Genomic DNA, 72089 nt, shown 5'->3' on the forward strand with positions numbered 1-72089 from the left:
AGACGCAGGTTCAGTCTCTGGGTTGGGAAGATCCCCTGGAGGAGGAAATGGCAACCCACTCCAGTATTCATGCTGGAAAATTCCATGGACAGAGGAGCCTGGTGGGCTACAGTGCATGGGCCGCAAAGCATCTGACGTGATTGAGCAACTGAGCACATGCATATACACAGATACATGTATATGCATATATATACACACGAACATATACACACATGTACATGTACATCCATTGTATCACTTTGTTGTACATCTGAAACTGATACAACATTGTAAATCAACTATAATCCAATATAAGGTAAAAATTAAAAGATAAAACAAAAATGCCAGTTGTAAGTCTTTATGAAGTAGTTTTCCAGATCAATAAGAGTAAGGAAAGACACATTAGTTTTAAAAAATTGAAAATTTCTATAAGCCTGTGTACCCTCACATGCGATGGTGTGGTCAGTCACCCAAAGCCAGACATTCTGGAATGTGAAGTCAAGTGGGCCTTAGAAAGCACCACTGTTAATAAAGCTAGTGGGTGTGATGGAATTCCAGTAAAGCTATTCAAATCTCTAGAGGATGATGCTAACAAGATGTTGCATTTAATATGCCAGCAAATATGGAAGACTTAGCAGTGGCCACAGGACTAGAAAAGGGCAATCCTCATTCTACTTCCCAAGAAAGGTAGTACTAACCACTAGACAGTCGCACTCATCTCCCATGCTAGTAAAGTCATGCTTAAATGTTGCATGCTAGGCTTCAGCATTATGCGAGCCAAGAACTTCCAGATGTTCAAGCTGGGTTAAGGCAGAGGAACCAGCGCTCAAATATTGCCAAAATTCGCTGGATCATGAAGAAAGCAAGGGAATTCCAGAGAAACATCTACCTCTGTTTCATTGACTACGCTAAAGCCTTTGACTGTGTGGATCATAACAAACTGTAGAAAGCTCTAAAGAGATGGGAATACCAGACCATCTTACCTGTCTTCTGAGAAACTTGTATGCAGGTCAAGAAGCAAGAGTTATAACCCTGTATGGAATGACTGATTGGACTCAAGATTGAGAAAGGAGTACAACAGGGCTGTCTGGGGTCACCCTGTTTGTTTAAGCTGTATACTGAGCACATCATGAGAAATGCCGGGCTGGATGAGTTACAAACCAGAATCAAGATGGTTGGGAGAAACATCAACAACCTCACATATGCTGATGATATCACTCTAGTGGCAGAAAGTGAAGAGGAACTAAAGAGCCTCTTGATGAGGGTGAAGGAGGAGCGTGAAAGAGCTGGCTTAAAACTAAATGTATTATAAAAACTAAGTTCATGGTATCTGGTCTCATTACTTCATGGCAAATAGAAGGGGAAAACATGGAAGTAGTGACAGATTTCTTTTTCTTGGGATCTAAAATCACTGCAGATAAAATCAGGAGACGATTGCTTCTTGGCAGTAAAGCTATGACAAATCTAGACAGTGTGTTGAAAAGCAAAGACACACAGCAAGATCCTCTATGACCCACCTCCCAGAATATTGGAAATAAAAGCAAAACTAAACAAATGGGACCTAATGAAACTTAAAAGTTTTGCACTACAAAGGAAACTATAAGTAAGGTGAAAAGACAGCCCTCAGATTGGGAGAAAATAATAGCAAATGAAGAAACAGACAAAGGATTAATCTCAAAAATATACAAGCAACTCCTGCAGCTCAATTCCAGAAAAATAAATGACACAATCAAAAAATGGGCCAAAGAACTAAACAGACATTTCTCCAAAGAAGACATACAGATGGCTAACAAACACATGAAAAGATGCTCAACATCACTCATTATCAGAGAAATGCAAATCAAAACCACAATGAGGTACCATTACACGCCAGTCAGGATGGCTGCTATCCAAAAGTCTACAAGAAATAAATGCTGGAGAGGGTGTGAAGAAAAGGGAACCTTCTTACACTGTTGGTGGGAATGCAAACTAGTACAGCCGCTATGGAAAACAGTGTGGAGATTTCTTAAAAAACTGGAAATAGAACTGCCATATGGCCCAGCAATCCCACTTCTGGGCATACACACTGAGGAAACCAGATCTGAAAGAGACACGTGCACCCCAATGTTCATCGCAGCACTGTTTATAATAGCCAGGACATGGAAGCAACCTAGATGCCCATCAGCAGATGAATGGGTAAGGAAGCTGTGGTACATATACACCATGGAATATTACTCAGCCATTAAAAAGAATTCATTTGAATCAGTTCTAATGAGATGGATGAAACTGGAGCCCATTATACAGAGTGAAGTAAGCCAGAAAGATAAAGACCAATACAGTATACTAATGCATATATATGGAATTTAAAAAGATGGTAATGATAACCCTATATGCAAAAAGAAAAAGAGACACAGATGTACAGAACAGACTTTTTTTTTTTTTTTTTTTTTTTTTTTTGTTTTTTTTTTGGAACTCTGTCTGGAGAAGTGGAGGGTGGGATGTTAAAGAAAGCATGTATTTATCTATGGTAAACAGATACTTCCGCCAGCCCGTGGGGATTGCAGTGGGAAGACAAGTGCTCGGGCCTGGTGCACTGGGAAGACCCAGAGGAATCGGGTGGAGAGGGAGGTGGGAGGGGGGATCGGGATGGGGAATACGTGTAACTCTATGGCTGATTCATATCAATGTATGACAAAACCCACTGAAATATTGTGAAGTAATTAGCCTCCAACTAATAAAAAAAATAAATAGAAGAAAAAAAAAAAGAAGTGAAAGTATAACTAAAACAAAAAAAAAAGAAAAGCAAAGACATTACTCTTCTGACAAAAGTCCATATAGTCAAGGCTATTGTCTTCCCAGTGGTCACGTGCAGTTGTGAGAGTTGGACCATAAGGAAGACAGAGTGCCAAAGAATAGATGCCTTTGAACTGTGGTGAGAAGAAGACTCCTGAAAGTCCCTTGGACAGAAAGGAGATCAAGCCAGTCAATCTTAAGGGAAATCAAGCCTGAATATTCATTGGAAGGGACTGATGCTGAAGCTGAAGCTCTAGTATTTTGGTCATCTGAGGCAAACAGCCGAATCAATGGAAAAGTCCCTGATGCTGGGAAAGATTGAAGGCAGAAGGAGAGGAAGGCATCAGAGGATGAGATGGCTGGGTGGCATCACCAATGCAATGGACACAAACTTGGGCAAACTTTGGGAGATGGTGAGGGACAGGGAGGCCTGGCATGATGCAGTCCATGGGGTCGCAAAGAGTCTGGGTGACTTTACAGCAACAAAAACATACTCTCAAATGAAGTGCTAGATGAGGTGTGTTCCATGAATAAGATTTTCTTTTACTTTTACAGAAGTAATATGATACCCATGCTGTATACTACAGAGACCTGCAGCAGGACAGAGGTGGTAATCTGCAAAGTGGTGGTTTAGTTGCTAAGTTGTGTCCAACTCTTGCAACCTCGTGGACTTTAGCCTGCCAGGCTCCTCTGTCCTTAGGATTCCCAGGCAAAAATACTGGAGTGGATTGCCGTTTCCTTCTCCAGGGGATCTTCCTGATCCAGGGATTGAACCCAAGTCTCCTGCATGGCAGGCAGATTCTCTAATGCTGAGCCACGAGGGAAGCCCAATCTGCAATAGATTTTCATATTTTATAATTAAACATATAAATAATCATGTTAAATTTATTGAAGGCTAAAAGTAGCTTTTATTGGTCATTTAGTAACTTTACCTACTGCTAAATAAGGTCAATTTTCATTCCAATCCCAAAGAAAGGCAATGCCAAAGAGTGTTCAAACCACAACACAATTGAACTCATCTCACATGCTAGCAAAGTAATGCTCAAAATTCTCCAAGCCAGGTTTCAATAGTACATGAACAGTGAACTTCCAGATGTTCAAGCTGGATTTAGAAAAGGCAGAGGAACCAGAGATCAAATTGCCAACATCAGTTGGATCATCGAAAAAGCAAGAGTGTTCCAGAAAAAATATCTACCTCTGCTTTACTGATTACACCAAAGCCTTTGACTGTAGGAATCACAGCAAACTGTGGAAAATTCTTCAGGAGATGGGAATGCCAGACCACCTGATCTGCCTCCTGAGAAATCTGTACATAGGTCAAGAAGCAGCAGTTAGAACTGGACATGGAAAAACAAACTGGTTTCAAATTGGGAAAGGAGTACATCAAGGCTGTATATTGTCACCCTGTTTTTTAACTTATATGCAGAGTACATCATGCAAAATGCCGGGCAGGATGAAGCAAAAGCTGGAATCACGATCACTGGGAGAAATGTCAATAACCTCAGTTATGCAGATGACACCACCCTTATGGCAGAAAGCAAAGAAGAACTAAAGAGCCTCTTGATGAAAGTGAAAGAGGAGAGTGAAAAATCGGCTTAAAGCTCAACATTCAGAAAACTAAGATTGTGGCATCTGGTCCCATCACTTCATGGCAAATAAATAGGGAAACAGTGGAAACAGTGACAGACTTTACTCTGGGGGGCTCCAAAATCACTGCAGTTGGTGACTGCAGTCATGAATTTAAAAGACTCTTGCTCCTTGTAAGAAAAGCTATGACCAACCTAGACAGCATATTAAAAAGCAGAGACATCACATTGCCAACAAAGGTCCGTCTAGTCATAGCTATGGTTTTTCCTGTAGTCATGTATGGATGTGAGAGTTGGACTATAAAGAAAGCTGAGTGCTGAAGAATTGATGCTTTTGAACTGTGGTATTGGAGAAGACTCTTGAGAGTCCCCTTGGACTTCAAGGAGATCCAACCAGTCCATCTAAAGGAAATCAGTCCTGAATTTCATTGGAAGGACTGTGCTGAAGCTGAAACTCCAATACATTGGCCACCTGATGCGAAGAACTGACTCATTTGAAAAGACCCTGATGCTGGGAAAGATTGGGGGCAGGAGGAGAAGGGGACGACAGAGGATGAGATGGTTGGATGGCATCACCAACTCAATGGACATGAGTTTGAGTAAACTCCAGGAGTTGGTGATGGACAGGAAGGCCTGGCATGCTGCAGTCCACAGGGTCACAAAGAGTCGGACGTGACTGAGTGACTGAACTGAACTCTTTGTGACCCCATGGACTGCAGCACACCAATCCCTGGAGAAGGAAATGGCAACCCGCTCCAGTATTTTTGCCTGGAAAATACCTTGGACAGAGGAGCCTGGGGGGCTATAGGCCATGGGCTCTCAAAAGAGTTGCACACAATTTAGCAACTAAGCAACAACAGCAAATGCGTTACATATTCATAATCTTCTAGAAAGAAAATTTTTAACTACCAGCACTAACATGTGAGGTTAACAAGGTACTAAGTTTCAAGATAGATTATACAAAGTTCAACTGTATTTCTATATACTGGCAACTAACAATTGACACTGACATTTTTAAAAAAGCATTATCATTTTTAAAAGTATTTTAAAATATTTATGGAAAAGTGCCAGATACTTTCTAGTGCAAAAAGTTCATTAGCAAATAAACAAACCTCTTTGACACTTTTGGATTCTGAAATTTCTTTTATAAAAAAAAGTTTTTCTCTGAAATTTATCTTATAAATATATCCAACACCTTTGTTTAATGAGTTTTATTGGATCAAATGAAATGGCATAGCCTCAAGCCTTAGAAGGGGCTTCTGTTGTGGTTCAGTGATAAAGAATCTGCTTGCAATGCAGGAGACGTGGGTTCCATCCCTGGGCTGGGAAGATCGCCTGGAGAAGGGAATGGCAGCCCACTCCAGTATTCTTGCCTGGAGAATCCCATGGACAGAGTAGCCGGGTGGGCTACAGTCCGTGGGGTCACAACAGAGACTGACACGACTAAGCAACTAAACAACAACAAAAAGCCTTAGAACATCAGTCACATAGAGAAACTGCTGAAGAATTGAAAAGCGAAGGGATTTGTCTCCAGAGCAGTAAAGACATAACGACTTACTTTTATTCCTTTTATTGGTTTTGATATCATTGTATGGCCATGGGCTACAAGGGATGTGCATAAATTGAAGGTATCAATAATATTAAGCATGACCTTTTAATAAACTGATCTATTTGTCTGTTTTAATTTCTTCACTGTTAAAATGTGGCCAAAGATACCCTAATTATCATATGAAAGTTGTATTTCATCAGCAAGCATGTTTGAGGTACTCAAAACATTGCCTGACTTCAGGCATTCGATAAATATCCTTATTATACTACCAAAGAAAGAAAATACCTGGCACTGTTTAGAAATACAATATTCTCAGTTGTTGAGTTAATAAATCTATGAGCCAATCCTTTTTTAATCTGAGACAAACTAGATTTCTTGACCAGAAAAAGGTTTCCTCAAGATTTTCAACATATTATTGCCTAGAACATTGGTTGTAATGTATTTTAAATGCATGTGAACTACTGATCAACTGACCCAATGAACTTTCAGACACCTATCTTGAGACTTAAAAGACGAAGTCACGCTAAGGCCATGGGTGCTTACAGGGCTGAGAAGGCATTCAAGGGTGAGTAAAGACAAAACAAGGACAAACTTCCACCTCACTTTTTTTTCTTAGGTTGGTCCTAACATAGAAGGCAGGTGTCTGAAAAATGGTGCGGAAAGGAGTAAGAGGAAGACTTGTGTGAGATTTATGGGATTCCTTTCTGTCAGGAGGATTGTTGAAGGGATAGTCATAGTAGCTCTCAGAAGCGGGATTTCTTGAGTCTTGCTGTAATTAATACCTCATTTCCTTCTCTAAGGTGGATTCTGTTTTAGTGAATAATTATTTATTATTCAGTTTCATCCACACCTGCGCTGATGGATCAGACCAGTCATTATAATTATTCCTCAGGGTTGCAGATATATAGGGCAATGAATGGACTGAAAATATTTTTGGACTTCAGTTTGTAGAACTGCAAGCTCAAGAATGCACGGAAAGCAAGGAAAATACACACTGAATATTGAACACTCTGGAAACTCGGCAGTGAGTATGATCGCTCTGTTTTAATATTTGCCTATATTGCTGCCTGTATTGTAGTCTGACTTTCAGCATTTAATAGCAATCTAATTTCTTTACTGCAATGTAGTCAGTCACAATTTTACATCCTTCTCCAAAAGGAAGAGTAACCATGTATTCATTTTTTCCTTCAAATTTTCACGCTATATTCTGCTCTATTGTACTTTAGAAGTTAGTTTTTACATTTACTTTTATACAGAGTTAGAAATGTTTCCATGACCACATGATATAAAATAAATTCATTTAACTTTTAGTACTCACCACTATGGTGAGACATGATTCAGAGAGGAATTTGCTTGAGCAAATTGATAAAATTCATAAAGCTCCAAAGACATCTTGGGTTTAGTTTGAAGTTACATTTTTACAACTTCATACTTAGATTCTAGATATAACTTCTAAACCTGTCAGAATTCACATTTCTAAATATACTAGAAATCCAGATACTAATCCCGGATATCCTCTTTAGGTGAAAGAAATCCTGAGAAAAATCTCTACTTTGTATGAAAATATGACCTTTCTGTCTATTTTTAAGGGCTTTATACCAAGAATCCAGTCTTCACTGCATAGTTTAAAGTGGTCTTTTAGAGAGTAGAACAAAGGATATAGCTGTTAAGTCACTGAGTCGTGTTCAGCTCATTGCAACCCCATGGACTGTAGACCCCAAGGCTCCTCTGGGTGCCATTTCCTTCTCCAGGGGATCTTCCCTACCCAGGGATCGAACCCACATCTCCTCATTGGCAGGCAGGTTCTTACCACTGAGCCACAAGGGAAGCCCAGAGCCAAGGATAGAACTGTGCTAAAAATTGAAATGATAAGTTAAAGTTCACACCTGAAAAATACAGGCAATATTTTGTCTTTACAGTTTGGAGCTGTGGCAATCGGCCTGAATTTACTCACCTATAAATTAAGCCTAAGAAGATCAAGTCCTGTTGGTTACTTGAATAAGAATCCCACAGAGGATTCTTGGTTTACTGAAAGAAAAGGAATTTGTCCTTTGAGTCATCACACAAAGGACCATCCTGAGGCTATTCTCTTTGTCATTTGTCTCTGAGTTTGACACTCTATAATTGGATCTTCAGAATGCTGGAATAGTCAGGTGGGAAAAAAATCCCTTTAGCCAAGTATTCATCTTGATAGTTTCTCTAAAAAATAGCAAACTTGAAGATGTTTACAAATATTATTTCAAGCATATTTTTCAGCATATGTCTGGCTAGCTGAAAATGTTTCAATTACCATAGATATTTAAGGCATAGTAATAAAAATATTTTCTCTTAAGATCAAATTAAATAATAGAATTAAAAAATGAAACTCATAAAGAAAATAAATTTTGGTATATTGTTTTTCTGTTGGGAGATATGAGAAATTAATCCTTATAAAGTGAGGGGAAAAGCTTAGAGAACTTTCCTTGGTAATTGTTAATGTACTTCAGTTGCCTATGGTCATTCTTAGCTAAAGCTGACTCTCTAATTAAACGTTATTCACAGCTCTTCAATGATTCCTATTTTCTAGAAAGACTTCACTTGTCAGAGCAACCATGACACAGCAAAAATTGTTACTGGGGCTGTAATATTACCCAGAAGCTGAGCCTAGATCACAGGTTCTCCACAATTTTGGTAATGTGCCACCCATCATTTTCCTTCTTTGAAAGGTTTGAGATTCTATCCATGCCAGAAAATTCTGGAAAAGTGGCCTGGTGAGTGAGTCTTATTTTGTTTACAAAGCACATGAAAATATCCAAGTCCTTCAAAATATCCAAGTTTACCAGCCACAGGCAAACTGGGTAATAACTAAAGTGATGGAAATCATCAGGTAGGAAAATAAGCTGGGTGGTTATTAAAGATAAATCCAACTTGACTCAGATTTACCTAGTGAATAACACAGACTTTGATTAATCCTATGCAATAAAACTAGAGCTGTTTCCTTTACCCCTTTGATATAACCCTTATAGAAAAATCAAACTTAGCGAAGTCTTTACTGACAAGAGAATTCCATCTTATCTATATTTAATAGCGATCATTTATTTTTAGTATTGTTGATAATAGTTCCCAGTGGAGCAATGACTTTATACAATGCTAGTTTGACAATTTTATGCAACTCTTTGGTTGATGGGTTAGCAATTTTTAGAGCTATTTTGTAATGGGTTATCAACACGATAAGAGATGACTAGCAGTTGCAGCATTAGAAATAAAAGCACCAATACCATACTAAGGATAATGATAGCTAATACTTACTGAAAGCATACTCTATGTCAGACATCACTCTAACCCTTTTCATAAATCATTAAGTGAAGTGAAAGTCGCTCAGTCATGTCCAACTGTTTGTGACCCTATGGACTGTAGCCTGCCAGGCTCCTCTGTCCATGGGATTTCCCAGGCAAGAACACTGGAGTGGGTTACTGTGCCCTTCTCCAGGGGATCTTGCTGACCCAGGGATTGAACCCAGGTCTCCTGCATGGCAGGCAGATTTTTTACCGTCTGAGCCTCTAATCATTAACCCTCAGAGCAAATCTACAAGTGTGAGGAATCCTAGTAGCCTCCTTTTTAGCAAGAAATGGCAGAGATGTCCTTGACTCACAACTAGAAAATCAGTATTATTTTCCTATGAGATGGAGACCCTCAGACAATCCTATGTCATTTTTGAGATGTAATAAAACTTTTTGCCCAGATCCATATTTTTCTGAACTTCCTCCTCTCCCATTTTCATTTCTTCTTATTCTTTCTCCTCTTTTTTAACACAACTCTTCCTCCCAATCTTTCCCACTGAACTCACCCATTTTCAATTTTTATCACCCCCCTTTCTCAAATATATTTAGCAATTACTGTATTTGTTTAATTATACACAAATGTTTTCCTCCCTGTTATATTAGCATGCAAACTCCCTGTGAGTAGAGACTTTTGTTGTTGTTGAGAACTATTTTTATACTGCTCTATGCTGAAGAGGGGGCTTCCCTGGTGGCTCAGCTGGTAAAGAATTCGCCTGCAATGCAGGAGACCCTGGTTTGATTCCTGGGTCAGGAAGATCCGCTGGAGAAGGGACAGGCTACCCACTCCAGTATTCCTGGGCTTCCCTGGTGGCTCAGCTGGTAAAGAATCTGCCTGCAGTGTGGGAGACCTGGGTTCGATTCCTGGGTTGGGAAGATCCCCTGGAGAAGGGAAAGGCTACCCACTCCAGTGTTCTGGCCTGGAGAATTCCATGGACTGTATAGTCCATGGTGTTGCAAAGAGTTGGACATGACTGAGTGACTTTCACTTTCACTTTCATGCTGAAGAGGAACCCAAAAACAAGTCACAAACTGGACAAAAGATTTACCTTCTGTGTCCTTGTCTTGGGCTTGCAAGTTCCACTACATAGAGCATGATGTGGATTATGCAAAGGAATCTATGTGTGAGAATTTTTCATTGGTATAGTGTAGTGTAGTATACACTTTATTAACATATTACTGTAGTTCAATATAATAATATGCCGTATGTAATGTAGTAGAGTAGAAATTACGCTAGCTCTAACACTGGAAAGTCTGAGCATCAATGCTCATTATTGGGTCATCATGGGATAATAATGGTACTACTACTTCCAATGTCCACTCTTTTTGCTTCAGTATTCTCATTTCCAAAATAACCTGAACAGGTTGTATCTGATAAGCTGGAAGAACTTTTTCAGCTCTAACATTCTATTCCTCATATGCATACATGCTCCCTTAAATATGCTCCACCTACAACATCTTGCAACATTAAGGTATTTAATAAATTAATATGTTTGTAATGTAACAGAGAAGATGGATTATATACATTCCCGATCTGAAATTCTGGATAACTTATAAAAATTGTTTAAAAGTTAACATACACTAATCTGTGTAGATTTTTTTTTTTTTGTCCTCAGAGGATAAGAAAATATTTACTTCTTTTTAAAGTCTTGGGTTATCCCTTTAAATAATAACAGCAACAGCCTTGTTTATTTTTGACTGAAGAGTTTAATTTTAGAAATTTAGCACCATGCTTTCTGTTCACTTAACACTTCATCTCTATAGTCAGCCACGTGTTCAAATAACCAAGAGGCTCACAGCGCCACATACTGGCATGAACAATCAAGTGATGTCCCTTCCATCTTAACCAGGGTGAGTGTGAACCCAGGAGTCCCTGCAGAGTCAGGAATGCCACGCACAGGTAATGTTAAGGGGAGCACCTTTTATCCAGGTTGGAACGTGCTCTCTGTGGAGATGTATTTGGTCTATTCTTTCCCAGGACATGTATTTAATCCTTTAATTCACCTACGTTCACTTTGAGCATTTGCTGTGTTCTCAGTATAAGTCACCACGAGGCAATCCGCAAGAAGAAGAGCAGTTGATAGTCTCTGTTTTCATAGAGCTAACGTTCTTTGAACGTTGGGGATTCAAATATTCTCAGATAATGTATGAAAATAGAAGGAATAATTACAAAGTACAAACACGTTTGGGGAGGGAGAATGGAGCAAATGCGTCAGCAACGGGGAGATGAATTCACTAATGAGGCTCTGATGAGAGATTGCGTCATGTGCGAAACTTCGAGAATCGTACTCTACTGTGATCATCTTCTTTTCCTATACTGTTCCAGCCTCTGAACCTGTATGTGGCACTGTCCATAGCTCTCTTGGTTCTGACCTCTAGTGCACATAACCTTGACATGGGATCCTGGCTCTATTTTCCAGATCTTCTCTGCTAGCTTTGGAGACTAGATTAATCCTTCCTTGGTTCTTGATCTTGGCTATTAGCTGACTTAACTTTATCTCAGGGCTGTATCCCTATATCTTCAGCTCCAGTTTAGAAACTTGGCATTGACTATAAATTACTTATACTGCTTGGCAGTTTGGCTGGGTTACCCTGACTCTGGAATGCCCGTCCTCCATTGTGAAGTCTTGCTGTGGAGGTTCAGTAGAAAAAGTATGAACTTTGTTACTCGATGAAAAAATATAAACTGTTGATACTGTTGCTAGGTCAGTGTGAAATAATAAGTGAGTTAAATGAGTGGAGATAGAAAATGTTTCTACTTGTTTCAGAGGCAAAAAGCAGAATTGAAAGAGGCCTTAGAAAACATCGAATCTGGTAGTTCTTAAACCTCGCTGTGTATTAAAAACACCCAATTAAAGAACTACTGATGGCTGAGCCCCGCCCTAGAACAGTTAAGTTGGAAACTGTAGTGGTGGGATACATGTAACAATATTTCTTAAAAACTTCAGGTGAATCTAATGTGCAGCTAATGATGCGGATGTGGTATCTAGTTCCATTCCATCATTTAACAATTAGGGGAAACGTGACCAAGGAAATTTAAAAGATTTTCCAGAACCCATATTGCTTTTGTCAGAAGTGATTGAAATAGGAGAAGTGTCCTGTTGTCTGACTATTGGCACTTTATTTCATTAAGCTGCTTTTTTATAAATTTTTCTTAAGGCAGTATTATAGTACCTTCAGTCTTGGTGAAGAAGATGACACTTTCTCTAGGACTAACTTGGTCTTAGTGGCCCTCACTTGCCTGGCCTGAGGGACCCCTGTCCTCATTTTGCCCTATTGCCTTGCAGCTGTCACCATTTGCACAAAACCCTGACCTTTCGACAAATATCACAGTCTGTATTTTGTGACATTTAAGACCTGCTCTAGTCTGCCTGGAAGGCATGAGTGGTGTAGTTGTATTCCATTCTGTGAGGGTCATGCTCTCATCCAAATGATAATGAGATAATTAATCATATCAAACAATTGAAAATTTATGTAGGTTTCACAGTGCCAGGAAATTTGCAGACCTTGTTTTATTTTGCACTGTCATCATTGGAAAGTTTCCGAGAGTTCTTTCATTGTGCACTTTCAGATATTTTAAGCCTGGGAAGGACATAATGAACTCAGCTAGATTCTCTGTGCCTATAGTCATCTTGGGTCTCAGGAAGCTACTTACAGGCTGGATGATAGGTAACTAAAAGGCTTATTATTAGGAGCGGTTCATCACTTGGTGATCAGTAAAACTTAAAGATTTAGGAATACTCTAAGAACAGTTTGGAAAACCTTTACAGTGTATCATTCCCCTCCTGGTAACACAATCACTGTCCGATACTCAGGTATTGGGGTAAAACCAGATGCCTGAGAAGACCTTGCTCTGTTGAAGGTAAAGCATGCAGCCTTCTGCATGGTGAGTGAAGTTTGGGAAAGGCATTCCCAAATAGCAGGACCGTTTGTGCCAAAGTCCTACCTTAGAAGTGAGTATGGTACATTAAAGAAGCTGAGTGGAGGACAGTGTGGCTCGGGGCTACTGTACTAGTCAAGAGAAAAAGGAAACTTGGACTAAAGTGGTATCAACAGAGATAAAGGCAGTAATATTGGGACATGTTTAGCAGATAAAGTTAAAAGGGCTTGGTAATGGATTGGGAGATTTCAAGGATAATCCCTTTGCTCCACTTTATGAAAGTGAATCGAATGGATGGTGGTGCCATTTAATGACATCTGAGAGTTGGCCAGGTTTCCCTAGCAAGATAATAACCTAAGATTTGGACTCAGTGTGATACCTTTGAGCCTTCTGAAATATGCTATTGTGTAAGCATTGAAAGGATAGAGGGGAAAGCTGTATTGAAGATAAACTTGAGAGTCATTTGGATACAGATAGAAATTAAAATCATAGGGGGGAGAAAGAATAGAGTGGTTACATTGGCCCACTGCCTATTTTTGTGAATAAAGCTTTATTGGAACACAGCCATGCTCATTTGTTTACTGTCTATTGCTGCTTAAACTATAATGGCAGATTGGTAGAGTTATAACAAAAACTGTATGGCTCACAAAGCTGAAAATGTTTACTATTTGGTCCTTCACAGAAAAAGCTCACTACCCTAAGACTTAGTGTGAAAAAAATACAAGGGTCTAAGAATGACAGGGCTTCCCAGGTAGCGCTAGTGGTAAAGAACTTGCCAGCCAATGCAGGAGACATAAGAGATGCGGATTCGACCCCTGGGCTAGGAAGATCCCTTGGAGGTAGGACGTGGCAACTCACTCCAGTATTCGTGCCTGGAGAATCCCATGGACAGAGGAGCCTGGCAGGCTACAGTCTGTAGGGCTGCAAAGAATCAGACACAACTGAAGCAACTTAGCATGCATATAAGAATGTCAACAATAAAGATTGAAAGTGGATCAGAACTTTCAAAAGAAACTGAGACGATCCCCAGAGGTTAGGAGAAAACCAGTGAGAATGGAAATAATCATTCAAGAAAGAAGAGGAGTGATCTTCATTGGCAAATGCTATTGAGGGCTTAAAGATGAGGGCTAAAGTTCATCAGTTAGATTTTGGTGAATGCGTGCTATTGGTGACTCTGTTAAGAGGTGTTTCAGAGGCCTGGCAGAAGCAGAAGCTAAACTGGATTGGGCTGAAGAGTGTGCAGATAGAGACACTGCATTTAGACCACTCGAGAAATTTTGTTCTCCAAAGAGAGAGGAAGAGAAATAGCTAGGAGGGTATTTTAATTTACTTATTTATGGCTGCGCTGAATCTTCACTGCTGCACAGGCTTTTTCTCTACTTGCGGTGTGCGGGCTTCTCTTTGCAGTGGCTTCTCTGGTTGCAGAGCACATGGCCTCGGGCACGCAGGCTTCAGTACTTGTGGCGCGTGAGCTCAGTAGTTGTGGCTCCCGAGCTCTAGAGCACAGGCTCAATAATTGTGGTGCACCGGCTTAGATGCTCCTCGGCAGGTGGGATTTCCCCAGATCAGGGATCAAACCTGAGCCTCCCGCGTTGGCGGTGAATTCTTTACCACTGAGCCCCCAGGGAAGCCACTAGATGGGTATTTGAAACCAAGGAGATTTTCTTGTTTAAGATGAGAGGAGAGATTTCAGTGTGTTTAAATGGTAAAAGGAGGCAGTCATTTAAGGGAAAAATGGTGAGTATTCAGTCCTGGAGGAAGGATAAAACAAAAAAGTTGCTGAGGAAGGCAGAGGGGATGGGATCCAAAAGCAGATTGGTAGGTCAGCTTCAGGCAGAAGGAGGGATAGCATCTTTTGTATGAATCAGGAAAAGAAGAGAATGGATTGATGGGTTTGGTACCTAGTGGGGATTTGAGAGTTTCCATTGGATGATTTCAAGTTTCCCAATGAAGTGGAAAGGAAGTGAAGTCAATTGATAGGAATGAGGAGGGACAATTTGTGTGTGAGGGTTGGTGGGTGGAGGTTTCAGGTTTCAAGACAGGGAAGAAGCTGAAGGAATTATTTTCAAAGGAGAGCAGATCTTAATCAGAGTTATAATAGGATGGTAGAGCAGTACAGAAAATCCATCTGAGAATGATGACCACACATTTCTGTTAATTCTGATGTGCTCAAGGATGTGACTTTGCCCAGCCATGTGACCGTTCAAGGGAAGGTCGGGTGTAAGCAGTCACTTGTTTGCCAACTAGGAAAACCGACCAGAGGGAAGTGCAAGAGGCTTTAGGGAGCTGGCATCTGTGCTGAAAAATGGGCCTGGGAACAAAAGGTGGATGAGGAAAGATCTGAGTGAAGCCAGGGCTGCTGGGCTGGACAGTCTAATAAAACTAAAGAAACGCTGTTACAGCAATAATTGAACAAGCTGGAAGGAGAGAACCTGATGGTTAGAGCACAGGTTTCCTGAAGAAGTGATTTTGGAAACGGTGCAGGTTGGGGTAATGACAATATTCAGGGGTGTAGTGGGTATAAGGAGGAGAACCTACCATTCAAGTATTGTTCTGCTCATGTGAAAAGACAGAAGACCTCATACTTAGCATTAGAACATAGGATAAAAGAAGACGTGATATTAACAGATTGTGATTGCTTATAATATTACAGAAAGCATGCAATTACTTCCATCTGAATAAAAATGTGGACTTTAAGTCTAAAATGCTTCAGAGACGTATAGGGATTCAATAGTGTTAATACATTGGGTTATAGATAACACAAAAGAGATGATAAATGACAAGCGTTTTTGTTTTCACTACTAATATTTTTTATTCACACTCTTCTTAGGTGAAAGAAAATTGCTGCCTTAAGCTGACTCTGTGGAACATCTTTCTGGTTTGTTTCTTAGCCTGTCTGATAACCACAACAATTGGAGTGCTCATAATAACCCTGGTGAATAATAACAATTATCAACATTATTGTTATTCATTGTTAATTATGAGTGTTAATTATTAAAATGATAATTATAATTTTCTAATATTATTAATTATCATAACAACTCTTCTATTGGTATCCAGCTACCCACAGGACACCCGACACATGCACCCCCCTGTACTACTGGGCAGTCTACAGTGAACACCACTTCAACGGAACCGGAAACCACCACTTCACCGGAACCTACAACCTCCAGTACTTGGCAGCTTACAGTGAACACCAGTTCAACGGAACCGGAAACCACCACTTCACCGGAACCTACACCCTCCACTACTTGGCAGCCTACAGTGAGCACCACTTCAACGGAACCGGGAACCAGCACTTCACCAGAACCTACAACCTCCACTACTTGGCAGTCTACAGTGAGCACCACTTCAACGGAACCGGGAAGTAGCACTTCACCCGAACCTACACCCTCCACTACTTGGCAGCCTACAGTGAGCACCACTTCAACGGAACCGGGAACCAGCACTTCACCCGAACCTACACCCTCCACTACTTGGCAGCCTACAGTGAGCACCACTTCAACGGAACCGGGAACCAGCACTTCACCCGAACCTACACCCTCCACTACTTGGCAGTCTACAGTGAGCACCACTTCAACGGAACCGGGAAGCAGCACTTCACCCGAACCTACAACCTCCAGTACTTGGCAGTCTACAGTGAGCACCAGTTCAACGGAACCGGGAAGCAGCACTTCACCCGAACCTACAACCTCCACTACTTGGCAGTCTACAGTGAGCACCACTTCAACGGAACCGGGAACCAGCACTTCACCCGAACCTACAACCTTCCTACAGTGAGCACCACTTCAACGGAACCGGGAACCAGCACTTCACCCGAACCTACAACCTCCAGTACTTGGCAGTCTACAGTGAGCACCAGTTCAACGGAACCGGAAACCACCACTTCACCGGAACCTACAACCTCCACTACTTGGCAGCCTACAGTGAACACCAGTTCAACGGAACCGGAAACCACCACTTCACCGGAACCTACAACCTCCAGTACTTGGCAGCCTACACTGAACACCAGTTCAACGGAACCGGGAACCAGCACTTCACCCGAACCTACAACCTCCACTACTTGGCAGTCTACAGTGAGCACCAGTTCAACGGAACCGGAAACCACCACTTCACCCGAACCTACAACCTCCAGTACTTGGCAGTCTACAGTGAGCACCAGTTCAACGGAACCAGAAACCACCACTTCACCCGAACCTACAACCTCCAGTACTTGGCAGTCTACAGTGAGCACCAGTTCAACGGAACCGGAAACCACCACTTAACCCGAACCTACAACCTCCACCACTTCAAATGAACTTACAACCACAGCAGCTACCACCACAAATTCAAGTGAAATCCCGGCTTCCGACTCTACAGCAGGACAATAAAATCACCACTTCCTCCACCGGTGACCATTACCACTTCCACTTAAGCCACAACTACTGTAGCTCCCACTTAACTTACAAAACCAGTGGTCCGTCACTCTACTTCAGCCACATGTAATTTACACCTGTTCATCCGAACCTGCAACTGCAGAGCCACCATTATCACTTTAATCTAGTGGAACTACCACCAGTCATCAGAATGTTCTATGGCAAGTTATTCCACTACAAATTCGTTATTTCCACCACAAATTAACCTACAACCATCTCCCCTCACTGGCTCTTTCCTCAAACTGTAGCTCCCTCTTCAAGAGCTGACTCTGTGTCTACTACCATTGCTACATTATACCTATAGCAGCTACCATGATGCCAACTGAAGAAGAGAAATTTAGACAGTGAATAAGGGAAAAATTGCCTTCATTTTCACCACACCAACAGTTAGGACTTCCAAAACTATTAAAACTATTTTTCTTTTAAGAGCTGTACACCAGAAACTAGCACATTGTAAACCAATGTTAATAAAAAAATTTTAAAGAGAACTGAACACTTAGGCTAAGAACCTTCTCTTTTTTCTATATTTCAAAATAATATAATTTCATATGGAAAGTAACCCAATTTGTTCATTTAGAATGTCTTTAAGACATTTTCTATAAAAGATTGTAGTAAAATAGGCCATTTAGTTTTTAATATGTGTTGGTTTCAGTTCAGAACATTGCATTCTTCTGTACACAAATGACAGACATATCACATTTTATAAGGGGGAGATTTTTAAAAATTTTAGAATTTATAATAATTGTTTCCTTTATAGTGAATTTTATTGTGTTTCATCAGTTTCCCTTTTGAGTTTAATTACATTTTAAGCAACCATATTCTATTCACTTTAATACTACCAAAAGTTAATTTGAATCTCTATTTTAAAATTAAATTGTTACTTTTCTATAATCTTGTAAATAAATTAATTAAAGACTTAAGACTCTACTATGTGCTTAAGGACAGAAATTACAGAAGAAAATAACAATGTAGATTAAGTAGTAAATTCATTAATTTAAATTTTTACTTTGAATAATAATTCTAGCAGATTTAAATTACAATTGATGATATTCCAGACTTACTAAATCAAGACCTTTAGATTGGAACTAGTAATCCATAGTTTTAAAAACTTTATAGATGTCCAGACAAGTTTGAGAATCAGTGGTTCAAAAGTCTTAGTCTAAGAATGGCATTAAAACAACTCAAATTCTAATTAAAAATATTAAAAATCAGAATCATGTACTAGGCATGCAAAAAATAGAATTACCCTGGTGGCTCAAGACTCCACCTGGTAAAGAATCCTCCTGCAAAGCTGGAGACCTGGGTTCAATCCCTGGGTTGGGAAGATCCCCTGGAGGAGGGACCGTCTATGCACTCCAGTATTCCGGCCTGGAGAATCCCATGGACTGTGTGGGGTCACCAAGTGTCATACATGACTGAGCAACTTGTGCTTTCACTTCACAGATCTAGCTATGTACAAAAAACTTATATATATATGATCAGGAGAGGAATGTTTCATTTGCCAAATAGTGAGAAAGTATTTCCAAACAAAACTTACAAATTAAATCTCCTGAGAAATTTTAAATTGTTTAAAATCTCATACTTGGACCTCAGTGGACACTCACTATTAATTTTTACTAGCTGAGTTATTTTAATTGTATGTGTTCAGAAGTGCTCACATTTTAGTAAATACATTAATTTAGATTTCTAATAATGCATATGGGCCTTCCCTTCCCCTTGTTGTTTTGATTAGGAATATTTTATGAGATATTTAAAACATCACTGGTTAGACCATTCAATTCCTGATTTGGAGTTACCACTTTCTAATTATTTTACAGTTTTACTAGTCATCAGGATGATAAATAATCTGAAGTTTATCTATAATTGTAGATAAACACATGTATAGCTCATTTTATAAGGAATAATAGGAGTTCTTTAGCATGTAGCATAATTGGTCCTTAAGAAATACGCATTAAGTGAATAAGAAAATCCTAGCTAACTTGTACTACTTAAGATCCATGAGGATAGGCCTTCTGTATTACTTTTTGTTGCACCCATTGGCACATAGTAGATTCCGATAAGTATTTATTTCAAATTTCAAATATTTATATTTGACAGATAATTTCGAAAGTATAATTCTGCAAGACTATACTATTTAGCTCTTAAATAGCCCAGTTTTATTTAGATTGAATCATTTCAATTCGTCTAGCCTTTTTTTTAACCAGACTTGTTTCCCACCTTTTAATAATGTATTTCATTTTCTGAACAGTTGCCATTTCCATAAATTTGGAGTCACAAGGTCCTACAGTAGCTAGTGAAGGCTTCAGGGCACTGTGGATCATTAGAAGCGCCGTGGTGGGATGTGCGAGTGGGGAAGAACAGCAGTAACTATGAATAAACTATATACCAGGCAGGTTAAAAGGGGTTTTCATATATTTGGCTCATATTTATGTTTCCTACCATATTATTTTTCCATATGGTTAGTTTGTGATCCACTGTATACTCTAGCACTTCCCCCATTCCAAAAAAAAAATCCACAACTGAAGAAATTTCTCTTTATTCTTCTCAGCATTTGCATATTTAAATGAATATTATTTGGGAGTTTTATCTCTGTTTTACCTATTTGAAAGTGACCATCTTGGTGTGTCATTTTGTTATTCCTACAGCCATCTGAAGGGAAGGGTACAGTGGGGTGTATAGAACAGGGTACTCTTGTCTTATGCAAACATAAGGAACATCACTTTTATTTTATCATTGTTATATTTTATTGCTTTATTTTTATTTATTTATTATTTACAAGCCACAGGATCATTTAAAAGTTTTTTTATCACATTTGCAAGCCTTTCTGCAAGTAAATAAACAGTGTAGGTCAAATGATGGAACAACAAAATATTCAATTCCCAAGCTGTGACACAATGCTTTATTTGGGAAGAATGAGACATAATCTCAGGTGTAATTTGGGGAGGGTATAAAACGTGCTGATTCTACATGAACTGCCCACATAATACACATTCTTCCTGTGACCTAAAGGACCAAATCTGGGGCTTCTACCAACATGTCAAATGAACTGCAAATGAGTAACAGTTCATAGCTATCTTGTCTCTAAGGTCTGTGCCCTTCACCACAGCTGGGCTCTGTGCTAGAGATGAGGAAGATACAGACACTCATCTCAGGGGGCTTACACTCCAGTAGAGAACCTGACACACAGGTATAACATAATAATTACTGCATCACTGAGCCTGCTTATAAGCTGAACTCTCCCAAACCTACTTCCTAATGACTGGGTTTGGAGTCAAAGTTTCCCTGGTTTACATTTTTACCCCTTTTCAGGTACTGATTCTATCATTCATTCATGTCATAATTTATTCATGTGACGAATATTTATTCAGTACTTACTACAAGTCAGGTTCTGAGAATATAGCAGTAAATAGGAAAAACAAGGTTACAGGTCCCAGAGTTTATGTTATAATAGGAGGAATGGGTGATACATGTGGAAATGCATAAATAAAATAATTTCCAAGAGCAACAAGTGTCAGAGGGCGGTTGAAAATGGCAAGTGATGGAAGTGAAGGTGGGGATCGACTTTTCTCAACCTCAACACTGCTGACGTTTGGAGTCACACCATTCCTGCTTTGTGCATTTGCAGCATGTTTAGAAGCACTTTTGCCCTCTTCTCACTAGACAGATGCCATTAGCAACGACCCCTGATATGACCATTAATGTCTGAAAGTGTTATTCGCTCAGTTGTGTCTGACTCTTTGCGACCCCGTGGACTGAGCCCACCAGGCTCCTCTGTCCATGGAATTCTCCAGGGAAGAACACTGGAGGGGTTGCCTCCCTTCTCCAGGGGATCTTCCTGACCCAGGGAAAAAACCCAGGTCTCCTGCACTGCAGGCAGAAGATTCTTTACCATCTAAGCCATCAGAGAAGCCAGAGAAGCCAAGATATTACCAAATATGGCCTGTGGGGAGGAGGCCAAAGAATTCACAGTTTAAGATGGCATAGTTTTGGAGATGGCATTTGAGCAAGAGCTCCCAATAGTTCAACAAAGGTCCTACTCTGGGCCCCGAATCATCTTTGCTGTGTCCCTGAGAGGAATATGGTGGCCCTCTGTTGAGTATGGGTTTCTACTGGGGTCTGTTGGTTCCCAGCATCAGAGTCCTCATCATGCAGAAGTGTAAGGAGGCACGTTTGCTTACCAAAATGCTGGAGCCTCCTCACCAGGTTCCCCACTGCAGGCTTAGTTATAGGCTCAATTCTGATTTTCCATTCTCACATCCTGTTTTTCCCACCATCCTCTTAGTGGGCTGGGAACCAGCGCTGGTTTTGTTTCCATCAGCATGATTTGCTTTCATCTCTAGTGATGGGAGGCTCATCCATGAAGCTAAGTCTCCTTGGCGATGGCCCAGGGTTTCTTGATCACGCAGAGCCCGCCATTGCTGCAGAACTTGCCAGGAGGTAGACTGTTTCTGCCTACGGTCCTGGTCACTCCCCCTGGACACCTGCTGGGAGGCGCCGCTCTGCTGGTCTGGCAGCTCTGGGACTCATCATCTGCCTCAGTCCTGCCCAGAGATGCCAGCGGCTGTTTGGGGATGGAGCCTTCCCCCCTCCCAGGGAGAGCTGACGCTGTACCCTCATTCACAACATTCAGTAGTTCCTTCCCTAGAAGGCGGGTCTTCTTCCTGGCCTGAGCTCCCTTCTGGAATGTTCTTCTGCCACTCATTACCTATAGAAACTGCACGCACCTTTCTTGTTTCTTATATGTCTCATTTCCTTGTCACTTATATCCAGATCTTCGCATATGCTATTTTGATTTTGACACTTTATAGTATATTTTCATAGCAGTTGAAAATAGAAGTTGGAAACTTTTTGTGTGTGTGAGTCACAGATAATATCTAGAATGATTCTGGCTACCTGCCAGACAGCACTTCTGAATACAACTACTCTAAGACAGATAAAGTCTTGTTTCCCAGAGAAGTGGAACATAGCCTTCTCTCTCTCTCTCTTTCAACATAGCTTTCTAATATAAAGAACTGGCCAAATCTTCTCTACTTGCCTTCTTTTCAAGGCTAAGGCCTAGTGGACTCTGATCTTTCTTTTTAATTCAGTTCTCCTGGTTGCTGCTGTATCTCTTTTTTCATCAGCTGTCTTGGCATGGTTTTCTGGTTTTCTCCTTTGGGTGTGTTTCTGGCAACGGTCTTTGATTTCCTTGAAGTATCCCCTCATTTACTTCCTCTTTAGATTTGGAATGACTTCTACCCCACTTATTCTTGACCCGCAAGTCAGTCTCTTTCCTTTTTACTGATTTAAGATGACCTCTCACCTGTGTGATTGAGAAGTAGGGTTCCATCAGAACTGGATAATCTAGTTGTGGTTTTGTTGTGCCCAGGGGAGGAGTGGTGTCTTTCTACTCTGCCTCTTGGCCGCCAAGTCCAGAACTTGACCACCTAGGATTCTGGTTTGACCAGCACATCTGTCCCTCTCCAGGGTAAAAGGTGGGGTGCTTGCAGTGAAGCTAAAAATGTTATTCACGTACGACTGTCAGCGCTTGAGTCACAGCGGCTGCGGCTGTATCACACAAAAGGGCGCCCCGCACCCACTGTGAGCTTTTCTCTCGAAGTGAACATCAAAGGCCTGCTTCCAGGCAGTGAATGTTTTAAGTGAAGCTAAGACGAGTCCCTGCCTGGGCCATTGCCGATGCTGGGTGAAATTCAGATGCTTTGAACCAGCTCAGTATAGCTAAGAAATCCCTTTTGAAAGGCTCAGATTTCACCCCAGTAAAAAAATATAATAACCGTTAACACATTTTTGATGTATTTTCACCAGTTCAACATTGTGTTATGTTTAACTCACTTTAAAAGAACAAAGGAAGGCCCTTCTAACTCTGATTTTCATTTCGAGGAAATTGTAATTTTGAAATTGTGTGCTCCAGCAATAAATGGCATCATGAAGGCTCAACTCTGAGCTTCTGGCTCTGAAAGCCTTACGACTTTTAGAAAAGTTCCTCTTTTGCCACTTTTAATTTCTTCAAGATACTCAATAAATTCCTCCAAAGAATATGACTTATTCTCTTATGGTTGTGATTCCTTGGAATTTGAAGAACAAACCATCATCTTTAGAGTAGGTGGAGGTACACTCATTCACCTGAAGAGAATATTATTCTTAAAGCTAAAGGACAATTATATTCTCATAAAATCACTGAGGTCTCTTCAGTTACATGTACAAAAGATATTAACAAATAATATGAAAAAGCAGAGTAACAATTTAGTAGTAAAAAAAACTTCAACAGAATAATGTTAAAATTAAATACCAAATACTTTTTTTCCTTAACAGCTCTGGGAATAAAATACACTCAAATAGTGGTGAGCAGAAGTGAAATAGACAATCTTATATTCAACCAATGGCAGTATTAATCAGTCCAAACATAAGGATGGAGAAAACTTGGCAACATGTACTGAAAGCTTTAATATGTTATGGACTTTGTCAGAGGAGATCAATTACTGAAATGCTATGCTAAAGAAATACCAAATATATACAATAAATACCAGAAATATGTAAAAGTGCTTTATGGTACAAATAAATTTTTAATAGTTTTACTTGCAAATTCAAAATATTGGGAAAAATGCCTAAAAGCAGAAAGATTGCATGGTGAAATACAGAAGACTCATGATATTTTCCAACATCTTGAAAACATGGTTTAAAAAGCAGATTATAAAATATACTGTGAAATTTTAAGATAAAAAGACAAGAATACACTAAAGATGGTCCTCTCACAGTGAGATAGAATCTAGGCACTTTTCTGTGTGTGTGGTTAGACTTCTCTATATTTTCTAAATTTTCTATTAATACATTTTTTATCGGAAAAACATTTTAATTAAGAATATTATTCAGAAAAAAATAGCATTAAAGAAAATTAGGTTATCTTTTAGCAAACACAGATCACTTATGTAGTTGATTGTTTTGTTTTGAAAATACGTTTATGAATTTTCTAAATATGCCAGCACCCGGAGCATTCTGGGGAGAGAGCTGAGACGGGGGGACGGCAGTTAGAAGTGCGGTCTTGAGTGGCGTGGTTTGTGTTTCGCTCAGGTTGTCCACGTGGGGAGGTGGGTCTGGGAGCAGATGGCAGAGGAGCAGGGTGTGGGAGGAAGGCAAGCTAGCAGCCTCCCTGCTTTATGGAGATTCTTCAACAGCGCCTTCTCTCACTTTGCAGCAGGGTGGGGACAGGCTTCATCCTTCCATTCTGATTTCAACATGTCTTCTCTTACTTGCCCGGCCCTGGGGTCTGCTTCTGAGGACCCAATTCCATCGAACCTTTGCTCCCTTGTCCTGTTCTCCTGTAAGCTGAGTAGACCTCTAGGGGTCAGGTTGGAACATCTTTCCTTGTACATCGTAAGAGATTTTGTACCCAAAATTGTCTAAATAAACCAATTAAATGAATAAAAGGCAAAAGAAATTTCATGGGCTCCAATATAACATTAGACCTACTTTGATCAGTTGCCCTGGTTAGAATTTTGTAATCTTTGTCATTTCTATTTTGATTTTGGAAAGAGCAAAAACGTGTTGAAACAGGTCACGTGAAAGGGTCCCCTGAATTACCACCCAGTCATGAAAGTGTGTGGAAGTAACATGACTTATGCAACAGAGATGTAATGAGTTCGTAATAAATAAACACTGGTGGGCAATTTGAGGGTGGGTATGCATTTAATAAGCACCTATTGTGGACTTTCATGGTGGCTCAGACAGTAAAGGATCTGCTGGCAATGTGGGGGACCTGGGTTCGATCCTTGGATTAGGAAGATCCCCTGGAGGGGGGCATAGCAACTTCTCCCAGTATTCTTGCCTGGAGAATTCCATGGACAGAGGAGCCTGGTGGGCTACAGTCCATGGGGTCACAAAGACTCCGACACGACTGAGTGACTTTCACTCACTCACTGTTATGGACTAGGCGCTTACATCTCAGAATACCCTCATGACAATTCAAAGAGGTAAGTGTTAGTGTCCTTATTTTATAAAGGAGAAAATTGCAATTCAGAGTGGTTAAGTAGGTAGCCTAACATACATGTGTGCATGTTCAGTGATGTCCAACTCTTTGCAACCCCATGGACTGAGCCCGCCAGGCTCCTCTGTTCATGGGTTTCCCAGGCAATCCTCTGAAGTGGGTTGCCATTTCCTCCTCCAGAGAATCATCTCGACCCAGGGATTGAATCCGTGTCTCCCGTGTCTCCTGCAGTGGCAGGCGGGTTCTTTATCACTCAGCCACCTGGAAAGCCCACGTTGCTTAAACCACCCATGTATTAAGATGTAGAAAGCTGAAAAGAGTGTCACTTTCACCCCACCAAGGAAAGGATGGATAACCCACAAGGTCAGGACATTTTTGAACCCATCAGAGAACTGACAACACAGGGCTACCTCCTAGCCTGAAATGCACATAAAGGCAGGTGCCTCCTCAGAATGATGGGACCAAGAACTGACTTGTGGCAGAACATAGAGGAAAATGGGGTTACCACACCAACAGGCAAGATTTCAACTCAAGTTTTTATGAAATTTCCAAGTGTGAGCCAGTGGGAGACTTAAAGCACTGGGAGCCACAGACATGAGGGGACAGGAGGGGACCCCGGGGGAGGGGAGCTTGTATCCACCAAGAGGATCTTCCCTGTGGATTGACACTGGATGGTCCTGAGAAAGACGGAGGACAGAATGGGGATCAGAGAAGCTGCCCTGGTGATGTAGGTGTGGAGGAAGGGAAAACCACTGCTTCAGGAAAGATGTTAAGCGTGCTTCTGTGTGTGTGCGTGTGTGTGCGTGCGTGTGTGTGTGCATGTGTGTGTTCAGTCACATCTGACTCTTTACGACCTCACGGACTGTAGACCACCCGGCTCCTCTGGTGGGATTTCCCAGGCAAGAATACTGGAGTGAGTTGCCGTTTCTTTCTCCAGGGGATCTTCCTGACCCAGAGATTGAATCTAAGTCTCTTGCATCTCCTGCATTAGCAGGGGTATTCTGTACCACCGAGCTCCCTGGGCAGTCTTAAGCACACTGCTATCCATTGGCAAAGAGGGATTCAATATAGTAAAAAAAAAAAAAAAAACCTCTTGTAAAAGATATTTACTTATTTCATGTTTATATAAACTCAGAATTTCCACACTAGTGGCTATTTTCCACTATTAACATAAATGAGGTCAATCACAAAAGTTACATGCATTGAAAATTCTATTAGCCAAAATTTTAATTTTAGGTATTGGATTGAGCCATAATTAAATTTATAAAGGAGATTTATTTATTACCTCCTTACTATTTCTTAAAATCGATCTTTTTTTCTCAACTTCTTGCCTGGGTTCCCTTGCTCTCCTTCTCCCCTTTCAACCCATCCTCCCTGCTTGAACTAGAGGAAGTTTTCAAAAATATGATTTCTATTTTGTCATTCTTATACTTAAAAGAATTCTGTGGTTTCAAAGAGCCTTCAGAGTAAAATCTAATTTCCCACATGAGATTTGTTTCATTTCCTTTCCAGCCTTTATTAAATTAACTTCATAAATTTCCACCAGTTTCTTTATAGGCTGCTGACTCTTTCTTGGTGGCTGACTCTTCTTTCTTCACATGGCTTACTTCTTATCCATAGCTGAGCTTTGATGGCTAACACCTTCCTTAACATCACCAATCGGGCTAGGCAGTTTGGCATCCTTCTTTGAGTCCTCAAAGGGTTAAGTACCTTTTTCAAAGTACAAACCACCAAGTACTGTAATCGCTTGCTTGAGTATCTACTGGGCTGAGTTCTCTTTCTTTGATCTCTGGACCCACAGGCATTTACTAGAGGACTCTACTTGGCACCAAGTCGGTGTCAATAAATGTTGGTTAAATAAATGGATGGATGAATGAATGCTTCTTCTTTAGCAAGGAACCAAGTTTTGTTGACTAGGTCACGTCTGGTGAAAGGTATCACGGGCCAAAATATTAAGCAAGATAAATGTAAAATGCCAAGTTGTCAAGTTAAAACCAAGCTATTCATTTGTTCAAATACTATAAATAAGAACTAGAAGGTAAGTCATCAGGAAATAATGTCATGATTATTGATTTTGCATCAGCTTACCAGGTGAGGTTGATTAGAAAATGTAAGTTGTGAGCAAGGTTTCCAATTCAAAGAAAAACTTGTGTTTTCCAGGCAGACAAAGAGGTAAACATTATTTTATTTTTCCATTTTGTACTTCATTTAATAAGCTGGCTTCACAATTCACACTGATTGATTTATTACCGCCCCCTTCCCCCACCCCGCCCCAGCTTGGTTACTTACTTATAACTTTTCAAAGAAATGTCAACTTGTGTTTGACTCAGTGAATGCCTAAAACAAAACCAAAAGGACAGAATTCAGGAATGGTGAACCTGATGGTTAGCAAACGTCTATTCTGTAGCAACTCTGTATATCTGTTAAATGAGAAAAAAGTCTAAATAATGTCTATGGTCCCGTAAGTTTTATGTTTTAATTAAAGAAAACAGATGAGTAATTACATAAATCAGGGCAATAGGCAGGAGGCACGGTTTTAAGTAGGAGACTGAGAGGTAAGTTAGATGTTTGTTTTCTTTTTTTTTTTTGGTAAGAGATAATTGACTTTACCCAAACAATGTTTTGGAGTTAAGAAAAAAAAATCTGGAACTTCGAGTGGTTTGAATGGATACCAGTAGATTTTCCTAATAATTTTACAAAGGCTTGAACTTTTGCCAAGATAAACTGTCCCTTTCTTTTTGGAAATCTTAAGCTGTGATATTAATATGCAAGTATATTGATGGAAAAAATTTTACACTGGATTTCAGAGTCATTTTCTTGCTAAGCAAGGTCTTTAAAAAGTGGTTATGTATATCTTTAATCAAATGTGACATGGTTAATATTATAAATGCTCCAAATATTCTATCCCTAAAGTTGTAGCATATAGTTTGAAACATAATTATTGAATTGAATCCACCTATCCCTGAATAGATATATCATAGTCAACTTAGTTTTAAGTCCAGTGTTTCCTGAAATCTGCAACTATAAAAGGCATTAAACAAACAGACAACTATTTCCAGAGCTGAAACTGTGAAACTGGTTGCTATGGACTGGAAGGAAAATATGAGACTCATCCTACACATGTTGAGCAACTTCAAATCCAAAGAGTGAATAGTAGAAATAACATTTCTACTTCTTGCATTTATACTTGAGCTTTCCACCTGTCATGAAATACCTAAATATCTATTGCTAAGTCAGTAAGTCTGCCACAGTTTTTGTTTCACTTATATTAAGATCGATAGGCATAATTTCATAGGGAAAGACATTTCTAGTATATGAAACTTTCATTGTGTGCCGAAAAGGTAATCATTTAGATATCTTATTACATTGTCCTCCTATTTTAACCATCTGCGTGGCCAGTTTCTGCAGATACAGAGTCAGTGTCACTTTGCCACAATATTAACTACGCACACATAGCCAGGCAATCGTGTTTGAAGCATGATCTCAGAGAACAATTTCTAGACAGTTCTTCAGATCTCAGCCAGAGTTCTTAGATCATAGTCTCAAACTGAACATAATTTCTGCAGCCTAAACAGAAAACGTCTTAAGAAACAACTGGCTAATTACCATTTGCTTATTATAAATAGTGTCACAAAGGTATATGTCCTAAAAGACCCCTGATTTTTCTAGATTTTCCTCTGCAGGAGTAGCAGAGTGGAACCGTGCCTGCAATCCTCATATAAACCACTTAGGAAAGATCCTGGAGTTGAAATGGGAAGTCCTGTTCTCCAAGAGTTAAAAATAAAATGATGTGAGAAAAGCTGTTCCCTCAGCAGAGTCTCATCAGTGGGTGCTCCATAGCCTTCTTCTTTTTTCATTTTGGACCCTTTTCCCCAGACTCTTTTGGAGAAATCAGATCTCCAACAGGGCAGTGAGAGTCTGCAGATCAGGCAGGCTGAGAAAGCCTGAGATTTTTGTTTTTGCTTTTACGAAATAACAAGACTCTGTTTTGCAGAGTTTCTGCCCTTGGGAAAATTGAAGAATCTCTGAAGATGGGGAATGAAACCAAAGTTTAGGGAGGTCAGCAGTTGTGTTTGTTGAGCGTGTTGGGACTGTGAGTGAATCGTGCTTAGTGTTCTCAAGCTGAGCTGTACAAACACCTAATCCTCAGTGCTTAGCCTAGGGCCAGGCTCACAGCGCGTGGTTACCAATGTTTGCTGAGCGGGCCGCGTTAGAGCTGATTCATTCCCGTCAACATCTCACCGTCGGGAACCCTGAGATCTCAGGCCTTGGCTTGTAAGGCCCTAAAACTGTTTTCACTAAGACGCCCCTTGTAACAAGCAGAGGTGCAATTCTGCCTGGCCGGTGACTCAGGGGTAAGTCAGCCCTTCTCATCACCAAGCCTTGGGCTGACTTGTACCCCCTTCTCCCTTTCCATTTCCTCTGTCCTAATTCACCCTTCAACTCTTTCCCTTCTTCCTGCTCATCCCCGCTTCACCCTCCGGAATTCCCATCACAACACAGACTCTCCCACCTTTTCACTCTTTCAACAGTGACTCTGTAATCTTTCTGCCTTAACCAATGTTATCTTTTCCATAGGACAATGCTTCCCTTTGTATCCTTCAGTGGCTATTTCTTTTTACTTGGTATCATCTGTAGCCTGTTTGGGGTAGATTGGAGTAGCATTGGGGCCAAGGGGAAGGTGAATATTCTAGTTCCCCATCATCCCTGGCAAAACATTACTTTGTCTCATTAAAACACACATGTTTGGAAGCAACTGCCTCTTGTCTCTCTGGCACCATTAAATGATCTGCTATTTTAGTTTCACCCGTGACTGCTGATGGAGACATCCATTAAAGCAGGTGATTTTATGATGACTAATGCCACAGTCAAGACAGCACTCACATAGAAACCTGTCACCAGCGAAGGCTACCGTGACATACGGACCTGTGACGGTCAATAGTACAACTGAATCTGGGACAATTACAATCCCAACCACATTGGCTGACCAACAGTGAACATGGTCTGTTAACTATACTTCTTGAAGCATGCCACCACAGCCTGACTGATCCACCACCCGACCATCACCTCCTCTGCACCTGGACAACCGGAATCCAATTATTTTTGTACCAGTCGCCGTAGTTGAAACCGAGTCCACCGTCTCAGTTGCCATCACTTCAGCTACAGTTCTGACTCCTGCAGTCCCCAGCTGTCTCTGTCTGACCAGAGCCCACAGGCCAGTTTGCCCACAGCAGAGGGAGTCAGAGAGATGGCAGGAGACGCAGTCAGGGAGGGGAGCGGGAGGCAGGTTGCATGAGGCTTCGCCCACCGTGGTAAGGACTACCTTCTATTCCAAGTGAAATGGGAATCTTTCAGAGGAATTCTGGCAGGGCAGTGACATGAAAATAATTATTTTGAGATAGTGACTCGTCTGCAGAGAGGCCTGAGTAGATGAAGGAGACTAGTTTGGAGAGAACGAAAATAACCCAGGTGAGAACTGAATAAGGCTTGAACCAGGATCACTGCCTCACCAGGTCGCAGGGGAGGTAGTGCGAAGTGCTAGGATTTAAGGTCTGTTTTGACCCTAGAACCATCAGAATTTGCTGATGGGTTGCTTATGGGATATAGGAGAAAGAAAAGAACTTTCGAAGGTTTTACGTTGTTTGGCAGAAAGGATGGAGGAGCCATTTGCTGCAATGGGTACAGAGGTTGGGTCTATAACAAGGACTCTGATTTCTTCTGTAACATTTCACTGCTGGTAACTGTCAAGCCCCCACGCCCCTTGTCCCCTCTTCCCTCTGTTCCGCATCTGGGCAAGCTGATACGAAAGTCCAGGAGCTCCCTTCCCTGGCGCTGGCGGGAAGTTCAGTCCATGAGAGTCACAAGCAGCAGGCCAAGTCGCTCACCCCAGCTCCCCTCCCCAGTCGCCCCCAATCACAATAAAAGTCAAGAATGTCTCTTTTCCCTGCTCTCTCAGGCCACTTTCAGAACTCCCTGCCACCCTGCCTCCTCTCCCTAGAAAGCCTCACACGTGAGTAATGTCCCCACATCCTCATGGTGTTTGTGTAGTGTCATCAGCCTGGAGAGCCAGATCAAATTTCGGGCAGGGAGGTCCACCCCTTCTATGCAGGACATCTACAAAAGTTATAAAGAGGGTTTCTGAAATTGGTGGGTGACTGAGAGGAGGAACAAGGAAATCATTCTTGAGCATATACGTTTGAATTATCTGTTAGATATTAAAGTGAAAACGTTGCGTAGGCAGCTGTGTGTGTCTGGAGTTCAGAAGATAATTCCAGGATACTGATAGAAATTTGGGAGTCATCAGCTCTTAGTGGACAGCACTTAGGATTATAGACTGGATGAGCTCACCAAGGACGTGAGGGTAAAGATGGGAAGAGGTCCCCAAACGGAGCCCTGGATTCCAGCAACTGGGAGTTGGAGAGATGAAGAGATCTTCTCAAGAAGGGTTGCTGTCTCATGACCAAAAAGGAGAGCTAAGAAGAGAGGTGCCCTGGAAGCCAAGTGAACACATTACATAGAGACTGGGGAGCAGCCAATGGGGTCCAAAGCTCTTTCCAGACACATTTATTTCATAAGGAAATAAAAAAGAATTTAATGTCAGCTTGCTTGAGTTTCTCTGATCTAGTTAAGCTGCCAAAGCTCCAAAGGTGACATCTTTGGCAAAGGGCTATTTAGTACATTTCATACTGACGCACCTCACTATTAATTTATAATAAGTTCCTAATCCCATTTAAATACTTTCTAAGCCTCCTAAATTTATTTTTCAAAAGACAGTAGACACTTACTTAAATATTTTTATGATGCTGTCAATTACTGCATAATGAATGGAAAAATAGGGCATTATGTTATAAGCATTGAGGGACCAGTGAGCAAAGATGTATGTATTTAACAATGAATGGAGAGTCTACCTTAAACGGGATTTTTCTGTCCCCAAAAGAAATCTTTCTGGTTCACTAGATTAATCAGCACGCGTTAAGTGAATGCTAATATTTTAGGGCATTATGCTAAGCTTTGGAGAAGGCAATGGCAATGCACCCCAGTACTCTTGCCTGGAAAATCCCATGGACGGAGGAGCCTGGTGGGCTACAGTCCATGGGGTCGCTAAAAGTCAGACACGACTGAGCGCCTTCACTTTCACTTTTCACTTTCAGGCATTGGAGAAGAAAATGGCAGCCCACTCCAGTGTTCTTGCCTGGAGAATCCCAGGGACGGGGGAGCCTGGTGGGCTACCGTCTATGGGGTCGCACAGAGTTGGACACGACTGAAGTGTCTTAGCAGCAGCAGCAGCATGCTAAGCTTTATCTTTTAATGGGAGATACTTCTAATGTTATTCATTTTATTATACAAATACTTGGGGGACACTTCCTATGTGTCCAGCGTTGTGCTAACTGCTGAGAATTCAAAGGACAGTGTAAGAGGATGAACTGACTACTTTATGCATGATAAAGGTTGTAAGCACAGGATCCTGGGGAAATGTGCAGAAGAGCACCAGCAGTCCTAAAAGTGGGTGATCCCATTTTTTTGTTGTTGATGATAGCCAGGCTTGCATTCAACTACACCAAGTCCAGATACAAATTCTTTTGACCCCCAAAGCATTCGTTTCTCTTCCCTTGTCTGGTAGTGAACTGTCAGTGCCCCTTGTGGGAGGCTGAGGAATGGCTTCTCTCAAAATGCCCACATCTTACTCCCTGGAACCTGTGAATGTTACCTTGCGTGGCCAGGGAGACTTTGCAGATGTGATGAACTGAAGGATCTTGGGAGACTTCCCTGGTCGTCCAGTGGCTAGGCCTCCGCACTCCCAGTGAAGGTGGCCCAGGTTTGATCCCCGGTCAGGGAACTAGATCCTGCATGCTGCATCAAAGATCAAAGATCAAAGATCCTGCCTGCTGCAGCTGAGACCTGGCACAGCTCCAAAGTGAAGGATCTTGGGCTGGGAAGCTTAGCTTGGATTGGTACTCAGTGTAGTCACGAGGGTCCTTTTAAGGGGGTTGTAAGAGAACCAGGTAGTAAGAGATGTGATGAGAGTAACAGGTGGGGAGGGGGCCACAGGTAATGGAATGCAGGCAGCCTCCAGAAACTGAAGATGGCGAGGAGATGGATTCTTCCCCACAGCCGCCAGAAGGAATCAGCCTATGCATTCCTTGCCAGTAAAATTCCTTGTTTAGGGAAACCCTAGACCACACATCTCCACATTTTCTTTCTGCAAACCATATACTGTCATCCTTTGGGAGGGAGGAGCTGTCTATCTCTGGCTTAGTTCACAGTTCTTATGAAGGATTCTCAGGCTGGGACATAATTGCAGGGAATGGTAAATTGTTGTGAGTCACCAAATCACCGTAATTCTTAATAAGAATCATCTTATTAGGATGATTCTGAATGTGCTTCTTCTGATTGTGTTTGTTCTGAATGTGTTCATTCACAGAGTGACTTCGGACATTTCCCAGCATCTCTTAGGAAACTGAGTCACCCTGTTCCGGTCCACTTCCCAGATCTCCCGGTCACAGAGAGTGCCCTGCCTCACGCTGTGAGAAAGCACAAATGGGCAATAAACGCCTCATTCAAGACATTCAGCCTCACCACCGTGAAGTACCAATTAAATTCACACTGAAGCAGTTTATACCCACCAAACTGGAAAATATTTTTTAAAAGTCTGGAAAGCTTTTTAAAAATATTTATGAAAGTATAAAACAAAAGAAAGCAAAAAAAAAAAAAGAAAAAATAAAAGAAAAAACTTTTATGAAAGTATAGTTGATTTACAGTGTGGTGTTGATTTCTGCTGTACAGCGAAATGATGGAGTTATGCATATAAATATTCTTTTTCATTATGCTTTATCACACATATTGACATGTTGAATATATTCCCCTGTGCTATACAGTAGGACCTTGTTTTTTACCCATCCTATATTTAATAGTTGGCATCTGCTGGTCCCAAATGCTTAATCCTTCCCTCCCCCTCCCCCTAGGCAACCACAGTCTGTTCTCTATGACTGAGTCTGTTTCTGTTTGGTGGATATGTTCATTTGTGTAGGATTTTAGATTCCACAGATGTGATACCATACAGCATTTGTCTTTCTCTTTCTGACTTACTTTGCTTACTATGATAATCTCTAGGTCCATCCATGTTGTTGCAAATGGCATTATTTCTTTCTTTTTTATGACTGAGTAATATTCTGTATCTTCTTTATCATTTAGGTTGATTCCATGTCATAGCTCTTACAAGCAGTGCTGCAATGAACATAGGGGTGCATGTATCTTTTAGAATTAGACTTTTGTCTGGCTATATGCCCAAGACAAAGCGGGATTGCTGGATGATATTCCAAGTTAATTTTTAGTTTTCTGAGGAACTTCCATACTGTTTTCCATAATAGTTGCACAAATTTATATTCTCAAAAACAGTGTAAGAAGCTTCCCTTTTCTCCACACTATCTTCAGCATTTATTATTTGTAGACTTTTGAATGAAAATATCTGAAAATCTTAAGCCTTGACAGTGATCTAGAACAATGGACACTCTCATACACGTCTTGTGTATGAATAATAGAATAGTAAAAACACTAAGGAAAATGTGTGTATACACTGTAACATATCAACTCCCCTCCTAGACATGCGTTAGTTTGTCTCTATAGATAGATAGATAGACAGATAAAGTGCCAAAAAACATGGATGAGATGTTCATAGCAGAACTGTTTATCTTAGCAAAAATGAATGAATAAATAAATAAATGCAAGTCCAGAAGCATACAGTTTGATACCTTTACCAATTATGTTTCAGATCTGGAGTCTTATTATGAAGAAAAACAAGTGAATGATAAATAGATAGCTTAGAGTCTTATGGCCTTTCAAGGGGTTGGAGATATTATATTGGAAGTGTTTAATGGGTCTTCAGTTGTATTTGTGATTTCGATCTATTATGCTGGGCAGTAGATACATAGTTAGGTGTCTGTACTACTCTTCTTCAGCTTTCATACTAAATTTTGTGGGTATGAATGTCTGAATAGAATCTCATAATAGTAACACATGTAATTGCCCTTCTACTTCCTCTCATGATGCCACTGTGTCAGATTTGGCTTCCTGAATGACTCTGGGATGGGGTGGTTTTAGGAGTAGCAGCACCTGTTGTAATAATGTTCACAAAGGTTATAGGTTTTCAATACATTCTTGTTCTTTTTTTTTTTTCATTCTTGTTCTTTTTTAAGGGTCATTTTTTCGTTCTTTTAAAAATCTATTTATTTATTATTCGTTTATTTTTGGCTGGTCTGGGTCTTCATTGTCTGTGCAGGCTTTCTCTAGGCAAACAGAGGCCACTGGTCATTGCAGAGTAGGGGCTTCAGAGTGCGGGCTCAGTAGTTGTGGCATAGGGGCTTAGTGGCCTCAAAACGTGTGGAATCTTCCCTGAACAGAGACTGAACCGGTGTCCCCTGCACTGGCTGGCAGATTCTTAACCACCACACCACCAGGGAAGCCCCTCTAGATTCGTTTTTCATGGGGACTTCAGTTTCCATTTGCTGCCAATGAACCCAAAACCAGGGGATATGCTAAAGGTATAGCCACAAAAGAAGATGCAGGATTAGAGGTTCCTATCAAGAGAACCGAAATGATAATCTGAAAACCTTTACTATAATGAAATTTCTAGTAGGGTGTATAGAATTCTCTTTGACTGTGTGGACCACAACAAACTCTGGAACATTCTTAACGAGATGGGAATACCAGACCACCAGACCAACCACCTGAGCTGCCTATTGAGAAATCTGTATGCAGGTCAGGAAGTAAGTTAGAACTGGACATGGACCAACAGACTGGTTCCAAATAAGGAAAGGAGTATGTAAAGGCTGTATACTGTCACCCTGCTTATTTAACTTATATGCAGAGTACATCATGCGAAATGCTGGGCTGGATGAAGCACAAGCTGGAATCAAGATTGCCGGGAGAAATAATCAATAACCTCAGCTATGCAGATGACACCACCCTTATGGAAGAAAGTGAAGAAGAACTAAAGAGTCTTTTGATGAAAGTGAAAGAGGAGAGTGAAAAAGTTGGCTTAAAACTCAAAATTCAGAAAACTAAGATCATGGCATCTGGTCCCATCACTTCATGGCAAATAGATGCAGAAACAGTGACAAGCTTCATTTTTGGGGGGCTCCAAAATCACTGCAGATGGTGACTGCAGCCGTGAAATTAAAGGACGCTTACTCCTTGAAAGAAAAGTTATGACCAAACTAGACAGCATATTAAAAAGCAGAGACATTAATTTACCAACAAAGGTCCATCTAGTCAAAGCTATGGTTCTTCCAGTAGTCATGTATGGATGTGAAAGTTGGATTAAAAAGAAAGCTAAGTGCTAAAGGATTGATGCTTTAAACTGTGGTATTGCAGAAGACTCTTGAGAGTCCCTTGGACTGCAGGGAAATCCAACCAGTCCATCCTAAAGGAAATCAGTCCTGAATATTCATTGGAAGGACTGATGCTGAAACTGAGACTTCAAACTTTGCCCACCTGATGTGAAGAACTGTCTCATTTAAAAAGACTCTGATGCTGGGAAAGATTGAAGGCAGGAGAAGGGGACGACAGAGGATGAGATGGTTGGATGGCATCACCGACCCAATGGACGTGAGTTTGAGTAAACTCCGGGAGTTGGTGATGGACAGGGAGCCTGGCGTGCTGCAGCCCATGGGGTCACAAAGAGTTGGACACGACTGAGTGACTGAACTAAACTGAACTGATAGAATTCTCAGACTAGAAAAGTGGCACGCAATATTTACCACACAAAAGTGTGGTAATTAATGTATGTCCTCCAAGACTGTGGGTAACATGTTTTCACAGAGAAAAGAGAGGAGACTCTTTAGTAGCTGTCATAAACTGCACTTTTTTTTTTTTTATAAACTGCACTTTTTATGAAACTTTATAACCTTGAACCAATAATTTATCAGTTAGTCACCCAGTACTGATTAAGTTCTTCAAAAGTTCTTCTAAATTTTGCAGTTGGGTTCTGTCCACTCAGGAAATTCATTTCAAAAACATACCTGGTCTGTCCCTTGAAAAATTGACATTATAATATATTCAGTTACAATTGTTTGTGCTCAGCTGTACCGCAGAGATAATCTGAGCCTGTACCATCTGCAGAGATAATTAAGAGTCATAGGATAAAAATGCAGAAATACAGAAAATAAATAAAGGAGGGACACATTTTCAGAAAAAAGTGGTGTCGAAAGGAAGGACTCTGTCATATGTCAGATGTCCATGTTGTTGATGTGGACCAGGGGTGTCATAGTACCGAACAGACATCAGGATGGTCACCTGGATGTCACCTAGATGTGTACCCAGTTATTAATAAATGTCATACAATATCGCACATGCAGACCAATTTCCTAATGTTCAAATAAAGCATAGAAGTTTGGATATTCATCTCATATTTGTCAAAATATTTATGCCTTGCATGTTGTAGCCAGAATACCCACAAACTTTAATTGTCCTTAAAGTGAAGTCGCTTAGTCGTGTCCAACTCTTTGCGACCCCATAGACTGTAGCCCACCAGGCTCCTCTGTCCATGGGAGTTTCCAGCAAGAGTACTGGAGTGGGTTGCCATTTCCTTCCCCAGAGGATCTTCCCAACCGAGGGATCAACCCCAGGTCTCCCGAATTGTAAGCCAATGCTTTATCGTCTGAGTCACCAGGGAAGTCCTTAGCTCTTGATTAATAATTAAATTTGTTTGTAATTAGGTTAAATTGTTTATAAGAACTTAGCTAAAATCATCCACAATGGAAAAACTCATCATATATTGATAAGGAAGAAAAAGTTATACAAAAACTGTTTTGGGAAAACTGGTTAAATATTTGGGGAAAAACAAAAATTGAGTTCAAATGCAGTGAATAGTCATTGAAAATCAAAAAGTAAAAGTCAGAGATTGTTAATTTAACCTCCAAAGTTTTAAAAACTTCCGTAAGTTAGGAAATTATTCTTAAAAATTAAAAAACAGAGAAAAAACTGCTGGAAAAGTACTTGCAACACAAAAGATAGAAAAATCATTGGTGTCTTGGTACATAAAATGTTCCACTAAAAAAAAGAACACCAACCCAGGTATAGTTAAACTGTCATTGAATGTAAATATGAACATGAATAAGCATGTATATGACATTTTGTAAATATGACTATTGAATAATATTTGAATGTTTCTTGACAAGTTTCATTTCAGAGTTAGAAAACAAAGGAAATGATTATACAAACACACATACATTCTTTTTTCTGACCTGAAAATGGTCAAAATGGTCAAAGCAGGGAATACGCATTGAGTAGAGTGGTTTTATAACATTGTTAGTGACAGTGTAGCCTGGTACAAGTTTCTTAATCGATTTGGCTATTTATTTTTATCAAGAGCTTTTGATCTATTCAATTCTACTTTTAAATTGCCACCTAAAGAAACAAGGCAACATTTTGTACTTTTTTATTATTATTATTATTATTTTTTTTCCATCGGGTTTGTCATACATTGATATGAATCAACCATGGATTTACATGTATTCCCAATCCCGATCCCCCCTCCCACCTCCCTCTCCACCCGATTCCTCTGGGTCTTCCCAGTGCACCAGGCCCGAGCACTTGTCTCATGCATCCCACCTGGGCTGGTGATCTGTTTCACCATAGATAGCATACATGCTGTTCTTTTGAAATATCCCACCCTCACCTTCTCCCACAGAGTTCAAAAGTCTGTTCTGTATTTCTGTGTCTCTTTTCTGTTTGGCATATAGGGTTATCGTTGAATCACCTTCTTAAATTCCATATATATGTGTTAGTATGCTGCTATCGTTCTTTTATCTCTTCTGCGTACTTCACTCTGTATTAATGGGCTCCAGTTTCATCCATCTCATTAGGACTGGTTCAAATGAATTCTTTTTAACGGCTGAGTAATATTCCATGGTGTATATGTACCACAGCTTCCTTATCCATTCATCTGCTGATGGGCATCTAGGTTGCTTCCATGTCCTGGCTATTATAAACAGTGCTGCGATGACATTGGGGTGCATGTGTCTCTTTCAGATCTGGTTTCCTTGGTGTGTATGCCCAGAAGTGGGATTGCTGGGTCATATGGCAGTTCTATTTCCAGTTTTTTAAGAAATCTCCACACTGTTTTCCATAGCGGCTGTACTAGTTTGCATTCCCACCAACAGTGTAAGAGGGTTCCCTTTTCTCCACACCCTCTCCAGCATTTATTGCTTGTAGACTTTTGGATAGCAGCCATCCTGACTGGCGTGTAATGGTACCTCATTGTGGTTTTGCTAACAAACACATGAAAAGATGCTCAACATCACTCATTATTAGAGAAATGTAAATCAAGGCAACATTTTGAAAAAAAATTTTTTTAAAGATTATTGTATTGACTATTACGTCTGCAAAATAGAAGCAATCTAAATGCTTAAGAATGGAAGCATGGTTAAGTAAACTATCTTAGTTTTTATGTAACAGGCAATTATACAGCCAATAAAACACATTAAAATGAATGAAAAGAATAACTATACTTAGATAAGCATTGAAAAATTCACATTGGGAGGAAGAAATACAATGTCAAAAGTGGACAGGTGATTATATTCTTTAAATTTTCTGAATCATCTTCAAAATAGGCTTATATTACTCTTCTAATTGGAAAAAGGTATATGAAGTCAGATGTTTCATAGCCTCAAGTTTATGGTTCAAGTTCAAGGACTGACAAGAATCAGCAAACAAACAGAGCAGAGAATGCAGATGAGCTGATACAAAAAATGTGGCACCCCAGCGCTGATGGCGTTTCCTACTGGAAGTGCCAGAGTTCAGCGATCTCAGCGCCTTTTATGAAGTGAGGAGCTAAGACTACAGGAAGCCATTTATGCTGCTGTTGAAAGAACAGACAATCATCAAGCAAAATCAGACCTAATCACCTTCAGGTAATTGATATTTTTGGCGAAGTCACAGTATGGTAATCAGTCTATTTCACAGTTTACTTCTTACTGTGCCATCACGCCTTGAAACTAAATGTGTCAGTGAATCAAGCCTAGCCAAAAGACAAATGTACTTAGTTGCTCAATCTGTCCGACTCTTTGCAACTCTTTGGACTGTAGCCTGCCAGACTCCTAGTCCATGGGATTTTTCAGGGATTATTTTCATTTCCTTTTCCAAGGGATCTTCCTGTCCAAAGGATGGAACCCACATCTCCAGTGTCTCCTGCATTGCAGGCAAATTCTTTACCGACTGCGCCATTGGTTGTTGTTCATTCAGTCGTGTCCAACTCTTTGCGACCCCAGGGATGGCAGCACACCAGGCTTCCCTGTCCTTCACCATCTCCCAGAGTTTGCTCAAACTCATGTCTATTCAGTCAGTGATGCCATCCAACCATCTCATCCTCTGTCGTCCCCTTCTCCTCCTGCCTTCAATTTTTCCCAGCATCAGGGTCTTTTCTGATAAGTCAGTTCTTCGCATCACGTGGCCAAAGTATTGCAGTTTCTGCTTCAGCATCAGTCTTTCCAATGAATATTCAGGACGATTTCATTTATGATTGACTGCTTTTATCTCCTTGCTGCCCAAGGGACTCTCAAGAGTCTTCTTCAACACCACTGTTTAAAAGCATCAATTCTTCAGGGCTCAGCCTTCTTTATGGTCCAACTCTCACATCCGTACATGACTACTAGAAAAACCATAGCTTTGACTATACAGATCTTTGTCAGCAAAGTAAAGTGTTTGCTTTTTAATATCCTGTCTAGGTTGGTCATAGCTTCTCTTCGAAGGAGGAGCATCTTTTACTTTCATGGCTACAGTCACCATCCACAGTGATTTTGGAGCCTAAGAAAATAAAGTCTGTCACTTTTTTCATTGTTTCCTCATCTATTTGCCATGAAGTGATGGGCCCGGATGCCATGATCTTAGTTTTTTGAAAGCTGAATTTTAAGCCAACTTTTTCACTCTCTTCTTTCACTTTCATTAAGAGGCATTCTAGTTTCTCTTCACTTTCTGTCATTAGGGTGGTGTCATCTGTGTATCTGAGGTTATTGATATTTCTCCTGGCAATCTTGATTCCAGCTTGTGCTTCCTCCAGCCTGGCATTTTGCATGATATTACTCTGCATATAAGGTAAATAAACAGGGTGACAATACACAGTCTTGACATACTCCTTTCCCAATTTTGAACCAGTCCATTGTTCCATGTCCAGTTCTAACTGTTGCTTCTTGACCTGCATACAGATTTCTCAGGAGGCAGGTAAGGTAATCTGGTAGTCCCATCTCTAAGAATTTCCCACAGTTTGTTGTGATCCACACAGTCAAAGGCTTTAGTGTAGTCCAGGAGGCAGAAGTAATGCTTTTTCTGAAATTCTCTTGCTGTTTCTATGATTCAACAGATGTTGGCAATTTGATGTCTGATTTCTCTGCTTTTTCTGAATCCAGCTTGTACATTTGGAAGTTCTCAGTTTGTGTACTGTTGAAGCCTAGCTTAAAGGATTTTGAGCATTACCTTTTTAGCATGTGAAATGAGTGCAATTGAGCCATCAGGGAAGCCCCTAAAGGCAAATAGGTCTTTCAAATTATTTGGAAAATAGTTGCTATAAACACAGAAGAAAGAAAGGGTGTTGAAAAAATTTTCAAAATGACTTGCATAACATAAATTTTGTTAGAGCTTGCCAATATATTTTGGTAAGTACTTATTTTTTAACTTTTATCAAACATAGAGTAGTCTTCATATGTGGTTGATATTTATTATATAAACATCCATGTTATCACACTCAGGTCAAAATCAGAACACTTCCAGAATCCCCGGAGTCCCTTCACATGGTATTCAGCCCCAATTCTGCTTTTCTGCTTCCCCTGAGAGGTGACCACCATCATGAGTTTTACATGAGTCATTTCCTTGCTGTTGTAAAATAGAAATGTCACTTACATACATATCTCTAAATAAGATAGATTAGTTTTAATGCCTCTGATTTTTCTCACTACATTATATTTGTGAGATTCATGCATTTGATATGTCTAACAATAGTTCATTTATACATTTCATTGTATAAATGTAACACAATTTACCTGTCTATTCTGCTGTTAATGTATGTTTGGGTCATTGTTTTTTAAACTGATAAATAATGTTACTAGGAACATTTCTCTGTGTCTGTGTATTTCCTTTGGGAGCATACTAGGAAGTAGAACTGCTTCATCATTGTACACAACTGTCTTCAAGTTTACTAGATAATAAAAAATTATTTCCAAGTTATCTTGCCAATTTCTGTAACTGCCAGCAGCATATTTATTTAAAATTTCACTAGTGATTTATTCAATACGATTTCACAAGTTTTCCATTAAAACTATTGTACCTCTATTAATAGACTTATTTCTAGAGGCTTGAAAACTTCCTTTCAAGATCTCTTTAAGTTTCTAGTTTTCTGAATATTTGTTGATGATACATAAAACCATGAAATAATTACTTATACTAATACAAAATACCCAAATTATTTTTGTCTATTGATTTGTATCCACTAATGTTGCTAAACTTTTACTTATTCTAATGGGTTGCTTGTGGATTCTTTGGATTTCTATGTTTACAATCCTGATAAATGCAAATAAGAGCAGCTTTCATCCTTATAAAATTGACATCTTACTTTGTTTTTCTGACTGGGAGCTTCAGGACAATGCAGAGGAGCAGGAGTCGTCGTGGACTCCTGCCACCTTTTACTCTTCCTTTTTACCTCTCACCCCTTTACACTGAGAGTCTTTCCTTCTGTATTTCTACCGTTCTCCATTTCTTTCAGTGAATGTCTGTTGGTGGAAAACTTCCTCAAATTTTGTTTAAGTAAGAAATGGCCTTATTTTCACTTTTTACCTGAAAGACATTCTTGCCGAGCACAGTGTCCCAGCTTGCCAGGAGTTGTTTTCCAGTACATTGAAGACCATTTAAACTGTCTTCTGATTTTCACTTTTGATTTAGAGAGGTCAAAAAAGGGGCTTGCCAGGAGGCGATAATGGTAAAGAATCTGCTTGCCAAGTGGTAAAAAAAATCTGCCCGCAAATGCACGAAGTGGAAGAGACATGGGTTCGACTCCTGGGTTGGGGAAATCCTCTGGCGTAGAAAATGGCAACCCACTCCAGTATTCTTGCCTGGGAAGTCCCATGAACAGAGGAGCCTACAGTCCATGGGGTCGCAAAGAGTTGGACATGACTGAACACACACAGAGATGGAGCTTGTAATAAAGTGTAGTCGTCTATGTTTTTTAGAAAGGTAGGGAGCCAGGTCTCTGATGCTGGCTTTTCCAGGTACTCTGTCTCATTCTTCACTGCTCTGAGATTTATGCCACAGCTGAGAAGTGTGAATTTTAGTTTGAAAATCCCAAGTTCTCCAACCATTACATAATAGTGGACTCAGATCCAATCAGAGCAACACTGTGTTAATGAGACAAGATTTGTTCTGGCTATAAGGTTAAAAAAAAGAAGAAGAAGAAAGAAAAAGAAAAAAAGCAGCTGACAGTGATTTAAAGCATAAGTCATTTATTGTTTCCTTAGGGAGAAATTCAGAGATTTGGAATTCAGTTACATAACTTTTTTTTGTGTGTGAATACAGCCATTACACACAAGAAGACATGTCTGCTCTTGAACTAGGATCTTTGTAAGTTTATTAATATTTTGGAAAATTCATGCCACTAGCTGCTGTCTCCCCACCCAAAGTTGGCCTATATGAAATGCATGAATGAAAAAGATCTTAAGTCATTTTTTTCCCTAGGCTATACTGCATGCCACTTTGCCAAAGGGTCAGACTGCAGGAGCTCTCAGATTGCTCTGAAACCCCACCTCACTTTTGCACACCCTGTTGTGTACACTTGCCCTTGTGAGAAGTGGAAAAGTGCCAACGAACGTCTTTCTTTTCTGGTTCCTGCTCCTCTCAGAGATCAGGATTCATCAGAAATGGTGACAAATTCATTCCATAGCCTAAAGCCAGGTACAGGGTGCTAAGAAGCAGATGAGATTCACCGTGAATAATCCTTGATTTATGTACTTAAGAGCTACTGAAGTGTACTTTTTTCCTATTTTTATCTTTAATTCCAGCAAAAGCTATTCTAATGTTTTCTTTCCCCCTCCCTGTCTATCTCAAGAGAGCTGCTGACTTCAGCACAAAAGACTTCACTCATCATTCACCTGCATTTATCATGATCCAGTAATCTGAACATTGTCTTATTTTTGGACAGTTTTTGAAATTAGTCATCACCATAAGCCTTCTGTTTAGCCACAGAATTCTGCACTATCCATAATCAAGGAGTGGCTTTGTGGGCTTTTTTTAGAAGCGAAAACTGAATTCCTCACCTGTGAGAAATCAAGTTTCAGTAACTTTGAATAATCTTTGTGAAATAAGGAAGGCAAGGGTTTATATCTTCTCAGAATCCTTAGAGTCCTAAAGTCGAGATAATTTTCTGCAGGTTGTTTTGGGAAGGGAGCAAATTTTTTCCACTTTTTTCTCAACTAACATACATTGTGTACTTTGGGGTTGAAATTGGAAAATTTCCCAGGAAACGGATGGCTATTACTTTGCATGATCCAGATTGAATAAATACACAATTATTAATTTAGCATGAATTCAGTATTTCCTAACTTCTAATCCACAGAGTGAAAACAGATATCTTTGGAGCTCCACGGGAGATACCAACCCTTTCAGAATGGATGGCAAGCACCAGCAGCATGCTGTGGATATTGAACAACACCCGACTGAGTTGGTGAGTAGTGTACATACCTTTTTTTCCCCCTAACACATTTCCTTTATTGTCTTCTTAGTTATTTATAACAAGGGAAATATCAGCCAACATTCACTACCAAGTGGAAAATAACTGTTACAAACATTTTATCAAAGGAGATACACAGCTGGCAAATGAACACATTAAAAATGTTCAACGTGATGAACCATTTAGGGAAATGCAATCAGACCATAGTGAGATACCTCTGCACAGGTAAGATTGAGTGTACTGACCATATGAACCAAGCACAGGGAACTGGAATTATCCCATACTCTTGATGGGAATGCAAAAATCATTCACTTTGGAATATATGAAAGCATATATTCATATAAATAATTACATCTTCTTTCATATCTAACATTCTTGCTTTCTACGTTTAATATTTAACCCTCCCCCAACTGAACTTGCATTTTTTCCTAATGTTTACTATTAGAGGATGAATGGAATCTGGACGTTACTAATAGGAGTTGCAAGTATTGAGGGAGTTACGTAGTACCAATTGTAGTAACCAATTGTGCTATACCATCATTTGATAATTGTGCAATATGCTTTTTGCCTAAATTTTATATTTATATCAGAAATTTATAACAATGTATGAGTGGACAAGATTTTAGCAGATGATTTGAAGTGTTATATTGACAGCAGATATTAACATTATTGTTTATATTCATACATATTTAAATCCAATGAAAATATTTATTCTCATTGACTTACTTGTTTCTAAAGTAGAAATTTATGGAAAATGTCTCATGGTGGGGGGACTTATGCTTAAACTGTTACTCTAGGCAAATAAACATCATATTTCTTAGAACATATTAAGGGTCCCTTTCATCATTCACACAAATTCTTTCATCTTATAAATGACTAGCGACAGAAATTGAACTCAGGTTGCTCACATTTATAATCATTTCCTTACAAGATGGTACTTTTCAAAAAGCTTGAGTACTAGCTTTCTAACAAGGAGAAATGGATTTTATGATTAACTTGATGTTGCAGAACCAAGGGAAAAGTCAGATAAGATAAACATGAAGATATGATTAGGTATAAAAATTGTTTTGCAACTTGAAGGTTGTATTTGTGTTCAGTTTGGGAATCCAATATCTAGACTACCATAAACCTAATTTATAGGCTGCCTCTTACTCCATGGAAGCTGCAAAATTCCATTGCTTTAATATCATATATACATCATTTTATTTCCTTCTCCTTTCCCCACATGTCAAAAATATTTATGCAATTTATTCCATTAAGTCAAATAATTAGTTAATTATGCAAAATACTCAGTAAACCAACTTCTGAGACCATGAAAAGGAATCGTTTGGATTTCCTATTTTTTAGTAATCTGACTGGCAACCTATGACTAACCTCTTATATTCCCCGAAACAAGGGGTAGAATATTTTCTTTTAATTCTTTATGAGTTTGTTTTCTTACTTTAGAACATTTGGAAAAAACAGAAAATTACAAAAAAAAAAATTTTTTTAATCACCCATGACCCCTCTCAGAGGAAAAAGAAACTGCTAATATTTTGCTTCTTGCCCCCCATCCAATTTAATTTTATTCTTTTGATTGCTTTATTTTATCACATGAAATTTTTGTCAATTTATATTCAGAGAATCGAGAGCTTATACTACAGAAATCTTTTCTTAGAAGATGTTATTCAAGTTGTCTTTTTGCTTCTCAGTAAAGTTTTGTGGTCTTCTTTATATAAATTCTATGGCATTTTATAGGCTTAGCAATTTAATTTTTTTGTTTGTTTTTAATTGTATTTATTTATTTTTTATATTTATTTATTTTTAATTGGTTGATGGTTGTTTTACAATATTGGTTTGATTTCTGCATACATCAACATGAATTAGCCATAGGTGTACATATGTCCTATCCCTCTTGAATCTCCCTCCCACCTCCCACCCTTTCAACCCCTCTAGATTGAGGGAGCCCTCTAGATTGAGGAAGCCCTGGTCTAGAGCCCTCCTTTGAGTTCCCTGAGTCAGCAAATTTCCATTGTAGACTTAGCCATTTAAAATGCATCCCTAAACCCTCTTACACTGTTGGTGGGAATGCAAACTAGTACAGCCACTATGGAGAACAGTGTGGAGATTTCTTAAAAAAACTGGAAATAGAACTGCCATATGACCCAGCAATCCCACTTCTGGGCATACACACTGAGGAAACCAGATCTGAAAGAGACACGGGCACCCCAATGTTCATCACAGCACTGTTTATAATAGCCAGGACATGGAAGCAACCTAGATGCCCATCAGCAGACGAATGGATAACGAAGCTGTGGTACATATACACCATGGAATATTACTCAGCTGTTAAAAAAAATTCATTTGAATCAGTTCTAATGAGATGGATGAAACTGGATACCATTATACAGAGTGAAGTAAGCCAGAAAGATAAAGACCAATACAGTATACTAACGCATATATATGGAATTTTAAAAGATGGTAACGATAACCCTATATGTGAAACAGAAAAAGAGACACAGATGTACAGAACAGATTTTGGACTCTGTGGGAGAAGGTGAGGGTGGGATGTTCTGAGAGAACAGCATTGAAACGAGTATACTATCAAGGGTGAAACAGATCACCAGCCCAGGTGGGATGCATGAGACAAGTGCTCGGGCCTGGTGCACTGGGAAGACCCAGAGGGATGGGATGGGGAGGGAGGCGGGAGGGGGGATCGGGATGGGGAACACATGTAAATCCATGGCTGATTCATGTCAATGTATGGCAAAAACCACTACAATATTGTAAAGTAATTAGCCTCCAACTAATAAAAATAAATGAAAAAAAATGCATTCCTACTACCCTAAAGAGCAGTTGCTGTTACACACACACAGACCCACACATAAAACAGTGCTGCTACACATACATTTTGTACTTTTATAACCAGTCAATTTGATGAGATCTTATTATTTTTTATAGAGCATTTGGCTAATTATTTGGGATTCTGTAGGGCAACATATCATCTACAAATAATGTTAATTTCATCTTCACATTTCCATTATTTATACACACTGATGAGAACTTCTAGAAAACCAGTACCTGATATTGGTGGCAGGAGACATTCTTCTCTTCTCCTGACTCTAAAGGAATGTCTCTGAATGTTTCACTGTTAAATATTATGGTCATTGCTTGGAGATAAACATTGCTCATCACATTTGGGAGTTATTCTTCTCTTCTAGTTCTTTGGAGTTGGTATCATTTGTCTGCTTTTACCACTTTTAAATGCTGAAATGTGTTAAATGAGCAGTGAGCATTGAGATGATTATTTTCCTTCTTTGATCATTTAATATGAAAAAGTACTTGTATAATTCACATCATGAAACCGTTTATTAGAGTTTCAGATTTTCCTAGAACTTGGTCAGTTCTTCCTGGAATACAGATTGGATTCAATAATTTTTTACATGTTTTATGAATTTATGTGCCTAGATCAAATAAATTTTCTTCATCCTTAAAAATCAGGGTTGATGAATTGTTGATGTTAACATTCTTTCTCTGCAGTTACCCAGAAATCCCTATGGTTCAAACGAAGGAACACATTGTGGTTGCAGATTGCCTGTTGTGACCTTACAGCCGCAGTGGGTGAGATTTGGGGCCCAGGGGCAGTGGGGCATCTTCACTGGTCCTTTGAGGTGATGCTAAGCCAAGGTAGACAGGCTCTGCTTGGTCAGCCCCTCCGAAGGGGTCTCCTCTCCTTCAACGCCTTGCCTGTCCTTTGATGGCTCTGTGCTTCTCGGGCGCCCCCCCACCCCCGTAACTCCACAAGCTCCGGGCAATGCGGGGGACCTGCTGGCCCAGTAATTTATCAGTACTGTAGTCTATTCCTATAAGATCCTGCTCCATACCAGAGCTGGTCGTTTTTTCTATTTTGATGTCTAAGTTCAGCGAACTTTGTTTTGTTTATGTTTAAGAGATCAAAAATGTATTTAATGAATCATTTTCTAGTTACCAAATCTCAGAATGTCATTTGAAAATGGGAGATGACAGTGAGCCAAATACCTGTCACTTTCCATCACTCCAAGATAACCAGTCTCCATGTTCTGATGGGCCTTCGGTTTTTCCCTCCAGGATGTCTAATTAGATAATTTAATTTATACTGTAAGTATAGTAGCTGATATGAGGTCATCATGTGATTTATTCCTGAGGCAACCTATTTGCATTTAAGGTGACACCTTTATTGCTTTAGTGCAAAGGGTTAACTAAGAGGGGACATTTTGTCCTTACGCACTTACGGACAAGGTGTGTGTATGTATATGTGTGTGTGAGAGAGAGAGAGAGGATAAATTTATTCATTTAAATTATAGCATTTAAAGTAATGAAAAAAACTAGCCATATTCTAATGGAAATCGCTTACCTAGGTTACCACTGTGTTCTTGCTGAAACGTTCACTTTTCATAACCCTGTGCAGGCAGCAGCAAAGCCATGGTCGCCCTGGAAAACATTCCTGCTGTGTCTCCTGGCCTGTCTCATTGCCACAGCCCTTGTTGTTCTGCTCTTCTATTTTGTCCACTTGGGCAAGCCCGCGGCCGGCACCACCATCGTCATTCATGCCGACGGCAAGTCCAGTCATGTCACCTGCATTCCTGGTGCTGCCCCATCTCCGGGCCCATCCTCCCTGCCTGTATCTCAGAGCGCTCTGCCTCCTACCCCGGGGACCAACCACAGCTCCTCTACCCCGGGGCTCCCAACTCCTATGGAGACGACAATGAGCTCAACGTTGGTCCACGAAGTTGAAATTGAAGATGAAGAATGATATTTGGGGGGTGTCTTCAGCCCTCCTCAAGCCAGACCCACCCACTGATCCTGAATGAAGCATGTCCAAGGTATTCTCCCCTCCAGCCGAGAGGTTCCAAAGCATTTAGCTTTACGAGACTTGCCCTCTTGCTCAGTCATTTGCTGTGTTCCATATGAGAATGATACCAGTGTTCTCAGTCAAGGACCCTCAAGTCTTCAAATGATTGGAAAAGAAAAATTTCAACTGAGCTCAGTTGATTCATCCTGGCTAGGGCCCAGAGTCTCTTTTCATCCTGTAAAACCCATCTTAATTTCATTAATGAGGATTTCAACTGCTGGAGAAGCTGCCTGCCTCCTGTATGTTGGCTCTCAAGCCACTATTTACCCTCAGTTATTGATTATTTCCCAATCTCATACACTTGACTCTTTTCGGTATTTATATTCCAATAGGGAGATAAGGAAGTGTTCAATTAATGTGGTTAACGAACATAAATTATTAGGGAACTATTCATCATTACAGAAGTTTTCCTACTATTGGGGGGAAAGGAGGGCTGATCAATGAGGTTAGAAATGATAAAGATAGGTTTCAGAGGAGGGCTGAAAGTTAAACAAAGGTGGAAGTTTAAGGGGAGATCATTAAAACAGAAAATGAGAGGGCTAAGGGGATTTGATGGATTTAAAATCCAAAACATACTTAGAAACACTTCAAATGTAACAAATGGTGTCTTTTCTCTATACTTTTTTCTGATAGTGTCAATATTATTTTCTGTACTTGATATTTTGCTTAAAGTATTATAACCTGCTGCTTATAAAATTTGAACTTTTATATTGTCTTATACTTTGTAACTTTGAGGGCACATGGTTTATAATTTGGTGTGAAATACAAGACCCTTGTTCAATGTTACTTGTATTTTGAGTGTTTAACACTCACTAGAAACATAAACACTTTATTTTGGAGACTTTGGGGTTAAAAATCAACCTGCCCATTCCATCCTCAACCTCCAAACTCCACAAAAGAGGAAGACTGGTGAGAGAAGGCAGCTCCTGTTCAAAGACTCAGACCCTACGGGAGGCAGTAGACCCAGGATGTCTTTGGCACAGCATCGGAGGTTCTAAATAGGTTCCAAAAGCATTAAAAGATTTTATGTTATCTGCCATTCTAGGTTCATTTGCTGTAGCCAATAATAGAACATGTAAATTACACAAACCTTGGGGCTTTATTGAGTAATTAGGCTCTGCCCAAGAAAAATTAAAAATGTGGTCATTCTCTAGGTAATTGTTATTTTAGGGCAGCTAGCATTATTTCTCAGACACAGGGAAATGTAAAAATTTGAGTCTTTGAAAAGTTTTTCAGTTTACAAACATTATTTGATAAGAGAATTTAAGAATGATAAAAGGCATTATATAAATTTTAGAAATTTCACAAAGCTCTAGAGGAGATTAATGGGCAAAAAGGAGAAAGTGCGCATGCATTTCTCCCTTGTAGAGTTTTTTTTTAATTAGAGGACAATTGCTTTACAATGTTGTGCTGGTTTCTGCCGTAGGACAAGGTGAATCAGCCATGAGTATTTATTTATATGTGTGTGTACTTAGGTGTTTAGTCACGTCTGACTCTTTGCGAGGCCGTGCACTGTAGCCCACCAGGCTCCTCTGTCCATTCTCCAGGCAAGAATACTGGAGTGGGTCGCCCTGCCCTTCTCCGGAGGATCTTCCCAACCCGGGGACTGAACCTGGGTCTCCTGCGTTGCAAGCAGGTTCTTCACCATCTGAGCTTCAGGGGGGTCCTATTTATACTGATCCCGTCCCTCTTTAGCCTCCGTCCCACCCACTCCTCCAGGCGGTCACAGAGCACCGAGCGGAGCGCCCCACGGCACACAGCAGCTTCCCACTAGCTCTCCGCTTTACACGCGGTGGTGTATCTATGTCACCGCTACTCTCTGCATTCACCCCACCCTCCCCTTCTTCCACCGTGTCCACAAGTCCATCCCCTATGTCCGCATCTCTATTCCTGCCCTGTAAATAGCTTCAGCAGTACCATTCCCCCCCGATTCCATATAAATGTGTTAATGTATGATATTTGTTTTTCTCTTTCTGACTTAACTTCAGTCTGTATAACAGGCTCTTGGTTCATCCACCTCAGTTTAACTGACTCACATTCATTCCTTTTACTGGCTGCTAGTAGAGTTTTAAATCAATTCATTTCTATTGTGTTTTTGATTTATATGCTTGTGAAGAAGAAAGATCAAATTCCCTAGTTTCAAATGTACTTCCTTATATGATTTAAATTTTGCTTTGCAATATAAAAGAAAAAAAACCTTTTAATAGAAAGATCTTAGAATGTACCATTAATAAAAAATTTAAATGAAAATTTCATATCCTAGAAGCCATTTGAAATAGCTAGATGTGATTAAAAAAAAGCTGTTCTTTTCTTCCTTTGCTGTTTAAGATTATATAGGATGCACTATGGTAAAACGGGGAGGATAACTTCATTGTGTTTAAGGAATATGCTCCTAGCAATGAATTTCCTATGTTAAATATTGGAGGATATTGTAATAAGGGTTATCTGAGATCATCAGATTTCTGTGCTTTATAAAACGGGGTTGTGAATGAGCTCTCAGACTCATGTATTGCTTTAGACTTCTACAGTTTAATAAAATCTCTTTTTAGATTAATTTTTATTGGGGGATAGCTGCTTTGCAATGTTGTGTTAGTTTCTGCTGCACAGAAAAGTGAGTCAGTTGCACACACATCCCCGCCTTCTTGGATTTCCTCCCCACTTATGTTACTAGGGAGCGCCGAGGAGAGTCAGTCTACCAGGGATCAGTACCCAGCTGTCGTGTCCAACTCTTTGCAACTCCATGGACTGTAGCCTGCCGGGTGGGTTGCCAGTTCCTTCTCCAGGGGATCTTTCCGACTCAGGGATCGAATCCACGTGTCCGCATCTCCTGCATTGGCAGGAGGATTCTTTACCACTGAGCCACCAGGAAAGCCCTCAGTGGGGTCTCCTGTGTGAAACAGCAGATTTTCATTAGTTATCTGTTTTAGGCCTAGCAGTGAATATTTGTCAATCCCAATCTCTCAGTTTATTCCCTGCTTTCCCCTTGTTAACAGTAAATTTGTTATCTAATCTTTGTCTCTCTGTCTGTTTTGCCAGTAAGTTCCTCTGTACCACTTTTCAGGATTCCACCTATAAGCCATATTAGTAAAATCTTAAAGTATTAAGCAGCGTTGTGGAAAATGTCTTCACCATTTAAGACACATTACTCAGATTAAAATTTTTCAAAGTACTATGAAAATACTGAAGTGTGCTTATTCAATAAGAATGTAATCATCCATTATAATGATTTATTCAGTAAGTATTAAAACCATATATTTCTAATATTTATTATTTCAAAAATTTATTCACTGTATTGAATGACAATAATATATTTTAAAATAGTCAGGAAATTCTCTACTTAAAACATCTTCTACTAGAAATTTTCAGGTCCATTATTTATTCATAAATGCGAAGTAATCCTTGTGGGATTAAAATGTTAAGTTTTCAAATGCACTTCACCAAATAAACCTGCGATTAAATTTCTTTGGATGCTTTACTAAGAAAATGCCCTATTGGGCATTTTGTTTCCAAAATAAGTCCATTTACTTATACTGAAAATCCACTTTAATAGGTAAAATCAACTTTACGCCATAATGATGTTCACAATTATTTTAGGAAAAGCTTTCAGAAGTTACACCGTGTTAGTCATTCACTTTGATACTGTGCAATTTCAAAAGCTTTTGAACTTCAGAACCACCTCTACTTTGAAACAAATTATTATTTGTGAACTTTCATTTGCTTAGTCTTTAAGTTCTTTAATAATCTCCTAAGCATCTCATAATTGCCATTAGAGTGATAGACATCTAATACCGGTGTTATGATCAAGTCAAACATGTTTCTACTTTGTCATATCTTTTGTTAACTTTTACTATGGCATCCAGAGGGCCTTTTCCAAGTTCTGTAGGAATCTCTCTTTGTCATCCAAGGTGGTCCTTACCTTCAACGACAATTTCATCAGACCTGGTTCATTTCTAAGAGGGAAGTCCTCAGCTCGAAAGGATTCCTTTTGCTAGGAAAGGAAGAGCAGAGTGATTAACCAGTGTCCCTAGCCTTTGGGCACTGTACAAAGTTCCCACTTCAATGTCATCCGACCTAGACGGGCAAAACTAAGAAATGAAGAAATAACCAGTAATAAGAAAGAAAAGCAGGGGCCATGCATCAAGAACCCTTGTGGCTCCCAGAGACGTGATGGAACTGGAAGGATCTATGGTAAGTGAAATAAGCCAGAGGCAATTATTACATGATCTCACTTATTGAGGAATATATAAAGAGCTGAAATCATAGAGTAGAAAGGTGGTTACCAGGGGCAGGCGAGTAGGAGGGAGTTGGGAAAATAGAGAGGAGCTGGTCAAAGAGTACAAACTTCTAGTTTGAAGATGCTAAATTCTGGGGCTTAGTGATTATGGTTAGTATTACTGTATTATATACTTGAAATTTACTGAGAGACATCTTAAGTGGTAATTATGTGACTTGAGAGATGTGTTAGCTAAGCTATATTGGTAATCATTTTGTAATATATAAATGTATCAAATCAACATGTACATCTTAAATGTATACAATGTTATATACCTCAAAAAGTAGGGTGAAAGAAAGAAAGAAAGAAAATAATTGTTCACAACCACTAATGTCATCTTTTCCAGAAGTAGAGTAGATGTGTTTGCTCTGAAGTACCTGTAGTTTGAGTTTAAAAAATACTGTAAATACAGATACTTCTGCATCAGTTGTATGTTTCTATACTTGCCACTGTCCTAAATGGAAGATATGGGCTTATGTTACAGATAGAACAAGAAGCCCCAAATTATTGTTTACTATTTACTACACAAAGGACTCTTGTATCAGTTGATAAAAAATTCAACTGTAAGTCACAGATGTTCCTAAATAATAATGCAGTTGCAGAAAAATAATATATAAAAGCTTCTCTCTAATATACACCAGAAGACTAAAGGTAGCTTTTGAAAAAGTAATTTTTTGGTCACAAGAGACCTGGACTCCTGTATCTCACTGTTCCACATCCTTGACATCTGGCTTCTATTTCACAGTTTAAAATGGCTGCTTAAGCTCCAGTCATTACGTCAACATTCTAGTCAACAGAAAAAAAGAGGGATGAAGGGCTTAAGCCCTCCCTCTAAGAATACTTCTCAGAATTTGCATACAATAATTTTTATTATGTCCCATTGTCAGAAATTAGTCATGCAGCCACATACAGCTGTCAGAAAGAGGAGAGATGCAATGATTATTCTGGGTGTTTGTGTGACTAGGTAAAACTGATGGTTCTATTTATAAGGAAAACAAAGAGAATAGATTTTAGGGCCCAACCCAGAGTCTCTGTCCCAGAACTAAAGCCAAACATTGTTAGATGAAGAGATGAACATTTCACTCCAAATTCCTAATCCCTTTAGGAGCCCCACGTACTCTTTAATACTCTTATTTAATTGCAAAATTCTAACACTGTCTAATAATTGTGAGTCAGATGTGGGCAATTACAGTGTCAGAGTGAGCTGCCCCAGCTGCCAGCCCCTCTGGCGGAGGAGTCAAGTCTCCAGGAGTTCGGTGCAAACAGGAGAGCACCAAGAGCCCGTCCTGGGAGGAGGGAGGTCACGCGTGATGCTTTGGTGTATCTTCTCAGAGCCCAGGCCAGGGTCGGACAGAGAACCTACAGAGCAAGCTTTGATGAATTAAATCACTGATTGCATCCCAGAGACACCGCGCAGAAAGGGTCTGTGGAGATTATCCAGTGCAAACTCCTCACTTTCGAGAGAAAGGACCGGAAGTTCGAGTAAAGCTTGGCGGGTGCTGGGTGTGTGCAGGTATCCTGTCGAGGACTTTAACTGTGTTATCTCGCAGGGCGGCGTATTAGTGTCAAAGCTGAGGTTGCCTGAACGAAGATCTGGGGTTCCTCGCTAACGTGAAACTTTTCACTTTACATTTTCTCACTTCCATCTTGATTGGCTTCCTGCATGTACTAATGTGTTGAATTCCCATTTTATTAATAGTGCCTCATTTTTATGTACTTTTATTTCCAGTTGGAAGAGAGAAAAGAATGATGCCACTTTGTTCTTTGTATTTTCTGCGTCATATCTGCACTTTTACTTTTCATTTTCCCCAAGAACCAGGTTTTCTTCTTTCCAGGTCACAAAGGGGTTTATGTTTCTCTATAATGTAGTATTAGAGTAGTTAAAATGTAGAAAGTCTAAAACTAGGCAACCAGGACTTGAAACCTAGTTCTCTCACTTACTATGTGACCTTTGGCAAGTTACCTACCCCTCTGTGTCAGTTTTCTCATCTAAAATGTGGAGACAAAAAAGACCATTTACTGTGGAAGTCTATTGTAAAGAGTGAATGGGTTAAAAATTGTAAAACATCCTGGCAATGTTTGATAGACGTTATCTGAGAATAATGGTGACTTCTTAACTCAAAGATGGTATTCCCTTGCCACCTAGCATGTTTTTGGCCTTCTATCCTCCTTTAGCAAATAATTTATTAAAAAACTTGCAATGAGTATTGACACTTAACTAAGAAAAATGTTACAGGATCGTTGAAGCTTCTGACTAAGTATGATGACTCAAAGCTCAAAGCTAAAAAAAAAAATAAACCTCAAAAAAACTAAAAAAACCTTAAAAAAAAAAAAAAACCTCAAAGCTCAAAGGTAGTAGAGATTAAGAGTTGAGTGAAATAAAAATTACAGTGCATGGAGAAAAACCCTGCAACAATTGGAGGTGAAGGTCAGGTGGGAAATAAAAGGATTCACCTTCACTCCTGCTAAAGCAACAGGGTGAATGTGCTGTCAGCTGACTAAGAAAATTACACTTCTCTGTAAAGTGAAAAATAGTTTTAAAAACAAAGTTAGCTATTTTTTATTTTTAATGGGAACCAGTGAGGACCATCTTAGTTCAGAAAATTAAGATTTAATATTTAGAAACTCTTTTAGTGAATGAAATTCATGTTTGTATATTTTGGTTTATATAGTACTTTGTCTTCTCATAGATTGTTTCCCCCAAGGACATCCTAGTAATGTACATACATTTTAACCTATTGCTGTTGACAAAGAGGCTAGATTATGCTGGTCTCTGGGGGTGATTCAGGGCAGGCAGTTAAATTCAGATGCTTCTATAAGTCTCTCTCATAGCTCTCAGGGAAAGAGTTCTTACCAGGCTAGAATTTCTCATGAGAGGCTGACTTCCAATAAATTGAGAAGATTCTTCCAAAGGTTGAAAATTGGTAAATGACAGAGCAAGGCTTTCATCCTGTCTTTGAGGGTCCATGTGCAGAATGTGAGAGGTAAAACTTGGACTGGGGCATTTCATTTTCTACTTTGCTCTAGTTGGCAAAGCCCCAAACAATAGCCAGCAGATACTGGAACACAACTATAGTCCATTTTGTGGCCATATTGACTTTCCCCAGGAAATTTTGATAAATGCCTCTGGTTAGGAACCATTACTTCAAGCCTAGGTATGTATGAGAATGGGCTTCCCAGGTGTCTCTGTGGTAAAGAATCCACCTGCAATGCAGGAGACATGGGTTTGATCCCTGGTCAGAGAAGATCCCCTGGAAAAGGAAATGGCAACTCACTTCAGTATTCTGGCTTGGGAAATCCCATGGTCAGAGGAGCCTGGCGAATCTACAGTCCAGGGGGTTGCAACCAGTCGGACATGACTGAGTGACTAATTAACAACAACAAATGTATGAGACTAGCTCTGGTGGAATAGCTGAAAATCACTTAGACTTAAAGGGGTCTGTGGCTTCCCTGGTGGCTCAGTGGTAAAGAGCCTGCCTGCGGCGCAGGAGACACGAATTCAATCCCTGAGTCGGGAAGATGCCCTGGAGAAGCAAATGGCAGCCCACTTCAGTATTTTTACCTGGAGAATCCCATGGACAGAGGAGCCTGGTGGGCTACAGTCCATGGGGTCACAGAGTCGGAAATGACTAAGCAACTAAACAGCAACAAAAGGGGTCTGTACTTGACATCACTACTCGTCACCATCTTCAAGAAAGCTTGTTTTGCTGCCCAGGGGAATATGAAGTGCCAGTCTATTTCACCAGAACTTTCCTTCTCTGGGACACCAGGCACTATACTTTTTCCAAGACCTAGATTTTTACAACACTGATGACAATTTTCATTTGGTTGGCCATATGTTTATCACATTAAGGACAAAGAACATTAAAAAATTATCTCCATTCCCAAAGAATTTTAGTCTGGGGTGAAAAATGGAAGTACCCAGTATCTGTAGGATCAAAGTGGTAAAGCTCAGGGCTCTACGGATTTGCAGACAATCTCTTCTGAGGAAATTAGTGAAGACTTCATGGAAGAGGCAGCGCTTAAGTTGAGACATGAAAAATGTTTAGGACTTGGAGTTATTGAAAAAAGTCTATTTGATTTCTAATCTAAATGAGGTGTTCATTGTGAAAAACCAAATTGGAGAGTTTAAAGAAGAAGGTGAGAACAGAGGGGAAAAAAAATCACCTGTTTTCTCAGCACCAGAAGCAACTGCTTCCCCTCCTTTCTTTTCTGCATTTTATCAATAAAATACTTGAAACCATATAAAACCATATGACATTTTCATCATATTTATCAAGATTTTTTTAAAAAGTTCAGTCTTTAGCTCAGTAGTTTTACTTATATAATCAATAAAGGTTATAATTAGGAATGCAGATAAAGACTCATGAACAAAGGTATTCTCCATAGCATTTAAAATATATTTATGTATATAAAGTGTATATATATATATAAATATATATTTATATATAAATATATTAAAATATATAAATATATAAAAATATATTTATAATATGATATGATTTTATATATATCATAGAATTATATATAATATATAAAATTATATATCTATATAAATGTATATTTATATATTTATTTTTATATTTATATATAATTATATATCATATATAATATATTAAAATATTAATATAATAAAACATTAATTAAAATATATAAATATAAATATATTTGTATATTATATATAATATATATAATTATATATAATATATATTTTAATATAAAATTATATATAATACAATATAATTTTAATATAATATAATTATAATATAATACAATATACTATATATATATATATGTATATATATATACACTTGGCTGCACTGGATCTTAGTTGCAGCTCTAGGAGCCTTTGTGGCAGCATGTGGGATCTAGCTCCCTGACCAGGGATTGAACCTGAGCCCCCTTCATTGGGAGCACAGAGTCTTAGCCCCTAGACCTCCAGGGAGGTCCCTTCATAGCATTTTTATAAATAGGAAAAGGTACGAAAACAATCTAAGAACTCCCACAAGAGGAGATGATTAAGAATGACCAACGGGATATTTTTCTGAGGCGGTGGGACTCTCCTTGGACAGGACATGTTGATAATAAGCCCCCTGAAACTGGAAAGTACAGGAGGTGAGGATGGGGGTGTACAGTAGTGTAATATACAATGAGCTATGAGGGCATGTAAAGCACAATGGTGCCTCTGCTGTTTCCGGGACTCACAGATTGACACCGTAATTTGGGCTTTAAGAAGCATGCGTGTAAGCCATTTTGCTCTCTTCTGCCATTTATGGGACCATCTGCCTGTAAAAGGTTGCCTGTCACCAGGACAGGAAAGAAAACAAAAGAGACGTGAGTTGAGCAATCCAAGTGCTGACTAAGGTGCCCGAGGGCCTGCATGCCCGGCTGAGCAGAGGAAACCCACACCCTTCCCAGGGCTTCTGAATCCCTCCAACACCGCAGTGTCTCTCCAGCATGGCTCCCACCCTCTCTTAGCAACAGCTGCCACGCTGGTCTTCCTTTGGTACTTCGCACTCTCTAAGATCTTTCCTACCTCAAGGCATCCGTCTATGCTTGATGGCCCTCCTGTCTGGAGTGCTCTTTTCCTACTCAAGAGGTTCAGTTCAGTTCAGTTGCTCAGTCGTGTCTGACTCTTTGCCACCCCATGAACCACAGCAGGCCAGGCCTTCCTGTCAACTCAAGTGGTTACTTGCTACTTATTCTTCAAAAAGGTGTTTCCTGACCCTAAAATCCAAGTCCTATCCCTTGTTGTTGTTAAGTCACCAAGTCATGTCCAACTCTTTGAGACCCCATGGCCTGCAGCACACCAGGCAGCTCTGTCCCTCAACCTTCTTCTGAGTTTGCCCAAACTCATGTCCATTGAGTCGGTGATGCCATCCGATCATCTCATCCTCTGTCACCCTCTTCTTCACCCCTATCTCTTAGTCATATTCTTTCATGATGCCCTGATTTTTAATCTTTGCAGCGGTTAGTGCAGAGCAGTAATTTGATCTTTGCAGCGTGTGTTGTTTAAAGTTTATGTTCTGCCTAGACTGTCAGCTTCACGATGGTTACTTGTTCTCAGGGCCTATCAGAGACTCTGGACCCTAGGGAGCTCTCGGGTGTTTGTGCCAAGGAAGAAGGAACAGGGAACAATAGGCAGCATTTAATGGAGGTTCACAAGGTGCTCTATTTTAAGAAGCTTCAGATGTGTAAGGTTCTCACATAACAACATAGGAAGTGAGGATTATTATTATTCTCATCTTACAGATGACGATGCTGTGCAATAGATAATTTAAGCAACACATGTAGTATCTTCTGGCCAGATATGTGGAAAAGCAATGATTCCAACTGGAGCAACCCAGCTCCAGGGACAAGGCTCCTTTTTTTTTTCTTTTATTTTTTAAAATATTCAGCTATTAAGTTGGCCAAAAAAATTCATTCGAGTTTTTTCATAAGGTCTTATGAAAAACTTGAACAAACTTTTTGGGCAACCCAATATTACTGACTATAAAATTATAAGATATTGAAAGTAAATACTGGGGTAATTGACAAGCACATGGTGAAGGGGTCCCACTCACCTAGTGAATTAACAGGTCCGTCACCTGACAAATCTTTCTATTCTTTCTTTTTTGATGTGAACTTTTAAGGTCTACTCCCGTGGCAAATTTCAATGATGCAATACAGTGTTATCAATTATAGGCACCATGTTTTACATTAGCTCTTTATGTCTTCTTCATCTGACAGCTAAAAATTTGCATTCTTTTACCAACCTGCCCCTATCTCTCCCATCCCTCAGCCCTGGCAAGCACTTTTCTACTCTGTTTCTATGGGTTTGACTTTTATTTCTTTCTTTCTCTCTCTGTAAGATTTCACATGTAAATGACAGCATCCAATGCAGTGTTTGTCTTTTTCTGTCTGGATCGTTTCTTTTAGCATAATACCCTCGAGATCCATCCATGTTGTGGCAAATGGCAGGATTTTCTTCTTTGTCATGCTGAATAATATTCCACGGTATGTATACAATATTTTCTTTATCTATTCTACATCATGACTTTCCTCATTCCAGGCTCAACTCAGAATTTTCACTCCGAATTGTTTGTGAAGAGTAACTCTACTAGTTTCCTGTTGCCACTGTAAAAGCTGCTACAAACTTGGCAGTTTAAGACAGCATGCGTTTATTCTCTGAAGTCCAAAATGAGTGTCACAGGGCTAAAATGAAGGTGTTGGCAGGGCTGGTTCCTTCTGGAAGGTCTAGGGGCGCACCCATGCCTTGCCTTTTCCAGCCTCTAAAGGTCTCCAGCACAGGGCTGTGTCGTTCCATTTTAGTTTCTGGAGTCATATCACCTCCTTCCCAGCTCCTACCTCCCTTTTACAAGGACCCTTATGTTTACACCAGTCCACCAGATAATCTAGCACATTCTCCTCATCCCAAAATTCTTATCTTAATCCTGTCTACAAAGTCCTTTTTTTTGCCATGTAAGGTTACATGCTTGCAGGCTCTGGGAATTAAGACAGGCTTTGGGGAGCCCGTAGTTCAGCCTCTCAGGGCACCAAAGAGCACTTTGTGTATGTAATTCAGTCTGAGCAAGCCTTTGTTTCTGACTCTCAAAGGAGGCCACTAAAGTTGCAGATGAGAGGAACTTCCCCGGCCGTCCAGTGGTTAAAAAGCCAGGCTTCCAATGCAGAGGGCACCTGATCCCAGGTTGGGGAGCTAGAATCCTGCATGCTGCACTGCAGAACCAAAAAAAAAAGAAAAAAAACTATAATTGAAGGTGGGAGAAATCCTTTCTCCATGTCCCTCTTGGACGTTTTGGCGTTTGTGCTATAGCTAAGAAGTTTCCTCCATTCCGGCTGACACATGCACAGACAGGTCCTAGAGTCAGCAAAGCCCTGAAGCCACCCACCCGGGAGATTTTCATGCGACTGTGTGTGTTTCAGTCCCGTCCCAGCGGCCTCCTGGCTTGGGCTCATCTGCCCTCACTGCCCCCCCTGAAACTGGGCCAGACAGCCACGGTCTCCTGGAGGAGCCCCGAGTCACGGTGGCCTCTTCAGGTACCACCTCCAAATGCGGGCAAGGCTCTTTCCCACTGGCTCGGATACAAACGCGCAGAGAATTTTCTCAGCCCGATATTCACTCCTAGAGCAGGAGAGAAAGGAGAAAAGACGAGAAGAAGCAGAAAAAGGCACCAGGCACTGCTAAGACTCATCCCTCCAGAGACCTGACTCTGTGGCCACTCTGCTCTTCACTACAGGATGGAAGGAAATGGGAGACCCGAGAGGGCTATTTCTTTATCTGTTTAATGGGCGCATCAGGTTCCAGAAACTTGGGGTTCATTCCAAATATGCAAAATTTGCATGACACAGGTATTATAATAACAATAAGTTGTTAGTGACATCAACTATAAATCTAAATACATTGACAAAATGACAAATGTCTGTCCTATAATTCCAGTTAAAAAGGAAGGGGGACAACCATGGAGTGGTGGGCTGGGAAGGGTCTAGCCACCTCCAGGGAATTCTGGGGGCTCCCACTAGGCCCCCAGGGAAGGGTCTGCAGAAAGACGAGGGCCCCAGGGCTAACCAGGGTCACCATCCTGTCCCCTCAGGGCCTGCATCATTAGCAGTTCCTCAGTGGGCATGCCTCAAGGGCTTATATTCATCCAGTCGCCTTGGGAAGTGGGCTGAAGGTGAGCGCTCTGATTCCTAGCTCTGGTAAATTGGCATTAAGGTTCATAAGAAAATCCTTTTCATCTCTGTAATTTTCACTGGGTAAAGAAAAACACCATGTGTCATGTACACACTGCTATATTTAAAATGGATAACCAACAAAGACCTATTGTACAGCACATAGAACTCTGCTCAGTGTTATGTGGCAGCCAGGATGGGAGCGGGGTTTGGGGGAGAATGAACACATGTATATGTACGGCTGAGTCCCTTTGCTGTCTGCCTGAAACTGTCACAACATTAACTGGCTACACACCAATACAAAATAAAAGTTCAAAGTCTGGGCGGGTGGGGGGAGAAGGGAACAGGGATAAGAAGTCTTTGCAAACTGATGAAAGTAAAACTTTTTTGAAAAAAAACATGGAAGGGTCCAGTGGTTTTATGAATTTTGTGATTGTGTCTTTTTAAAAGATGATAGAAAATGTTTCTTGATATTCACCAGGAATTAATATCAGGAAATTTGGAATTAATGTCACCAAATAAATAGTCCACAGCTTGGCCTCACTACTGGAACTATGAGTTTTCTATGGACAACTTTCTTTTCTCTTGGAGGATGCCTATCCAAGAAAAAAAGGAAACTGTGGAAGTTGTGTGCCTTCTTTATAGGCACCAGCTTTCAGCCTGTGTGAACACATGTCAGACTACTATAGTCACTTCAGAGCTAGTAATTCATCCAAAATCTACAAGTTCCCTTTAGTGAAATCATAATGGTATTCATTTGCAAAAAGCACTTGAAGAAAAAGAATAAACTTTCTGAACAACACAGGTAGTCAAATCAAGGAATTGTAAATAGAATTGAGCTTTCCTAAACAATGCTAATAACCAATATCTAAGTTGTTAGTCACTCAGTCATGTCTGACTCTGTGATCCCATGGACTCTAGCCCGCCAGGGTCCTCTGTCCATGGAATTCTCTAGGCAAGAACACTGGAGTAGGTGGCCAGGCCAGGCCTTTCTGACCCAGATATTGAACCTAGGTCTTCTGCATTGCAGGCAGATTCTTTACCATCTGAGCCTCCAGGGAAACCCATTCAAGTTCAGTAATGGAATCTGCTTGCTGAACATTTATCATATATCTCACCGAGAAGATCTAGTCAAATTAGAATAAATTTGCCCAGATTCTGTGAGAAAAAAAAATTCCAACACTAAACCTTAAACTATAAAACCAAAAGTTAGAGAATTTGAAGTAAAGTACTTACTGGTTCTTCCTGGACATACCTTCTAACCTATTGCTAATGAACTCTGGTCAAGTGGAAGTCACTAGTTCATTTTCCCCTTTCTCCCTTTTTTCCCCCAACTATATTATATATTATCCATGATCACTGATTTCTTTTTAAAGCATAATTGTTTCACAAAGAAAAAGTTACTGTTAAAAAAAACACCCCAAAACATAGATGTTGGCAAATAACACACACGTCTGCCTCAGAGTATAGGCAGGCCTACATAAATGATGGTTCTACATCCATGGATGTAACCAACCAGGAATTGGAAAAAAAAAAAAGTATATATATATACATATATATATATATATATATATATATTTATTTATTTATTTATAGCCACCCCCGTGTTCCCCAAGAGAGAGCAAACCCAGGGCACTGCAGCAAAAGTGCCAAGTTCTAACCACTGTTCCACCAGGGAATTAAAAAAATAGTTTGAGAAAAAACCCCAAAACTTACAGAAACAAAAACCTGAATTTGCTGCATACTGGCAGCTATTTATATAGCATTTACATTATATTTGTAACTATTTAACAGTAACTTATTTGCAGAGTACATGAGAAATGCCGGGCTGGATGAGGCACAAGCTGGAATGGAGATTGCCAGGAGAAATATCAATAACCTCAGATATGCAGATGACTCCACCCTTATGGCAGAAAGCGAAGAGAAACTAAAGAGTCTCTTGATAAAGGTGAAAGAGGAGAGTGAAAAAGCTGGCTTAAAACTCAGCAATCAAAAAACTAAGACCAAGGCATCTGGTCCCATCACTTTATGACAGATAGACACAGAAACAGTGGAAATAGTGAGAGACTATTTTCTTGGGCTCCAAAATCACTGCAGATGGTGACTGCAGCCATGAATTAAAAGACGCTTGCTCCTTGGAAGAAAAGCTATGACCAACCTAGACAGCATGTTAAAAAGCAGAGATATTACTTTGCCAATAAAGGTCCATCTAGTCAAAGCTATGATTTTTCCAGTAGTCATGTATGGATGTGAGAGTTGGACTATAAAGAAAGCTGAGCACAGAAGAATTGATGCTTTTGAACTGTGGTGATGGAGAAGGCTCTTGAGAGCCCCTTGGACTGCAAGGAGATAAAAGCAGTCAATCCTAAAGGAAATCAGTCCTGACTATACAGTGGAAGGACTGATGCTAAAGCAGAAGCTCCAATATTTTGGCTATGTGGTGCGAAGCACTGACTCATTGGAAAAGACCCTGATGCTGGGTGGATTGAAGGCAGGAGGAGAACGGGACGACAGAGGATAAGACGGTTGGATGGCATCACCAACTCAGTGGACATGAGTCTGAGCAAGCTCCGGGAGTTGGTGATGGACAGGGAGGCCTAGATTGCTGCAGTCCCTGGGGTTGCAAAGAGTCGGACATGATTGAGCGACTGAACTGAATTGAACAGTAGTTGCCAGGTGGCACTAGTGGTAAAGAATCCACCTCCAATGCAGGAGACATAACAGACCTGGGTTCAATCCCTGGGTTGGGAAGATCCCCTGGAGGAGGGCATGGCAACCCATTCCAGTATTCTTGCCTTGAGAATCCTATGGACAGAGGAGACTGGTGGGCTATAGTCCGTAGGGTCTCAAAGAGTCAGACAGAACTGAAGTGACTTAGCATGCATGCATACATTTACATTGTATTACAGTATTTTCATTGTATTAGGTATGAGTAACCTAGAGATGATTTAAAGTATATGGGAGCATATTTGTAGGTTATAGAGAAACACAGCGCCGTTTTCTAGAAGCAACTTGAGCATCTCTGGTTTTTGGTGTCCCCTGGGGGTCCTGGAACCAATAACCCCCAACCCCAAGGTACCGAGGGATGACTGTAATCTCAATTTGTACAGAAGAAGTCACGTTAATCTCCTCCCCCACTTGAAGAGAGTTGATGAAGGGAGTTTTCAGATGCTTTCTTATGTTTTTTCATTATTAAGACCATTTTTCTCAGATTAAGAGGCTGGTACCAGAAAACCTAAAACTTGAGCCAGCCGGAAACCAAAGGGTGCAAAGTCGCGTCTGGCAGGGAAGCTGAGGAAGGCAGGAAGTGTCCTTTCTACCTGTGAGATGGGGTCTGGAAGACGGGATCGCCGACCCGGGTTCTGCCCAGGGGTGCTGCCCGTGGGGCCTCTCAGCAGTCCCCAGGAGACGGGGCTCCCTTGGGGAACTCGCCTCTCCCACTCCGGCAGCCCGGCTTCCTCCACACCCGAGCTAACAGAGGCGGTCAGGGCTTCCGGGGAAGGAGAGGCCGCTCCTGCTGAATTCTCTGGTACTGCGATGTCCCCCAATCACTTTCTCTAAGACCCGGAATTCCTCCAGATGTGATCAGAGGAAAACCCACCGGTTGAGCTGTATCTTCCTCCTCGGAGATGCTGGCTCAACAGCGGTCCTACCTCGGACTTGCAGGGAGACGTTTATGTATCTGAAGATCAAAGGGGCTGCTCCCTCTGCACCTACTGACTAGTTGGAATCATGGGAGGTCCCAACCTAAACCTCTGTTTCATGGAAAGAGCAGTAATACACGTTACTCTGTAAAAGACACATCTCTAAATGCGATAAAGGAGCTGATGAGAGAGAAAGAGCTCTTCCCCTGAAGACGCGACTCTGCCGTGTTGGAGAGAAAGGGGAAACTGAACTGCACTAAACACTTCTGTCAGCTCCGAGAAGTTAGTGGGGCTTAACATAAGTAAATCCCAACGTCTGTTATGTGTAGAGCTTCTAGATTTTAATAGTATTTTTCTAACTTGAAAAGTAAAATTTGTTCAAAGCAAAAGACTATTTGACAAATAGGAAAAAAACCAAGCATTTATTCACCTTATTGCTGTACATACAAACAGCGGCCAGCTCTACACACATCATGCTGCATGGTTCTTTAGACGCTTCTTTTTTGTACATAGGTATCACTTTTCCCCCCAAATATAAAATAAAGTACGTACCTTATTGAGATCATTTCTTTTCTTAACAATGTCTCATAAGCTCTATCCATGCCAAAAACAGCATTATCCTACCACATGATATTCTTAAAGTTTTTTTGGTGTTAAAGTACATACTACCCCCATTTACAATGATGTTTTTCTGAAAAGAAAAGAAAAATTTTGTTTGTGTGTGATGGGGACAGTCTTATATTTTTCCACAATGGAAGAAATGTTATTAGTATCAAGCCATTTTCATTCATGTTAGGTGCCAGTTCTAAAAGAAGCATTTTAAAAAGATGAATTGTACCCTGGAAAAACAACTCTTTGAGGGAATTTTTTGATTCACCAGTAAATGCTTCCAAAAGCAACAGACAGGTATGAGCAGCACACCTTAGTGGGGGAGGGGAGACCTCCGCTGGACGCCTGTTGGAAAGAAAGCAACACCAGGTATGAGGTGCACAGAGGGTGTTTCTTTGTTTTTGTTTAATGCATCTTCATAAGGCAATGATGAATAAATAAAAATAACAGGGAAAACGCGTTAAGGTTTTAATGCTTATTGCTTTGCCTTTGTTAGCAACAGTTAGCATTATTTATTTTTTATATTTTTAGCATTATTTTAAATGAGATAGAATTTTTAAAAATTGTATATATACATACATATGCATTTTTTTTTCTCTAGCTGGCTAGGCCCTCTAAAATTTTTGAATATCATGCTTAGCTCTGATGCAAGAATACTTTGGGGGGAAATAAAAACAATTATGAGTCATCTAAGAATACGAAAGAAAAGCTTTCTCAGAGTCTATTCTTTGTATTGCTAGTGGCAATTTTTGTCAAAGTTTAAAATGCACACAGAGAAAAAACAATTCTACTTCCAGGAAAATACATCACTCATATACTGACCAACATACACAAAGATAGCTATAAAGTCATGTTCATTAAGTAATGTTTGCAAAAAACAAAAACCTGGAAAAAACTTGGATTTCCATTCTGGGAAGTGATTAAATAAATTAATAAATGGCAATAGAAAGAAATATACTTGTTACAAAGAATGAGATGGATCTATAATATCATTATGTTCTGAATGTATTACAGTATTGGATAACTTCTGTAAAATGGTTTGTATGTATGTGCATATTTGTTTAGAAGTGCACAGAATACATATTCAGACTGAATGACCAATGAACAAGGGTTAAAATCCACATCCAGATAATGCTGAAGCCAAACCAAAGTCACAATTAAGAGAGGGAAGTCCTGGGGTAAAGGAAAGAGTTTGATATTTTATTAAACATAATAGTGATTAAATTCTTATTATTAAAATGTCAGTAAGAAAATGTGGAAGTGTATTGTTATAGTGAAGGCAAAATAAATTCTCATCATCGACACGAGTCATTCCTAGGGTTCTTTTACTGCACATTCATGATCCTAAGAAGATGTTGATTTTCAAATGGCACACTGCATAATGCCATTTAACTTTTGGACAACAGGGTATAATTCAGAATTAAAATGTTAATTAATCTATCCTCTAGATGAAACATTGTATCTGGGTTCTGTAACTAAAAGTGGCTGGCAATCTTTTTGATGAGATTTTTGCATAAATTTTAGGTATCATAGACTCAAATCTATCAGAAATTGTCTTAAAACATTTTTCATGAAGTCTGTTGATTTGATATTTGAAGAGTGAGGACAAAATAAGATTTCAGATTTCTCATTTTTCTCTAAAATTTTTGGATTACTTTGTTTTAAACTTTCTGATATCTGTTATTATGTTTTGACTGAAGATGATTCCTTAAGTTTGATGTTCATGATTTTAGAGATTTTTAAGCAGCAAAATTGATATATCCTTTTAATTATTTCCCCAAAAGATGTGAAGAAATCTCACACAGAACTTTTTCTTGGAAGACTTATATTCTAATTGGAAATAAATAGCTAAAAATTAAAAATGTATCTATAAAGAATATACATTATAGTAACCAAATAATGCATATCTTGCTGTACAAATAATATGTGGATTGTTATGCTACGTATGTTAGATATTCAATAAATATTGAATGATTAAAGAACTTAATTTACTTGGATAATAAACTAATAAATAAAAGATGATAGATTATAGGCATTCAAAACAGGAAAATCCTTAAAAATTGCTTAGATTTATTGCTAATCTTTTGTTTTAAGTTACTAAGGCTTTTCATTAAAAAAATTTCCTAAAAGTCATCTTATGATTTTTTTCAAATAATTTTATCATTTTGCATGATATATGAAGTTATTTTGAGAAAAAATATTTTATATTAGATCAGTGTATTGTTAAAGATTATATTATGAAGTTAATTTTAATAAAATATTTAATAATATTACAAAATTATTTTTCCACTTAGTCAACCATGCTTAATAATTAATTATATTAGGAAAAACACATGATTTGTCAACAAATAGTTTTTAAACCACATTATATTGTATTTGGTTTAGAGACTATTTAAAGTATAGAGTTAAACTGAAATATATTGCGGTATAAAAAATAAAATGGAACCTCCTTGTTGTTCTAATGTGCAGAGAAGAAGCTTCATTCATTCATTCATTTAGCAAAGGTTAATACTTATGAATCGTACTATGTAACAGAAGGGCTTCCCAGGTAGCTCAGGGGTAAACCCAACCGCCAATGCAGGAGATGTGGGTTCAATCCTTGGGTCAGGGAGATCTCCTGGAAAAGGAAATGGCAATCCACTCCAGTATTCTTGCTGGGAAAATTCTATGGACAGAGAAGCCGGCTGGGCTACAGCCCACGGGGTCGCAAAGAGTTGGATGCGACTGAACACACCCGCACTTGCGCGCGCGCACACACACACACACACATACACACACACGCGCGCGCACACACACACACACCCTATATGACAGAGATTCTGGGAACAGGAAATGTAACACCTAAGACAACAATTGTCCTGTAGTTTCAACTATAAGCAGCAGATTACTGAGCCTGTCCACCCACAGCCATTCCCAGGAACTATTCTGCTCAGAGGGCAGTAGCGCCCTGTACCTGGGACTCCTATTTGAGCCACGGCATCATCCTACCACACTAAGTCCCTCTTCCAAAAGCTTCCCAGTGGGGTTTGCTCCTTGGGTGGTACTTAGACCGCTGCCCTGAAACCCAGACTTGGTTTGCTAAGAAAAGAAGAGCCGAATTAATCAGACTGCCCGTATTGGAAACTTGAATAGTGCCGAAGAGAAGAAGGCAAAGGTGATCAGCAAGAAAGGCTGAGGTGTAGAGACGGCTGCAGACACCATAGGAGCAGCTGAAGGATCAAGCATTCTATGTAATCCAAATCTATGAGGGAGATGGAAAGGGTGTGTGTGTGTGTGTATTTGCACATGACAGCAGGAGTGGGGAGAAAATGAGGCCGATGACTGGTAACAGAAGTACAGAACACACGTGCTGAAAAGCAGCAGAAAGACCTTTACCACTTTACCACCGAGCCACCTGGGACGCCCATCTGTCACGCAGTCCAGTCCATAAAGGACTAAGGATGTTGTGCAGGCATTGTCCCTGGAAAAGTATAACATCTTATGTTATGGAGAAAATAATTCCCCTGAGCCTGTCTGTTTTGGATAGCCAGCGTGGGCATTGAGGGTTGGCAGCTCCGTTTTCTCTGCTAGGGGAAGCCAGACCTCCTTGGGGAAAACTATCTTGAATAGGAAAACAAATAGAAAATAAATTTCTGTGGCTTCAGCCACCCATTATGCAGCCCAGCAGATTAATTCAGGTGCTTACTAAACATTTTGGGGTCTTCAAATGCAGTGTAGACCAGCTCTCGCCAAGGGCTTGCACATACTGTCCCTCTGCCCAAACACGTTCCCTCCTGGCATGCCCCCATCCCTGTCCTACCCGTCTATCGTTCCTGCTCATCCTCCAGGACACGGATGACTTGTTACTTTCTCTAGGAGGTCTTATTTGACCCTCCAGGTTGGCAATTTCTTTATCCTTTGTGCTTCTCTAACACCCGGGATCTCCCTTCTTTTATAGAATTTTATCATTTGAAGTTTTTTCTGTCTACATTATCCTCCAGCCTGCTCTGCTGGGGCACTGTAGAAAACAGAAAATCATAAACAATATGCATTTGTCATATAGTTTGATTTTATTCAAGGATCTTGTCCACGATAATTATCTGACTTCACTATTAAATTTTACTTTGTTCTTTTCTTTAGCTCCACTAGTGTAGAAAAGGCTTGATTTTACTCATTGGTCCTTATCATTCAGGCTTACCAGGTAGCTCAGTGATAAAGAATTCACCTACCAATGTAGGGGATGCAAGAGACACGGGTTTGATCCCTGGGTTGGAAAGATTCCCCTGGAGTAGGAAATGGCAACCCACTTCAGTATTCTTGCCTGGAAAATCCCACGGACAGTGGAGCTACAGCCCATGGGGTCACAAAAGAGTCAGACATGACCAAGCGCATGCACGCGCACACACACACAAAGACATTTTATCTTGGCTTTTACCTGACAGGCCCATTGGTAACTAAACCTTTGGCTCCTACAGATCTATTTCTAAAAAGCAACACAAATTTAACTTTGTGTCCATTAGCAGGGACCATTTTTACCTGGTTTCCCCTTATTTTTTCGAGTACTTAGAAATTAGTATTGATGTAATAAATATTTGAGGACAAAATGAATGCGTCCAGCTGCACTGGTACAGTTTCTTAAGCAATGATGCAAGAGAAAAGTAACTATAATGTAAAGTAAATATTATTCAAAAACTTTAATTTTAATCATTCTAATTATAGGTTTTTCTTAGAGGGTTCAATTTTTTTTTTTTGGAAACTCTCTACTTCTTGCTTTCCAGATATTGTACTCTGTAATGGACAATGTAGCCTACTAAACTATGTTCATGGAGAATTGTATTTATGGTGATAAATATCCAAAGT

General features: G+C 39.9%; 2 protein-coding genes and 1 long non-coding RNA gene across 4 annotated transcripts; 2 read left to right on the forward strand and 1 right to left on the reverse strand.

Moving 5' to 3' along the window:
- The first annotated feature begins 6775 nt into the window (after positions 1 to 6775).
- LOC122425844 (cell wall protein DAN4-like) lies at positions 6776 to 17991 on the forward strand. Of its 2 annotated transcripts, none has more exons than XM_043444492.1 (5): positions 6776 to 6910; positions 10968 to 11054; positions 15914 to 16018; positions 16144 to 16205; positions 16868 to 17991. In XM_043444492.1, the coding sequence occupies exons 1-5, from the start codon at positions 6854 to 6856 to the stop codon at positions 17346 to 17348; spliced, it is 792 nt and encodes a 263-aa protein (XP_043300427.1). In that variant the 5' UTR covers positions 6776 to 6853; the 3' UTR covers positions 17349 to 17991. The 2 variants fall into 2 exon arrangements, 1 of the variants encoding a protein (XP_043300427.1); XR_006265025.1 differs by lacking the exon at positions 16868 to 17991 and adding an exon at positions 8592 to 8636 and having other exon boundaries at positions 6820 to 6910; positions 16144 to 16846.
- LOC122425845 lies at positions 16278 to 16992 on the reverse strand. The gene is made up of 2 exons (XR_006265026.1): positions 16906 to 16992; positions 16278 to 16318 (listed from the first exon to the last, which is right to left on the reverse strand). It is a non-coding gene; the product is annotated as an uncharacterized LOC122425845 (long non-coding RNA).
- Positions 17992 to 44791: 26800 nt separating the features above from the next.
- Positions 44792 to 51535, forward strand: LOC122425664 (dynactin-associated protein-like). The gene is made up of 4 exons (XM_043444224.1): positions 44792 to 44884; positions 45071 to 45178; positions 48704 to 48784; positions 49611 to 51535. Exons 2-4 carry the CDS (start codon positions 45122 to 45124, stop codon positions 49953 to 49955), a joined length of 483 nt encoding a protein of 160 aa, XP_043300159.1. The 5' UTR covers positions 44792 to 44884; positions 45071 to 45121; the 3' UTR covers positions 49956 to 51535.
- Positions 51536 to 72089: the final 20554 nt, after the last annotated feature.

This window comes from Cervus canadensis, chromosome 23 (genome assembly GCF_019320065.1).
Source record: "Cervus canadensis isolate Bull #8, Minnesota chromosome 23, ASM1932006v1, whole genome shotgun sequence".
In the NCBI taxonomy this organism is placed as follows: domain Eukaryota; kingdom Metazoa; phylum Chordata; class Mammalia; order Artiodactyla; family Cervidae; genus Cervus; species Cervus canadensis.

What these genes read in the sequence shown, in the direction of transcription:
- LOC122425664 (XM_043444224.1), top strand. Translation starts at nt 45,122, where the DNA reads ATGGATGGCAAGCACCAGCAGCATGCTGTGGATATTGAACAACACCCG. An exon ending in AACAACACCCGACTGAGTTG is followed by an intron (nt 45,179 to 48,703) that starts GTGAGTAGTGTA and finishes CTTTCTCTGCAG; the next exon opens with TTACCCAGAAATCCCTATGG. An exon ending in TGACCTTACAGCCGCAGTGG is followed by an intron (nt 48,785 to 49,610) that starts GTGAGATTTGGG and finishes AACCCTGTGCAG; the next exon opens with GCAGCAGCAAAGCCATGGTC.
- LOC122425844 (XM_043444492.1), top strand. Translation starts at nt 6,854, where the DNA reads ATGCACGGAAAGCAAGGAAAATACACACTGAATATTGAACACTCTGGA. An exon ending in AACACTCTGGAAACTCGGCA is followed by an intron (nt 6,911 to 10,967) that starts GTGAGTATGATC and finishes TCATCTCTATAG; the next exon opens with TCAGCCACGTGTTCAAATAA. An exon ending in TCCCTTCCATCTTAACCAGG is followed by an intron (nt 11,055 to 15,913) that starts GTGAGTGTGAAC and finishes CACTCTTCTTAG; the next exon opens with GTGAAAGAAAATTGCTGCCT.